The following is a 70722-nucleotide window of genomic DNA, read 5'->3' as shown; positions in this document are numbered from 1 at the left end:
ATTATATTCCTATGATACAGGGTGTTTTTGTAAAAACATCCTGGGTGCTTTTAAAAACACCGCTGCCAGCGGGTTTTTTTCACTGCTCTGGGTGGTTTTTAAGTTGGGATAAATTCAACTCGCCAAGAAAAAGCACCCGACGTCAGGCAGTTTTTTGACAGCTGACCAATGAACGAGAACCTACGTCACTAGGAAAAACGTTGGAAATTCAAGAATGGCGACCCAAACCAATAAGTCTTTCCCGACGGAGCAACTTGTTGTTCTTGTTAGTGAACATGTTGAGTTATATGACATGACCAACAAGTTATACCACAACATATATCACAAGGAGAGTATCTGGAGGACGATCGGTGGGATTTTGGGACATTATCAAACCGTAGCTCCTGAATACAACTATGAAACGCCCCGTACTGCTGCCGTCCCCGGTTTATGTCATGCACCCACAAACGGGAGGGTTCATCGTTATCCTCGTCGTTGTCATCTAACGCCAAAACAAGGGCTAATTTTCTCATCCTCGATATTGTAACTGACACACTAAATTCCCGTAAGACCACTCTCTCCCACCAGTCTTGGCTGCGGACTCGCATCCAACTTCCTCTTGTTTGCGGCGGCGCTTAGGGTAAATATAAAGATCTGACGAGAAATTGACGTTGCTGCGCTGTCCTCCTCCTTCTTAATTAAAGGAGCAGGCAGAGAAAAGCTCTCTCCTGCTGTGCTTTCATTAAAATCAAATTTAAAATCCCCGATAGTGATAAGACATCCATTATGTCGCCGCCGGTCCAGAGACGTGTCAGGTGTGCGCGAGAGACATAACGGACACTTTTGTTACTGCCATGTATACAGTACATTCGGAACACATTTTAGGAACAGATCTATGCCGCATAGAAATCTATGCGGCATAGATCTGCCATGAAAACGCGGCTACTGTAGCGTAGTCAAACCACTTTGATACGGTAACCGATTGGCAACGTTGGCTCTAGAACATTCTGCTCTAGAATGAACTTGACAAAACCACCCTGTCAGTTTTTTAGTTGGTAAAAAACCGCCCGGGTCAGGTGTTTTTTAATATAAAAAAACTGCCTGTGTGAACACTCCCTTAAAATAGCGTCTGAACAACGCGCCACTGACTTTAAACCAGGTATTTCCTGGTCAGTAGCGCAATGGTATTCAGAAACGGCAAAATACCGTTTGCGCCAGAACACGCCTCCTCCTTCCGCCGAACCGCCCCTTGGGGCGCATGATCAATCCCTAATTTACCGGCGAGTGGCGCTGGTGGGAAAAGAACGCTTTGCGCCAGTTGTAAACTAGCAACGACACATGCGCCAGTGACTAAGTTACTTGCGCCGGATGCAAGATAGGGCCCTAGTAGTTATAGTAGTATTTTCATGCATAGTATACTACACTTTCCATTGAACAATTACCCCTGTTACCATAAATTGACAAATTTTATAATGTAATCAAATGCTCAAACACTAGCTGCTTTCAGACACGTGTAAATCCTGATATTCTCCAGTTGGGCCATATCTGTGAACAACATATCCTGAGATTCGTACCCTGAAAATCTCCTGAATAATACTACCCCTGCGGTAGTATTATTTCCATAGGAAATGTAAATTACCTTATATGTGAATGAGGAGTAGAAAGTCGATATTTCTCACACCACTTCAGTGGGCGTGTGGATGTGTATTTCATTGAGTGGCCCCCTAAATGATAATCAGCCTGTTGCCTTTTGATAGCTTAATGGTTAAAAGATTATTTAAATGTCGGCAATGCTTTTAAGAGTAATTTGTGGTGAACGAATGTTATACGTTGTAACATTATAGGCAAAATGTAATTATATTATGCGCTCAGAAATCTGTTACATTATTGACTGGCGTTTCCACATTATTGCTAAGGGTTTAATTACAACTAGAGGTTGAGCGTGCGCAATGCGCACGCAAAAACTCTAGTTTATATAATATAAGGATAACTTCATAGTAACGGAGTGACACAAGAACGCAGGTCAGGACGTTGATATCCATGTTAACTCTGATTTACTAGGACCGGAACAATGTTACAAGTTCTTCTTGACAGGTGCCGTAGAGCGTAGCCATGGGAATAACAATGAAACAATCCATTGTATGCATAACATGAGGGATGACTGTCGTGTCCGACATAACTATCAGTGAAGCTTAATTACTTGCTAATACAATTTAAAGGCAAAGTCAATATATGCCTACATTAACATGAAACGTGATAGTAGGATCTGTTTTGCAAACAAAACCACGTTTAGACTCCATTGGCTCAGATGTAAATCAGTAAAATACCAGGAAAACACACCCACACACCCACAGACAGACACTCACACACTCCACACACACACACACACACACACACACACACACACACACACACACACACACACACACACACACACACACACACACACACACACACGGCAACCTACTGGCGCACAAGGAGAATTGTGCAACAATGGACCTCATTGTATTTGACAAGAGCTCATAAAATATGTGATTATTATTAGACTGATGTTTCCAGATCTCAGAGCCCTCAGCTATAGCAGCACTAACACTCTGGAGTATGTAGACCATGAATCATGATGACCTCATACACGAGATGTCTCACTCCATCTTAAACTCATAAACTTCTCAGCTTGGATCAAAGTGTTTGCCTTTGTTTCCATTAGATTTCATCTTACCGTCGACTGTAGAGGTAACGTATCATGAAGAAAAAAGTTAGATATGTCCATCAGTACGTAGCACAGTGAAAGTAAAGCGCCCTTATATAGACTCACTAAAGAACAAAACAGACAAAGACAAAGAACAAAGTATTTTTTAGTTACATAGACTGCCACCTCCAAATGAACAGTAATAAACACCCAATAATCCAGATTCCAAAGTATCTAATATAATTATTAATCAGTTTGTGTCAGGCAGCCAGACCAATGCAGAGCACTATGTCGGATAACAAACTACTCCTGAATATGCTTTCAAACGACACACAAGCACGCAAAATATCCCAAAATGCAAAGTTTCTAAATAATTTTCATGAATGGATCAGACATGTAACCTGCAACCTCAGGGTCTACTAAAAACAACCTCCCCCATACCACAAATTTACATACGGCTGCGGGTATTGCCGCTTATAAGGAGAAAAACCTTCAGCAGAGTTAATAAGGAGAAAAGTGTTGATAAGGAGAAAAGCACTTATAAGGAGACAAGCCTTCATAAAGAGACAAGCAATCACAAGGAGACACGCTAACAGGCTGAGGATGTGGATCCCTGCACTCTTTCTCCTCCTCGGAGCGGTGCTGAACTCCTACAACCTGCTGGCCACGCTGGGCCATCCGCGCCCGCTGCAGCCGTCCTCTCTGATTATCGGCCTCATCTCTTCCGCCAACGTCCTGCTAAACGCTACCACCTTGGCCATGCATGTGGTGGAGTCTGAGCACGTGTTGCAACGCGCCCGCCTCCCGTTGTACCTGCCGGTGCTGTTGGTGGTGTGGCTGGGCACGAGCGCGGTCAGCTTCTGGAGTGTGGCGCTGCTCAGCACGCTCTACTGCGTCACGGTGGTCCGCTCCTCCTCGCCGCTCCTCCTCACCGTCAGGAGGAACGTGGGAGTCGTGGTCCGTGCTGGGCTAACGCTGATGCTGGTCTCCTCCTACCTGGTGTTCCTCCCGTTCCTCAGCCTCCAGAGACGTCCCGTCCCGTGCTCGACCCACGCCTCAAACGACCCGATCGCGCTAAACACCACCAACGCCTCGCAGAGTCTCCCTCAGACGGCCCTTCAGAACCTCCAAGAAAACGTCACCTGCGTCTCCTCTGTTGTCGGGTTTCCTGTCCGGCTGAATATGTATGTCTATGTGGCCTCCTTCATCAGCTACATGCTCCTGCTCCCCATGTGTACCATGTTGCCTACATCTCTGCGCTTGGTCTTCTTCCTCTTCTCCCACGCCCTGTCCATGAAGGCTCATCACGGCGGCGTCGGCAGCCCCGACTCCTACCTGCTGGTGTGTGGGGTGACGGTAGCCCTGGTGTGGGTCTTCATCTGCACGCTGATCACCATCACCATCTTCTATATCCATAGCACCTACTACTCCAAGCTCAGCGCGGACTTCCTGTTCTACACCTTCTCCTTCTACTGCCTAGCGTCCGCCACCCTCCTCTCGGCCTCCAACCTCCCGCTGAGGCAGCGCCTGCAAGTGCTGTTCTGCAGACCGTGCGCTGTCCAGGGATGAGTGCACCGTGACTTGAGTTTCTCCTCGTGTCACACATGAACAAGTAGAAAGATACGATGGGGATTGGGAATGGCTGGAAAACGCCCCATCCCTTTTTTGGTGAATCAGAAAGGTAGTCATCAGTTTCATCAAAGAGTGTGCCATTACTGTAGGTAGAATTGTATTGTTTTATTCAACCTTAAAGGGGATGTGTGTAGAATTTTGTGCCATCTAGCGGAACCGACTAGATACAAAATGAAAAAGAGTTTTAATTGGTTTGTAATACTATGAAAATAAGAATGGTTGTGTTTTCCTTACCATAGAATTAGCCCTATATATCTACCAAGGGGGTGGGTCCTCTTCCACAGAGACAGCCATGTTGCACCGCCATGTTTATAAAGTAGCCCAGAACGGCTTAAACAATCAAAATTGAAATCTTACTTGTTTGCTATGACCTATCGTTTTACAGTAATAACTAAATAAATGTGTTTAATCCATCAAGGAACCTCATCACTTGACAGTTTGCTACCCAATGCATATTTTTGTCATTTTTGGCTGTCTCTGCACATATTAATGTAGCCCATCATCCCCTTTCCAGTAAAAGCAAGGACAATGTCAGTGTTTGAAGTAGTGGGCAACCCCAACTATCAAAACTATGTTATTGTGCTGATGTTGGGAGCCAGAAATAAAGAATTGTCATTAACCAGTCTTTACCAGCAAAAAGTAAATTGGGTATTTTTAAAAAATGCAATAATATCATCTCTGAATCGCACAATATGATTTTATTTTCCTAAGATGTGCTCACATTTTTATATTTTTTTAACAGAGCATTAAAACATTTTAAAAACATGCAGAACGCTTTGTAATCTGTCCACGGCCATACGCTCAAAGAGCCGAGTGCACTGATCTGACTGCGTAGTAGAAACAGCACGCTGTAGCAAGTCTTTGCAGTAGGTTTAAGCCCTCCTAGTTTTGAAAATGTCTAAGCAGTCCCAAATGTCTGTGGGACTGCTTAGGTCCAGTCTGGGTTAATGGTGGTCAACCGTGATCATTAACCACAAGGTCAATGATCCGCCTATTGGCTATTTTCTTTTTACTCCTATGTTCATTTCTTCAAGGAAAGAAAGTTATGTAACATGGAAAATGTCTGTAAATAGTCATGCTCTTTACTTCAAGTACAGGAATGATCATTAAATTACTACTACATTAAATGACTATGATAATTGAAAAAGTGTCCAAAATATTTACGCATAGTCAAATATATTACATCTTAGCATTTTCCTGCACACTAGCTTGCTACTTTGTTTAGGTCTATTAGTTAACAAGTTAGTTGTTAAAATGTAATCTTCTGGACTCCTACAAGGTCACATTTGAAGCAATGACTACTGGCGGCCTGAAATGCTGTATGGCCGCTCTGAATTTATCTAGAGTCTAGAGTCTTTAAAGTATTGCTCAGTCTTTGGAAAAATGTACACCCACTCCTTTGAAAGACGAATCCTGTCCCATATGAGGAGTTTCTGAGAATGATTAAAATGTTGTAGTAAGTGCCTATCGTTACAACCCAGTATCATATGATTTCGTGCACATGCACACAAACCTTAATCTATTGAATCGTGTCCCAGAGCACGATTGTCCGACTTTTTTCGTGCTACACACAACGAAATGTAAACCAATGCATTCTGAATTGGAGCGTTTCTCAGACTTTTCATGCTACACAGAATGGAATTTAAACCCATGCATTTTGAATGGGAGCGAGAGAGAGAGAGAGAGAGAGAGAGAGAGAGAGAGAGAGAGAGAGAGAGAGAGAGAGAGAGAGAGGGAGGGAGAGAGAGGCTTCAGAAGGGGTGTGCGCAGATTATACAGTGCACCCTCTAGTTATGTATGTGTCAAAACAACAAATGCATCAAAGGGTAAATGTAGTGTATTTAGGGATACTCTGAATTCCCCGTTTTTTACAGCAGACCTCCACAAAAACATTTTGTGCTCATGCTCACGAAAATGAATCTATTGAATCGTGTCCAAAAGCATGTTTGTCCGACTTTATTCGTACTGCACAGAACAAAATGTAAACCCATGCATTTTGGATGGGAGCGTTTCTCAGATTTTTTTTTTATAGATATATATTTCATGTATATATATTTATTATATACAGAGAGGCCCTCTTAAAGGAGAAATCCGGTGTAAAATGGATCTGGGATATGTTTAATCTGATAATGAGTTGGGATGTTCGTTTGGGAACAAAAAAGCACATGTAGACTCAGGGCCCTATCTTGTTTCCAGTGCAATTGACTTTCTACACTGACGCATGTGTTGTTGCTAGTTTGCAACTGGCACAGAGCGTTCTTTGTCGTCCACCGCCACGCGTCGGTAAATTAGGGAATGATCTTGCGCCCCAAGAGGAGGTTCGGCGAAAGGAGGAGGCGTGTTCTGGCGCAAACGTTCCCTGGTGCTATTTTGCAGTTTCAGAAAACAATTCCGCCACAAACCAGGAAATACCTGGTTTAAAGTCAGTGGCGCGTTGTTCAGATGCTATTTTAAGGGCTCATGCACAATGTTGCTTGTGCACCTCGCGCATACACTTTGCGCGCTCATACACTTTGCACATACTTTTTTCTATCATCTACCTAGCCACACATTCTTGGTCAATTATTTGGGAAAGAACAGCTGATACAGCGGTAATAAGTTCTACTTTTAAATCAATGCATCTGCAAACACTGTACAGCAAACACATATTTTCTTGACACAGACATCGTGTACAAGGCCATAACTTTTAGGATTGATGAGTATTTGATCGTGAGAAAACATTGTTTTACCGCGAGTGAGTGTTAAAAAGAATGAATGAATACGTGCACGCGTGTGTGTATGTGTAAAATAATTAATGAATGCGTGTGTGCGTCCATCTGTTTAAACACACATAAACTAAACATGTAACCCATAATACAGTCCATGGCAATGTATATTAACGGGGGGACACATGCATATTATGGTGTGTTCCTGAATCCTCGAACGCCAGACTTCCGAGTCGAAAGTCGAAGATCTCCCAGCTTTCTTGCGGCATTTCTCGAAGGCACGCCCCCTTTTTGTCTTCATCTTTCGAAAATGTGAGAGTAGGCCGAGAGCAGTGATGATGCTCTCAACAAAATGGCTGTGCCCGTGAAGAGATATTTTTTTTGCTATTAGTACCACATAGGTCATTTTAATGTCGATTTTAAATGCTCTTACACACTTGATTCCATTGCTACTTTATTCCGGTCAACATTTATACATTGCATGGTCTTGCTGTGCGTGTAATACAATTTAAAGTTGTGTCGTTTTTTTTCGGGCTGGTTTGCTAAAGAGGCTAATGTAGCTAACAATAAAAACGACTAGCCAATTTCATGCCCCAATCACAAAGACGAACAGGAACGCTATGAATGCTCCGAGACCGGAAGTGACGTCAAACGTGCAACTCGGAAGGCTGGCGTCCGAGGATTCAGGAACACGCCATTAGGAACACAAGTCGATAACGATAATGCATGCAATACTGGTAAGAAACAATGTTTGTTAATGTATTGCGTAGATCATTAAATAGAACCACAGTTACCGCATATCTTATGTGTGTTAAATTGTCTTTGCCGAAATTTATTTGAGTACAACTTATAATCAGTATTTCTGAAGTTGTGGAAGAAAACGCTATTCCATATGTGAATTAGGCCATATTATTTGGCCATAAACTGAGCCATTTGAAGTTTCAAATTCATGTGGTCATGCATCTGTCTCATCGGAGACTGCAAACGCGCTGTCAAAATATCAACTCGTCAGATTCAAATGCGCTCATGGCTCTTAAAGGGGATGGGAGATGGCTCTCTCATTGGTTTATTGCACGTAAAGCCCAAACCACACCTATAATGTGGTAATTAGGCTACTTCAGACCAACCCTTTTTAGATTTGCGCTGGGCGCAAGAGTCATTTATTCGCCGGTAAAATAGCAACATCGCCATAGAACCGCCCACAAAGCTACTTGCGTTTGACGCTTCTCACGTGTGTTTCAGACCATTAAAATAGGGCCTTCATTCTTAAGTTGGCTGTTTTTAACCGTTTCTACCAAAAGGCTATAAACTTGGAACGATAGGGGCACGTGTTATTGTAAAAACTAAAGTATTAAAAGTAGATTGGCAAAAGTAGAGTTTACTTGTTGTTCACGGATGTCACAAGCTCTGTTTTCGCCAATCTACCTATCGAGTCTTGAATACAAGATGGCGTTGACGGGTGAACTACTAATGTTATTTTGTGTATAAAATGTCCTTTTTAATAATCAATCTGTACACTTGCAAAGTTATCAATGCCTCGTTTTAAATGTTAAGACCCTTTTAATACTACCACTACTTCTAGCCTTTTAAGTGGTTTAAAATAGCGATTTAGTTTTTACCATAACAGATGCCCCCATCATTCCAAGTTGATAGCGTTTTGGTAAAATCAGCTAAACAGCCAACTTAAGAATGCGTCTACATGCGCTTTTTTACGACTAAACAAACATTCCAACTCATTCATCAGACTAAACATATCCCAGATCCTATTTCACACTGGCTTTCTCCTTTAAGCCCATCAGTTACTTGGCTCTGCAGTGCATCAGTGTCTCTCTCTATCGCTCCCTCTCTCTCCTTTCCACTGTGTTTCGAGAAATTATATTGCTATGACGAGAAAGGATGTAATGATAACGCCAAGAAAATAAAGGCTCCATGGTTATAATAATTTAATTATAGTTAACTTATAAAAAGCGTGTAATGAGACAACAAGACGATCTAGTGGTGGGCCAGCAGAGGCTGAATTTTAACCGAATTTGGCCTATCTCTCTCTAGATCGTCCTCAGACGGGTCCTCCAGCGTTGCTTCCAATCATCTCGGTCCTCCATGCATCTGGCTAGTTTGCCAGTGCTTTCTGCTCCCACGTCTTTCAGAAGTATGTCCACGTATGTTGGTGTGGGACGTCCTCTTGATCGATGCCCGTGTGTTGGTTCCCATAGCACCAGCCTGCTTGCTGGAAGCTTGCGGTGTCTCTGGCAATGACCGGCCAGTCTCATTCTCCTGGCTGCTACCTTCTCGCTCATCCCTGCTAGCCCACCATGCAGACACTTGTTGGTAACACCTTCAGAGCAATGCCCCCTGTTGTAATTAGGGTTGGATGGTCCAGGAGGATGTTGTAGGTGATTACCTCGGTTTTCTTGGCATTTAGCCTAAGACCAACCTTTGCACATTCCGTCTCCACTCTGGTCAAGAGCTCCTGTGCCTGCTCTTCAGGGTCCGATATCAGTCTGATCTGTCGTCTGCACAGCCCAGATCTGATAGGACTACGGCAGGGAATCTCCTAGACCTCCTCGGTGTAATGGTGAAGCCGAGTTCCAGTTCTCGTCCACTGATGGCTTGCCTGAGTGCGTAGTCCAGCATTTTCATTTAGAGAAAGGGGGGGAGGGAGTCTCCTTGTAACACCCCTGCTAGGATGTCAAACTCTTCACTGTCGCCATCTGGGGTTACCACCCTTGCTCTTGTGCCCTCATACATGGTACCTATTGCCCGAAGTAGGCTAGGAGGGACACCGTAAGCCTTAAGAATGGCCATCATCACTCCTCCTTTTGGTTCTCTCTCAGGTGAGGGTCGATGGCAACCCGTATCCGATTCAGTATCATACGGTTGTACATCTTAGCGATGATACATGTCAGACTGATGCCTCGGTAGTTGTCTGGCTTTGAGAGATCTCCAGATTTAGGCAACGGGATGATGTTGGAAAGAGACCATCATGTGTTGTTTTCCATCAGAGCTAGGTTGCAGATCTCCTGGATGATGTCGTCGAGGTTGCAGTTCTTAAGGACCTCTGGGGGAATGCCGTCTGGCCCAGCACTTTTCCCTTGCTTCATGGTGGATTTTACTGCTGCAAACTCTCTAATTGTAAAGGGGCCATTGTCAATTTTGAGATCTCTTAGGGACTGCCGATATTTCTTCCTCAGCTCCATCCATGTATGTATAACCTTAAACATACATCTAGTCTAACTCTATATACATGTCAAATGTATGATATGCTGTACATATAGCCTAGTTTTTATGTAATAAATAAATATTTGTATATTGTCTGGTTATACCTGAACTTGGTATATCCACTTCCACATTGGTGGAAGTGGATTTTCAATGGCCAGATACAGATCTTGTTATAACGATAATTGCATAAAAGCTATGGTCTACTTATAATATTATAACTAAATAATTGTATATTTATATATAATGTATATTTTTATATTTAATTAATTGAATATTAAACCAATTACATTTCAATCTGGAGATTTTTTGCGAAAAAGGTGGAGGGCGGGCTGCGTAGTGCACTCTCTAGGTATGGATTCATCCAAACCACAATCTGATCAGATCAGATTTTCAAACCCACGTCCCTTAAAGGGAAACTTCATCCATTTCCATTAAGCTCTGTATCGTTAGAAACCCACTCATATTTTTGAATGGTTGTGCATCATTCCCTTATTTTCTGGAGAGACTGGAGAAATCCGTATCGATCTCCAACACTAGAAGTAGAAGTAAATAGGAAGTGTAAGAGGGGAGGATTCTCGTAAGACTACAAGCACAGGGGGTGGGACCCACTGACGCTACAGACCTATTAGAGCAGTGCCAGTGGGTGGGACTTCACCAGCAGAAACTAACATCCACAGTGTCTGAAGCTAAGCTAACAGAGGCTGTTGATAAAACTGAAGTACAATGGCGGAAGGTACTGGATCTTCACTAGAAATGTTGTGTGAAATGATTTTCAAGCAGTCTTGCGGTATCAGCTTGGTAGATGGAACAGCGAGGTGTCCGATAGGCGGAGATCTAGATCAGCGGGAGTGGCCAGCGAAGCTGTGCATCGTGGTGCATGGTGGGAGTTGTTGTCTTCAACCCACAAGCGCCAAAAAGTCACTTTCTGCCTTTTCTCGGTCAAGACGGCACCAAATTAGAAATTTATTTTATTATTCGACTACATATAGGACCCAATTTCAATACATATTCATGCCTCTACCGGTGAAATTCTCCTTTAAACCCAGTCTTATGCCGCCTTCAAAACAGCTCGGAGGTTCAGAAGCTCCTACGTGTCTTTGCGTAAACCTTCCCTTCTACCGAAATAAGAGTGTTCAGGAAAGGCCCCTCAGAAGCTTGTAATAAAACCGTAAAAACATGTTTCGTGAGACTAGACTTCATAACAACAACAAGTATGGATGCCCGAAGGGACCTCTTTGCGCTTCTTTGCTGAATCAGATGAATCAGTTATTAGAACTGCTTGCGATGGTTGAACATGAGCGAGAATTTATCGGGTGATGTTTATAATTGTAAGCTATAATGTATCGTAATGTAAATGTTAGAATGGGTGTTAAGTTCGCCTCTTATTGCTTGCTGGTAGTTCACTTTAGTGTATAAATGAAATGGGCAGCCATTGTTGTGACGTGATCTCGGAGGACTCGGTAGCTTTACTTCCGCAAGAAAGTAAGAGTGTTCAAAGCACTTTCCTCCGTGCTTTAGGTCCGAACCTCTCGGAAACTATGAGCGTTTTGAAGGCGGCATGATGGTGTGATCCAGATGCCTCGGACACGAGGGTTCCGAGTTAGAAGTGGGGAAATCTCCCAGCATTCTTGCGGCATTTCACGGAGACATGCCCCCTTTTTGGTCGAGCCCCCTCAGAATTCTGAGAGTATACCGAGTTCAGCGATGATGCTCTGAACAAAAATGGCTACGAAAAGAGATTTTTTCTTTGTATTTGTATCACGTTGGTCATTTTATTGTCGATTTTAATAATGTACTAACACTGTAATAACACTTGATTATATTGCTACTTTATTCCGGTCACCAATGTATGCATTGCACGGTCTTGCTGTGCGTGCAATACAATGTAAAGTTGTGTTGTTTGTTTTCGAGCTGGTTTGCTAAAGAAGCTATGTAGCTAACAATAAACAACGACTAGCCAATTTCATGACAAAATCACAAAGACGGACGTGGCCGCTATAAGTGCTCCAAGATCGGAAATGACGTCACAAGTGTAACTTAGATGGATGGTGTCTGAGGCATCTGGATCACACTATTACACCAGAGTAGACGGCTCTAAACATGTCAAATGCCTACGTTTTTGGGATTTTCTTTTCATTGGGCCTGCGTCTACGTCACGTGATTGTCATGTTTGCTATGGTGGTTGCCATCGACCGCCCCCTCTGCTCCAAACCACGTTAAAAATATTAAGTGCGGCAACTGAGCTGCCGTCAATTAAATTGTTTTTGTCGTAAACTAGGCTGGCTAGGAAATAGAAAGATATTCTAAGGTGTCTTTCAAAAGGCACCTTGGAATATGTTTCTATATTCCGCAGTTTAGACTTGTAATTAATAAGTTACATTTGTAATGAACTTGACTCATTGTTTTTTTTCACTGTCTGGGGGCTTGTTACATCACTCTGAGTGATGCACATCTACAGATTTTATAGTGACACAGCCTATAACCTATTCTGGAAAGCAAAACACCAAGCTCATTGATTTATCAAGGCAGGGTTATTTGAAACAATTAATTAAGTATCATATGTGAGAGGTCATTCCTCCTCCTGAGTGTGCTTCCTATTTATGTCTAGTGTACCCCTATTGTCAACAAGCACCACCCAAAAAGATGGGAAAAGGGGCGTGACCTCCAACAGTAGAGTCAATGGCCCTCATTTATCAAACGAGCGTATTACAGAAAACGTGCGTAAAATGGACGTACGCTCATTTCAACGTTGAGCTTGGCATTTATCAATTTGAACGTGAGCGCAGGCTGCGATGAAATCTCACGTCAGGTCTGAGCTCGTGTACGCAAGTTTTTTTGGCGCAACATACGGGTATTTCAATGATGAATAGTGCAGCACAAGTAGGCCTAGCCCATGTTCAACATCTGTATTAATTACTAAATAAATTGGAATTAGCCCAGCCGTTCAAACAATTACAATCAAGTCAGGCCTAATTAAAAACAGTATTGCTATGAAAATAATTAGAATGTGAAAGGTGAAATGTTTATTCAGCTGTCTATATTAACAGGAGCTTTGCCAAATAGGTGGTCGTGTCTCAGCGATGGCAGATCTGGCTCTGTTAAGGACCTCAACGCACAGACGAGAGAGTTTTTCGAGACCGCGCCGATTTTTTTAAGGAGGGCGATGAATGGCTCTTGAGTCGTTTTCGTCTCCCAAGGCATATCCTGATGGAGCTATGCAATGCTTTGGAGCCACAGTTAAGGCGAGAAACTAGGCGATCAAACGCAATACCTGTGCAGGTTTGCTCTACCTTGGGATTTTTGGCCACCGGGATCTTGCAGCGGGAGATCGGGGACAGGTCTGCTATTTCCCAGCCAAGTATTAGCCGAACCATGCCAGCAGTTTTGGCAGCTATAATGTCCCTCTCCGAACGTTATATTAAATTCCCATATAATAACGATCAGCAAACTGGAATCAAACGGGATTTTTATGCTATTGCTAGGTTTCCAAATGTGATTGGTGCGGTTGATTTTACCCATGTGCGTATGAACCATCTATAAATGATTACGCGTACATCAACCGCAAAAGCTACCATTCAGTTAATGTTCAGATTATTTGCGATGCCAGAATGTCAATCCTGAACATGGTAGCCCGATGGCCTGGGGGCACGCACGATTCTTTTATTTTCCAAAATAGCAACGTTGGGCATCGTCTACATCAGGGCGCACAACATGGTCAGAGTCATCTCGGTGAGTTACGCTGCAGTCGCACTGTCTGCACCGGCCTCCTCCCATTTCTTGCTTGGCCGGCTTCACAGCCGCAACACGTTTTTTGGTGCTGAGCTTCATGTCGGACCATTTTTTCTTCACCTTATTCGGAATTAAATAACTTTAACGGAATGCAAACAATAGCATATATGTGAAATGTTTTAAGCTGGATAACAGAAGTTGTACATTTAATTTATTATTTAATTAATTTAATTAACAAACCTCTTCCGTAGCCCGACGAACATTGGAAACACTATTCACTGCAACAGTTATTTCCTTCCATATAGCATTCTTTTGCTGGCCTTTAATGCCAGCTATAGGCTACCAAATAAGACCAGACGGTTCGCATCCACCAGTGACCCGAGCGTCTCCATTTGGGTCTCGGAAAAATTCCTCTATTTTACCGTTGGACGTTTCTCCATGTCGTAAAAGTTAGGGGCGAGACTTCTGAAGACGTGCTTTTATATGGGCGTGTTACGTTAATTACGATCGATCTCAGCCGCCGTATTTATCAACACCAAGATCCTTCGTACGCTGGGATTGGTGTGATACGAAGGTTTCGTAAATCTCACGTGGGTCCTATCGTAAAATGAATCATGCGTTCAGATTTGCGCTCATTTCTACGTTCGTTTGATAAATGAGGGCCAGTGTGCATAAGACAGAGGTTGGTTTCTAGTCCCCATTTATGTGGGATGGAGGTGTAAATATGTGCCTTAAGGTCGGTAGACATAGCTGGACTGTGGACAAGTTTTTGAAGTCTGGGGTAAAAAGCTCAAAAGGAGCCGACACCACGCCGCTTACGGGATAACAAAAAGTGAATGTGCATTTCTCTCATAACTTTTTGTCATTATTAAAGGGAGGCCTAATTCTCAGATATGCATGTTGGATGGCTAGGTTGTAGGTCTGGGAAGAACTTCAGCCCAAAATCTTGCAAGCAAGTCGCTGGGTGAGGTGCAACGTCATGGAGGACTTGCTGGGTAATTTATTTTACATATACACCTGTGTATATTCTGAGAAACGCTCCCGTCCAAAATGCATGGGTTAAATCTTGCTCTGGGACAGGATAGAGTACTTTTCGTGAGCATGAACATGAAATGTTTTTGTGGAGGTCTGCTGTAAAAAACAGGGAAATCAGAGTATCCCTAATACACTACATTTACCCCTTGATTCATTTGTTGTTTTGACACATACACAAGTACAGGGTGCACTGTACTATCTGCCCACACCCCGTTTGTAGTTGAAGAAAATATATAAATTGATACAGTGTTTTTAATTTTGTTCTGTGTAGCACAAAATAAGTCAGAAATTCGTGCCCTGGGACACGATTCAATAGATTACATTTCGTGAGCTTGAGCACGAAATATTTTTGAGGTCTGCTGTAAGAAACTGGGAAATCTGAGTATCCCTACACTACATTTACCCGTTGATGCATTTGTTGTTTTGACATATACATAACTAGAGGGTGCACTGTACTGTCTGCACACACTCCTTCTGAAGCCTCCTCTCTCTCTCTCTCTCCCTCTCTCTCTCTCTCTCTCTCTCTCTCTCTCTCTCTCTCTCTCTCTCTCTCTCCCTCTTTCTCTTTCTCTCTTGTTTCTTTCTGTGGAGCACGATAATTGCCTTAAAAAATGCCTTTTGAACTTTACCTTTATTTTCTATTTTTACCAGAGAGATACATGATCTGAGAATGGATAAGCGTTTGAGACCCAAGTTCTGTCTGTTAGATTCCTAGAATCCGGGTTGGAGTCCCAGAATCTGGGTTGGAGTCCCAGAGAAAGGACCAAGTTCCTTTAGGTCGGGTTGGAGTACCAGACTCAGAGAGATCTCATCGTCATCCGCTTATCAGGGGTCGGGTCGCGGGGGGAGCAGCTCAAGCAGGGGGCCCCAGACTTCCCTTTCCCGGGCCACATTGACCAGCTCTGACGGGGGAGTCCTGGGTCTTCCCGAGGTTTCCTCCCCACTGGACGTGCCTGAAACACCTCCCAAGGGAGGCGCCCAGTGGGCATCCTTACCAGATGCCAGAACCACCTCAGCTGACTCTTTTCTAAGTAAAGGAGCAGCGGAAACGCCAGCCACCCTTTTGAGAAAACTCATCTCGGCCTTTCGGTCATCACCCAACCCTCATGACCATAGGTGAGGATAGGAACGAAGATCGACCGGTAGATCGAGAGCTTTGCCTTGCAGCTCAGCTCTCTTTTTGTAACAACGGTGCGGTAAAGCGAACGCAATACCGCCCCCGCTTCTCCGATTCTCCGGCCAATCTCACGCTCCATCGTACCCTCACTCGCGAACAATACCCCGAGGTACTTGAACTCCTTCACTTGGGCTAAGGACTCCTTTCCTACCCGGAGTATGCAATCCACCGGTTTCCTGCTAAGAGTCATGGCTTCAGATTTAGCGATGCTGATCCTCATCCCAGCCGCTTCACACTCGGCCGCCAGCCGATCCAGTGAGTGCTGAAGGTCACAGGCCGATGATTCAATGAGGACCACATCATCTGCAAAAAGCAGTGACGAGATCCTCAGACCACCGAACTGCAACCCCTCCCCACCACGACTACGCCTCGATATCCTGTCCAAGTATATCACAAACAACATTGGTGACAAGGCGCAGCCCTGGCGGAGACCAACACCCACTGAGAACGAAACTGACTGGCTGCCGAGGACGCAAACACAGCTCTCGCTTTGGGAGTACAGAGATTGGATGGCCCTGAGGAGAGAACCCCTTACCCCATACTCTCGCAGCACCTCCCACAGTTTCTCCCGGGAGACCCGGTCATACGCCTTCTCCAGATCCACAAAACACATGTAGACCGGATGGGCATACTCCCAGGTCCCCTCCAGGATCCTTGCGAGAGCGAAGAGCTGGTCCGTAGTTCCACGTCCGGGGCGAAAACCGCATTGTTCCTCTTCAATCTGAGGTTCGACGATCGGCCGAACCCTCCTTTCCAGCACCTTGGAGTAGACTTTACCAGGGAGGCTGAGAAGTGTGATACCCTGGTAATTGGCACACACTCTCCGGTCCCCCTTTTTGAACAGGGGAACCACCACCCCGGTTTGCCACTCCTTTGGCACTGTACCCGACTCCCACGCAATGTTGAATAGGCGTGTCAACCATGACAGCCCCTCAACACCCAGAGCCTTTAGCATTTCTGGCTGGATCTCATCAATCCCTGGGGTTTTGCCACTGCGGAGATGTTTGACTACCTCAGTGACCTCCACCAGGGAAATTGACGACGAAACACCATCAACCTCGAGCTCTGCCTACATCATAGAGGGCGTGTTATTCGGATTCAGGAGTTCCTCAAAGTGTTCCTTCCCACGTCCGACTTCCTCCTTAGTTGAGGTCAACAGAGTCCCATCCTTACTGTACACAGCTTGGATGGTTCCCTGTTTCCCCCTCCTGAGGTGCCGGATAGTCTTCCAGAAACACTTTGGTGCCGACCGAAAGTCCTTCTCCATGGCCTCTCCGAACTTCTCCCACACCCGCTGCTTAGCCTCCGACACGGCAGCAGCTGCAGACCTTCGAGCCTGTCGGTACCCTGCAACCGAGTCAGGAGTCCTCCAGGATATCATATCCCGGAAGGCCTCCTTCTTCAATCGGACGGCTTCCCTGACCACCGGTGTCCACCACGGTGTCCGAGGGTTACCGCCCCTTGAGGAGCCTAAGACCCTGAGGCCACAGCTAGCTGCCGCAGCTTCAGCAATGGAGGCTTTGTACACCGCCCATTCCGGCTCAATGCCCCCAACCTCCACAGAAATGCCAGAAAAACTCAGCCGGAGGTGTGAGTTGAAGATACCTAGGACGGGGGCCTCCTCCAGACGTTCCCAATTCACCCGCACTACTCGTTTGGGCTTACCAGGTCTATCCGGAAATTTCCCCCATTCCCTGATCCAACTCACCACCAGATCGTGGTCGGTTGACAGTTCCGCCCCTCTCTTTACCCGAGTGTCCAAAACATGCAGCCTCAGATCAGATGACACGATCACAAAATCGATCAACGATCTTCGGCCTAGGGTACTCTGGTACCAGGTACACTTATGAGCACCCTTATGTTCGAACATGGTGTTCGTTATGGATAATCCATGACTAGCACAGAAGTCCAATAACAAACGACCGCTTGGGTTTAGATCAGGGAGGCCATTCCTCCCCACCAAAACTCTCCAGGTGTCTCCATCGTTGCCCACATGGGCGTTGAAGTCTCCCAGCAACTACGGAGTCCCCTACTGGAGCCCCATACAGGACTCCATTCAGGGTCTCCAAGAAGGCCGAGTACTCTGAACTGCTGTTTGGTGTATACGCACAAACAACAGTCAGAGTTTTCCCCCCTACAACGCAAGAGGGTCGCAGGGAGGCGACCCTCTCGTCTACCGGGGTAAACTCCAACACCGCGGCGCTCAGCCGGGGATTTATGAGTATCCCCACACCCGCCCGGCGCCTCACGCCCTCGGCAACTCCGGAGAAGAATAGAGTCCAACCCCTATCCAGGAGTACGGTACCAGAGCTGAGACTGTGCGTGGAGGTAAGCCCCACCGGATATAACTGATAGCGCTCCACCTCCCTCACAAGCTCTGGTTCCTTTCCCCACAGCGAGGTGACGTTCCACGTCCCCAGAGCCAGCATCTGCCGCCTGGGTCTGGTCCGTCGAGACCCCTGACCTTCGCTGCCACCCATGTGGCTGCGCACCCGACCCCAACGGGTCATCCCACAGGTGGTGGGCCCATGGGATGAAGAGAGGGAGGGTGCCACGTCATTTGTTCGGGCTATGCCCAACCGGGCTCCATGGCAAACCCGGCCACCCGGCGCTCGCCATCAAGCCCTCCGTCTGGGCCTGGCTCCAGACGGGGGCCCCGGGCTTCCTCCGGGCCGGGTCACATCTCCTCTTCTTTCGTTGTTCATTGGAGTTTTTGAACCATTCTTAGTCTGGCCCCTCACCTGAGACCACTCTGCCATGAGAGACCCTACCAGGAGCACAAGGCTCCAGACAACACAGCCCTCAGGTTCACAGGGACACACAAACCTCTCCACCACGATAAGGTGACGGTTCGAGGAGAGGTTGTTGATCTGATCTTAAACACATTGCACTTTCTAAAATGCTTTTTTAACTTTGGCTTTATTTTCTATCTATTTTACTCATTTTTTGCATATGTTTTCTGTCAATTATTTTATTTTATATTATTTTAATTTATTGTATGACAATGTTATATGTGAAGCATTTGAGTCTGCCTTGTGTGCTTTATAGTGCTTTATAAAAAAAGTTTCCTTGCCTTGCCTACATTTCTCTCCCTCCCTCTCTCTCTTTCGCTTTCTCTCTCATTTCGTTCTGTGGAGCGCGTTAATTTTCTGAGAAACGCTCCCATTCAAAATGCATTGGTTAACATTTCGTTCTGTGTAGCACGAAAAAAGTCGGACAATCGTGCTCTGGGACACGATTCAATGATTAACGTTTGTGAGCATGAGCACAAAATCGCTTGATGCCGTGTTGATCGTTAAGGTCATGGTAATAGTGGTGCATGGAGAATGCTGGACAATATACAGTCAACACAATGTTGCATTGCTCAACACAAGGTTTAATCCACACCACAAATTAAGAAATATCTCAATCAAAGTTCAAGAACTACCTTTGGAATGAAACAAATGAAACGATAATGAAAATTATTCATCACCCTGCATATACGAAAACGTGAACTGAAGTGGAGCAGCTTGACCTGACGCTCAGGTGAACATCTTGTTGATGCGAGGCTTGAGGAACTCCAGCATGCCGTTGTCCTGGAAGGTTTTGGCCAGGCAGTCCACATTCATGATGCTTTGGTGAGCTTCATCAAACAGCTCCTCTCCGATCACCTTCTTCACACGCTCTCTCCAGGCACTCAGTGCTGGCTGGCCCTCAAACACATCCAGACCAGTTCCAACCGGCTGCAAACCAGAGCATTATTTTTGATCAATAAATATAAATATATATATCATGTAAAACGATATATAGGGGTATATATGTATATATATTATATATATATATATCAGTGGCGGCTGGTGGTTTTTAAAGTGAGGGAGGAAGGACTGCGCGCTTGGTTGCCATTGGCCTGCTTGCACTGTTGGTGTATGGTGGCATAAGAATGTGAGACTCAAGTTGTTTCAGGGTGTTTTGGTGAACTACAAAATAGCAGGGAGGGAGTTATGTGAATAAAATGTATGCAAAGCCACCAGTGGCATCACTGTAATTTGAGAAGGAAAGGATGCAAAGCATATTAGTAAAATCAGGCCTACTATTGATTTGTAAAAGTAAATAAAAAAATCTGGGCCTATCATTGGGCCTATTTTTGCCCTCACTGACTGTAGTTATTTAGCTATGTTTATTTTCAGTAACAATTGTTTTAAGAAAAGACTTAAGAAACAAAGTGATGCCATTTAAAATACATCATGCTTTGAATCATTCACTAACACCCTTTCCACAATATCAAACAGAGCGGTCAGAGTAACAAACTAGTAAAAGAACAACAAGAACATTATTTCAAAACTATTTACATGGGCTGTAAGCCTAACTATTCAGATTGAGGGACTTAATTTATAGATCAGGTCAATCCTCCTTGCTGTTTGAGTTGCGAAGACATCAGTGACCTGGTCATACCAAACTGGATCTTTTTTAAGTGATTTCAGAATTTTCTTTTCAATCGAAATAATGGCCAGATTTGTTAACCTCTCCTGCCCCATCGCATTCCGTGTGTACGTTTTAATTCGTTTCAGGCAGGAAAAACTTCGCTCAGCTCCTGCAGAGGTGGCACCAATTGTAGCAATCAGAGACATAAGTTTGTACAGCTGTGGCATCGCTCCATCAAGGCGGAGAAGCCCAAACGATCGAGGTGTTGGAAGCGCTGGGTGATTTGGGTGAGCATGCTGTCGTGGATGGCATCATAAAGCGCTCTGTATGCCTGACAGGGATTTAGCAGCCTTCTTTTTGCCCTGTGAGATACATCAGGGTCTTCTGTTTGAGTGGCAGCCCTGGTGTAAATCTTGTCGAAGACACTTTCAGTTCGTCAATTATTTGTAGGAGGTTTTCAATGCGCCGTTTGCAGAAAGCGATATTCATTGACTTGTGCTGTAAGATGTCAAAGACCACATCAGTGTGTGCAAACAACTGCTCAAATGTGAAGAGAAAAAACACAAATTCAAACTCTTCCATCTTACACCTCAAACCATCAGCCAAACGAATAGTCTCGTCGTCCATCGTTGGACGCACAATAATATTCTCGAAGATGTTGTGTAGTTCGTCATAATTAGAAGCAACCGTATTCACTACTCGGGAGGAGAAGTTCCAGCGAGTCGGAGCGTTCCGGGGCAGCCGAGCCGCACCTGAATTCCTCGAGTAAAGCTACCCTCTTGCTTGACTTGGAGAAAAAAGAAGTGAAGCCACCCAAGTGAGCAAAGAAGTACTTTGCTTGGGGAATGGCCTTAACACCCTGACTTAAAACCAGGTTTAAGCGATGTGCATAGCAGTGGACAAATGTTGCACAGGGAGCCACATCTCTCACCTTAGCCTGCAGGCCATTCAAGTGCGAGGCCATGACCGCGGCACCATCATAGGTTTGGGCGACAAGTTTATCCTTGAAATTGAAACCTGACAACTCAGCCTGCACGAATTCGAACAATGACTTAGCATCTCGACCATCGGACACATCAAAAAAGCCTAAGAAGCGTTCCTGAATGGTACCATAGTCATCAACATAGCGCAAGATGACAGACAGCTGTGAATGACAGCTTATGTCTGTGGTCTCGTCGATTTGCCAAGAAAAGAATGGTGTCCTGTTAAGTTCCTTTTTTATCTCTGTTTTAATCGAACTGTGAATGGCTGCGATTAAATCGTTTTGGATTGTTTTTGACGTGCCTGTGAAGACAGTCGAGCTTTCCATATGTTCTGCCAGAACGCGGTCATACTGAGCTATCACCTCCACAAGCTCCCTGTAATTTCCCTTGTTGTTAGAATTTTCCCCTTCGTCATGCCCCCTAAATGACAACTCTTGCATGCCCAGGTAAGCTGTTGCATCTAACAGACGTTTCACCACATCCCTATTGCCACGCACTTTAGCATTGTGCTGTTGGATTTGCAGCCGCACACCCTCATCTACAACCTGATCTATAGGCATGGTGCCTAGCAAGGAAAGTCGGATAGCAGCACCAACGTGATCTTGACACTTGTCGTGGCGTTTGGTTGCCCTATCAAGATTTTTCACATCAGTGAAACCATGAACAGCCCACGTTGGAGATTTGCTATTATTCATAAGCAAACAAGGCCAGCAAAAAAGTAGATTGCTTGTAATGCTACCAGTAAGCCATGCGTACCTAGCAAACCATGTGGCACTCACAACACTGACGTTGCCATTACTTCTTGTGACCTTTATTTTGGGAAGTGGTCTACCTCTTTCTTTGGTCGCTAACTTAGCACTGTAAGTGAATGAATGGAATGATTTTTGTAATAAGACGTTAACAATGTCCTCCGTTTCCAATGTTTCCATTGTGCATTTAGGATCTCGCTATCGCAGATTTCACTTGCTCTGCGTCTGCAGTGAGCACTGCGGCAATGCAGACCGGGTTTGTTATCGACAGCGTTGCCAGATTGGGCAGATTTCCCGCCCAATGATAATTTTTCCAGCCTAACATGGTTAAAAGTAGCCCAATTGGGTGGGAAATCTGACCAATCTGGCAACACTGCTCAACATCCAGGGATCCTGCTTATTGGTTCATAGCGCAGACGGATAGATTTTTGCGCGAATCAGACCCCTTACGCCTCGTGCCCACTGCACCGTCAGTCAACGGACGTGGGAAGGCGTGGCTGACGGATGGGGGAGTAGTCTTTGCAGATGCATCCGTCAGCCAATCAAATCGGTTCGCCGGGTTCTTCCCGCTTCTTCCTGCTTGTTGCGAGGCAAGATGACCCGCTTTCCCGCTTTCCAGTATCGTCAGAGCCCGAGTCGCGTCACAGTGCTTACATTTGCATACGCGATCTGATTGGATGACGGAACCGTCGCTGCCGAAAAAGTTGAACATTTTTCAACTTTCTGACGGTGGCGAACGCTCCAACTGAACGGACGGATCCACAATGCATTGCGCGTCCGTCCCCATTCAAAGTCAATGGGCAACGGACAACTGACGGAGGCAGTGGGCACGGGGCGTTAAGGTCCCACCCACTCAGAGGAGGATTTTCCTCCTCTCTCCCATTGAAACCCATGTTATCCACCGGCCGCCAGTACTTTCGGGGAAATGAATGGGAGTCAACGGAGGCAAAGGGAGGACGTTCCTCCCTGAAGTAATTGCCGATAGGCGATAGGGGGTGCTAATGTCCCTTTACCCAGGGAAACTAACATTATATATTCAAAGGCAATAAAGTAGTCATATTTAAGGGCATTAATTCATTACAATAGTCTGGGCAATCTACATTTTTTATTCTCAACAATGTTAGGGAGGATCTTCCTCCCTCTCCTCAATGGAGAAGCCTCCACTGATATATATACATACCAGAAGGACAGGTATATTACCTGCATGATCTCAACAATGGCCACCAGGTCTGCCAGGGAAACCTCTTCCCCAGCGATGAAGCTGCTGTCCTTTAGAAACTTGCTCTGAAACAAATCCATGGTCTGCTTCAGGTCCTCAAGCGCTGAGTCCATCTTCTCCTTCGGAACAGCCACGCCTGTTACCACGGGAACCACAGCCTTCAAAAGACAAGTGTATATTATTCAGTTGCCGTAGTTTGTTCCAAGATCACCGTAGCTCTCAAACATTCATTACATTTAGTCGTTGGAGGGTAACAAGTGAGGCTGAGAGACATACAATCAAACTTGTAGTCGTAAGAGTAACCGAAAATTACTCCAAGTGCTGTGCAACCTTGTAATGGCGCGTTTCCACTGCAGGGTGCGGAACGGATCGGATCGCAAAGGTGCGGGTCGGGTCACGTTTCCACCGCCAAAAGTGGGCGTGACCCGGACTTTGCCGTACCCGTTACGGCCCCATTCTCGGGACTCCTCCGTTGCGGTACCCAAAACTAGACCAGACGCCTGAAAGGGTCCCGTGAAATTCTAGCTACACCCCCCCTCCGTTGATTGGTCGACAGAATCATCACTTCCGGGTGACGCGGGGATAAAAACAAACAAACAGTAGCCTCGAGGTATTATTCTTTACAATTAACATGTCGCGTAAAAAGCTTGCTTGGGCGAACAAGGAGGTGGAGACGTTCGTCTGCATTCTTGGGGAGGAAGACGTTGTTTACGATGTTTACGTAGCTGCCGCGGCGATCGACATCCGGCCTACCACCAAGGGTACTGTCGGCAGTGGAAACGCAACCTCGGAACTGAGCTGGGCTTTACCGCCCCCTCCCTACCGCACCTTTGCGATCCGATCCGTTCCGCACCCTGCAGTGGAAACGCGGCATAACTGAACACCAACTGGATGGAGTGCAGGGTGGGGCGGGGTAGGGGGGGAAGTCTGATTTAATCAACAACAGGAGATCATGAGATCATTAGAACCGCTAGGAGCTATGTGACATTGTCTAGGGACTAGAAACATTCCTCATCAGAGCAAGGAACCATCCCCCCTAGGAGCAAGGTGACACTATCTCAGAGCTAGGAAACATCCTCGGCAACATCCTCTAGGAACTGAGAAGCATCCTTTAGGAGCTAGGAAACATTCTCTCAGAGCTAGCTGACATTGTCTAGGTAGCTAGAAACCTTACTAGGAGTAAGGAACCATTCTCTAGGAGCTAGGAAACAAGGTAGGGAGCCTCCTAGGAAGCAGCAGGATGCCCTACCCTAAACCAGAAGACCTTTGAGCCATGGGCCCGCAGCGCGGTGTGCTGCCAGGACAGGAACTCGTTGACAAGGGCTCGACGCTGGAGGTCAGAGGGGTACCAGTGACCAGGGACCAGCTGGGGGAACTTCTCCACCATGTACTGGAGGATAGCCACGCTGAGACACACACACACACACACACACACACACAAACACACACACACACACACACACACATTTATAAAGACACACACACACACACACATAAAGACACACACAACCACACATAAAAAACCGACACATTAAAAACAAAGACACACAAACACACACACACAAACACAAACAGAGAGGCACACACACGCACACATAAAGACACACACACATAAAGACACACACATAACAGAAAATATTTAAACAAGCATGTAGCTTAAAATAACCTGGGCATATCTGTAGTCAATGCAGACCGATATCGATTTCAAGGATGTGAATATAAAATAACACTATCAACAATATCTGTTGTAAAATCACTATCAACAATATCAGTTGTAAAATCACATTTTACAACTGATATTTTTCTACAAATTAAAAATGCTTTAACTCTCTTTGTTTGCAAAATGTTTACTACGAAAACACCTCCTACTCTAGCTCGGTAGTTTTCGTCACACAGTTGCAAGTTGCACAGTTGACTTTAGATGAAGCAACATAAGAGTCAACCAACTCATCGATTTCTGGTTATATTTTATCTAAAATGTCCTTTCGTTTGATTTCAATCTATGAATTTCTGTAAGAATATAGATAAATAAAAAATGAAAACAAGGCTGATGGTTAAAATGTTTCAGTGTGTTAAAATAATCTTTTTTTTACCTTTCTGTCAGGATAAAGTCGCCGTCTTTCATAGCTGGCACCTTCCGCACCACACTAACTTTACCAAAATCCTCCCCAAACTGCTGACCTTGGGATTTACATTATTAATCTAAGCACCCACAGACACACAAGCATTGTTGACTGAATGGGTTAAAATAAATGAAAGGCTATATGGAAGAAGAGAAGCCCTCCTAGACACACACAAATAATGAGGTTTGACATCGCTATTTGCTCTATTTGAATACATATATAGATACACATATTACACTCATTTCCATTGGAATGCAAAATGTGCATAGATCTACAGACCAACTGCCTATGGGGGCTGATATTGAACAAGGTAATGCAAGCTGTTGAGATCTGCTCTTGGGTCAGCCTGCAAGCTGCAGCTCCCTCGCAGCCATCCACCCATTACAAGTGCTCTGTTCCCCACACACACACAGAAGCATCCTTGAGTACACACAATCACACACGCACACTCACACACTTGTAAACACATACATACACATCTGTGTCTCAATGTGTTAAATAAAATAATGATCTACATGGTTAAAGCACAGTCCTCTTAGGCAAATAAAAATAAATAAGGATGAGATGTATCAAGGGTGAAACACGAAGGCCCACCTGCAGAGAGGTCCACTGATTTGAAGGTGAAGGGGATGCCGGTCCTCTTGGCCAGGAGATAGACGGAGCGGCAGGGCTGTGAGTGGAGGTCCAGGTACAGCTCCATGTTCTCCTCCACGTTGTGCCGTCACGGTCTGCTCAGGAACCGCACCAACCGCCTCTTTTGTCCCTCCTACGGCTCTGCCAGCAGCCTCGCTAAGTGATAGCGACAGTTCAAAGTATGCCGTCTGTCGTGGATGACTGGTCTGAACTTTGGCCTTAAGCTTTGACCAACATTTTGTAATTATTGGAAATGATTTGGCCGAAGGAATGATTACAAACTAGCCGACAACCCCAATTAGCCGAGACGTGTGTGACGGCACAACCAATTACAACCAATGAGCTTTAAAGGCTTCTGTTACAGCCACTGATCGGATGTAAAGGCATCCACTGCCAGGAACAACTGTTTAGGTATGTAGGCTTTAACTGCTAGTTATAAACTTTCAAATATAAAGTCTTCAACTACAAGTAACAACTGATCAAATATAGAGGCTTCAGAGTTTGTCCCACAATCAAATTCATATATTAGTTTCTGCGTCGGTGCTTGAATGTGGCTGAAAGGTAAGTCAACTAATGGTGTTTACATTGAATCCGGAAGATAAGAGCTGAACGCTTTCCAATACTGGTGAGGGTTAAGGTCCAGGAGCCTATGATGTCTCATGACGCCTTTATTCACACCACTAGTTTACAGCTTTCCGGACTGAAGGAAGAATCTCTTTGAAGTCATGTTATTATCAATAAATGCACGTGTTTAATACCATGTGTGGTAGGTCATGAATAGTGTTTAATATCAGAAGTGTGGATGGAGTAGTTCAAAATATTGTCTGTATTAATATTATACTGTTGGTGTTGATATTATATAGTTTATATTTTGGTTGGATACTTTCAAAATTCTCTGGCTGGTCTCTTCAGCGTGCCTACCCTAGCTTTAATATATGAATACAAGAACAGATGATGCACTAGTTAACAATAATTGTATGACCAAAAATATAATGTTTCATATATACATTCATACATTAATATTCACACCAGAAAAGGGTTAGACCCAGGTCTGAGCCGGTGCCCCAGAGTTCATGACCTGACTTCCTGTTCCTACCGCCAGGCTCTGTTATGACAGGGTCAGGCCTCAGGGGTCATGGCCAAGGGTCATGACCCCAGCCTAAAGCAGAGAAGCCCTGCTCTCAGCCAATAGGAGAGGACTCTGTTCCCAATTAAGAGGATAGGGCTCTGGTCCCGGCCAATAGCAGCGGTTGCTGCTCACAGCCCAAAGCATCGGGGGCTAGTGTGTCTGGTTCGTATTAAACGTGGGATGCGTTTGAGACTTGAGGCTAAGACGTATGACACATGAACTCTTCATGATTTGTTAGAAGCCATTACGAACACGTTAAATACAATATATAGAAACAGGGGTTTTATATTGTTATAACCATATAACAATAAAACATATTAAACACAAACAGCTCTCCCATCTGACCTGGTCTTGTAAGGTTCTCGTAGTTTAGGGTCTAGCCGGTCGTAGTCTAGTAGGGTCTAGTAGGGTCCTGGTCTAGTAGGGTCCTGGTCTAGTAGGGTCCTGGTCTAGTAGGGTCCTGGTCTAGTAGGGTCCTGGTCTAGTAGGGTCCTGGTCTATTAGGGTCCTGGTCTAGTAGGGTCTAGTAGGGTCCTGGTCTAGTAGGGTCCTGTTCTAGTAGGGTCCTGGTCTAGTAGGGTCCTGGTCTAGTAGGGTCTAGTAGGGTCCTGGTCTAGTAGGGTCTAGCAGGATCTAGAAGGGTCCAGTTCTAGTAAGAACTGGACTAATATTTTAAGTCCTCGATAACTAATATTTTTGAGTCCTAGACTAATTGTGAATTTATCTAGTTGGGTCCTGGCCTACAAATTCATTTGTAATTAATCACATAGATATTACCGATTTTTGCAAGGCCCACAGAGTACTTACATAGGGAGTTTGTCTTGGTGGAATATGACACCACATCCACTACCCGTTGGTAGCACCCACCTGGGTGACATCACCCACCTGGTTGCCATCACCCGACTGGGTGACGCACAGCAGCCAGTGGGCACCAGAATGCTGCTGACAAACATCACAGTGCAGAGGAATGATGCCGTCTAATTAGTGACCAGAGGAATATGGGTTGGCCATGATGGGACAAGAGCCAGGGTGGGGATTTGGCAAGGACTCCAGGCGGGTTGGTCCCCACTACTGCTGTGATGAGTGGGATCTGTAGTGACCACAGAGAGACCTTGGTTTATCCTCTCATCCAAAAGAAGGTGCCCTACGTCCCGGATCTTTTGTGGCAGTATGTAATAATAATAATACATTTTATTTATAATGCACTTTATATTCAAGAATCTCAAAGTGCTTCAGAGAAAAAAAAAAAAAAAAAACTATTAAAAGGGGAACCTCAAAGAAAGTTTAGCTAAATGCTCTTTTAAAGAGATGGGTTTTGAGGTTCCGTTTAAAAAGAGCTGTAGTCTGTGGAGCCCTCAGGTGGTCAGGGAGGGCATTCCATAGTCTAGGGGAAGCAGCAGAAAAGGCCCGATCACCCATGGTGCACAGCTTCGTATGTCGGGTTTGGAGGGTGTGAGTGGATCCTGAACGGAGTGTACGTGAATTTGTCGGGGGGGTGAGGAGTTCCTGAAGGTAGAGGGGGGCAAGTCCGTGAAGGCACTGGTGGGTGAGGAGGGAGACCTTGTACTCAATTCTGAGTGGGACAGGGAGCCAGTGCAGTGATTTCAGGATGGGGGTGATGTGGTCATGCTTGCGCACCCTCATCAGGACCCTGGCAGCACTGTTTTGAATGTATTGGAGCCTCTGGATGCTCTTGCCAGGGATCCCAATGAGGAGTGCATTGCAGTAGTCCAACCTGGAGGAGACAAAGGCATGGACGAGCTTCTCTGCATCAGCCAGGGTGAGTGATTGGCGGAGTTTGGCGATGTTCCTGATGTGGTATAAAGCTGTCTTACAGAGGTGTTTGATGTGGGTGTCAAAATAAAGTTGTGGGTCCATTTTAACACCGAGGTTGGTGACAGATGTGGAAAGGGGGATGTTTTTGCCAGAGAAGGTGATATTGGTGATGGTGGGGGAGCGGAGCTGATGTGGCGTGCCAACAAGGATGGCTTCCGTTTTATGGCTGTTAAGTTGTAGGAAGTTGAGCTTCATCCATGCCTCTATCTCCTCCAGGCAGGTGGTCAGTGTGGATGTTGGCAGAGGGGCAGAAGAAGTGGGGGTTGTCCCATGTAGAGGGATGAGCACTCCCTTCTGGCCCTCCAAAACCTCTACCAGTAGCAGCTGCTCTCAGAGGACTCACCAGACCTGCTGAACTTCCAGAGGAACCAGCAGTGCAAGGCAGGTAGACCTGGTACATTTGCGACCTGCTTTCTGAAGTTTACTGGTCTAGTTGGGTCTAGGGTCCCGGTCCAGTAAGGTCCTGGTCTGGTAGAGTCCTGGTCCAGTAGGGTCCTGGTCCAGTAGGTTCCTTGTCTAGTAGAGTCCTGGTCCAGTAGGGTCCTGGTCTAGTAGGGTCCTGGTCTAGTAGGGTCCTGGTCTAGCAGGATCCTGGTCTAGTAGGGTCTAGTAGGGTCCTGGTCTAGTAAGGTCCTGGTCTAGTAGAGTCTAGTAGGGTCCTGGTCTAGTAGGGTCCTGGTCTAGCAGGGTCCTGGTCTAGTAGGGTCCTGGTCTAGTAGGGTCCTGGTCTAGTAGAGTCTAGCAGGGTCCTGAGAGGAGAGTTATCGCCATAGTCCAACACCTCACTTTTAGCATAGTGCTTTTTATTTAGTGTCTGGAAGTGTTTTACCTCCAGACAGTATTTGGGATGCAAGTGCAGGATGTGGTCAAAACCCATCGATTACTCAAAATGCATAACGAAAAACACACACATACGCACACACACACACACACACACACACACACACACACACACACACACACACACACACACACACACACACACACACACACACACACACACACACACACACACACACACACACACACACACACACACACACACACACACACACACATACACAAACATACACACACACACAAACACACGTTTAACGCCACCTTCTGTCTCTGTTTAAGAGTCATTCGGTGTGGTCTAAACTCTAAAGTGTTGGTCTCTTGGGGGCTGATCAGGTCTGGTATGGTCTTTAGTTATGAGTAATTAGTAAGGAGATTTAAACACACTCCAATGTCCTGTTCGTCACCAAACAAACACATCTGTCACGTTATTGACTTTGACTTGTAATTATATAGAAATTATTGTGTTTTGTCGAGAGCTCTAAAGTGACACATGATTTATAATAAATGTGGTGGTAAATGGTCCTGGTCTAGTAGGGTCCTGACTCCTGATCTATACACTCAAAAAAATGATTTTTTGCCATAATAAACTTTAAGCTTAACATTTAAATTAAACCTGTTCAAAGTAAATACATCATATATTATATTCATCCATATTCATTAAATACAACATAAACCAGTTCAATAGGAAATTAAATCTGATTTATTCACATTAAGTCTATTTAATCGTTTCACTGGAATTCATTGGATCCACCTGAAGCACGCGGGCACACCACTCTTTCATTCCCGAATAGACCTCGTGCTGATGAATGGACCGAGTTTGGTAAGCTTTTTATCCGTTTAAGTTAACTAGAAACCGATTATTTATTAGATGTCCACATGTTTAATGGGGAACATTAGAATAGATGTTCTGTTACTGAATATAAGCGTTTCTTTATTCATTTAGGCGAGTTATCTAGCACTGTAACTAGCACTAGCTAACTATTTAGCTAACTAGCTGGGTAACCTGGCTAGGAAAATAGTCATGAAACACCATAAATATGCTATTGCTTTCACAATGGTATCGCAAATCCCTTGGCTTATATTGTGCAACGGCTTGTGCCCTTAGCATTTAGGCATGGTTTACGTCAGGTGGCTAGCACTACGACATTGGGTCTGCCAAAGCATTTAGCTAGCTATCGTATTTCGCATGTCCCCGCGATTGACTGGCTCCTGGCCGTTAAGGTGGAATCGAGGGAGTGGTTGCCGACCGTACACGTCCAGCCGTTGAGTAGGGAGTGAGAGCCTGTTGTCGGGAGTGTACTGGTAATCTATGAAAACGTGGTTGTTTTGATAAAACACAGTTCGAATATATGCTATACTTTGCCATCTCCAAATGTATTAAAACGTCCAAAGATGCCATATTACCACAGTTTTGGACGAGAGTTGGTAATGACGGCTGTTGGGGGGGGGGGGGGGGGCATGCCCATGGACTTACATTTATCGTCTCGTGTGAATTGTCACTAATGCCGCTTTTCCACCGCACATGTAGCTCGACTCGACACAACACGACTCGACACGACTCGACACGGTAGCAGCGCGGGTGCTTTTCCACCGCAAATAGTACCTCCGGGACGTGGGCGGGGTCGTCTGCGCGAAAGGGCCGTGACGTATTTTTGTACGCGACGCAAACAACACCTACGTAACCCACACATGGACAGAACCCACATAACAACAATGGAGAACATCGATGCGATGGTATTCGTGTTCGTATTATTAGCTGGCATCTTGAAGAAGTGGAATATGTTGGCTGCGGCGCTACTATGGCTGTTCTATCGTTACCAGCATGGTTGCCATGTCGCTCTCGTGACTTCGTCACACTCTCTGGCCAATCAGTGGCCGGCCGTCTGCCGACGTCACATTTTAGCATCGGCTCAGCCGCTTGGAACCTAGAGCGAGGCGGTACTAGAAAAAGCAGCCACTTGAGGTACTAGATCGCGGTGGAAACGCAAAAAAGGCGAGCTGAGTCGAGTCGAGTCGAGTCGTGTCGAGCTGGTACCATGCAGTGGAAAAGCGGCATTATAGCCTACTTTTCCTCAATTTTCATATTCAGGTATTCTCTCTTTGGATTTACTTTGTGAAAACCAGGGCAACCTCTTAATAGTAAGTATTAGTGGCATTTTTTGTTGGGTTTTCTCTACTAAAATATTGATCAGCTAATCTATCCCTTCCACCCTTTCTTTTTTTTCTGCAGGTTTGTGTGAATGTGGGAGTGTAAACTTTGTGACATATCACCAGTATCAAGCAGGTATTGAGCTCAGCGTTATTCTTGTAATTTAGTGCTCTTCAGATCACACTAACAGTTGCCTCTGGATCAATCTCAATCTCCACACACACACACACACACACACAGGAGATTGTACTAATTTGTACAACTGTCAATAAATGTATTTGTTTTTTATTTATTTTCCAAATTCCTTTCCAGGCTCCTTGTTGTCGTAATAAATATGGATAATTGCTCTAATGTATGTCCTACCTTCTTATTTCTTCGCAAAATGATATTTAACTTGTGTTTTTGTAAACAGTGATAGCTGAATTTCAGCAGAATACGAAAACTGAGGTACAGTGAAGACTATTTAAGCCCAAAAGTTAAAATGTATGCATTTCAATTACATGACAATTTTCCATCTATTTTGATCACATAACTCCAATGTAAAAAATGACATTTCAATCCATGTTTATTAATCATGTTCATTCAACATGAATAAAATAGATAAACTCAACATTAATCAATTAAATTGGACTTACTCAGGTATTATGCATAAACCCAATGTATTTGGTTAGATTACATGAACATGATTAATAAAGATGGATTGAAATGTCATTTTTTACATTGGAGTTATGTGATCAAAATAGATGGAAAATTGTCATGTAATTGAAATGCATAAATTTTAACTTTTGGGCTTAAATATTTTTTTGAGTGTAGCTCTGTAGTGACATATGATAATAAATGTCAACAGCTCTACCATTGTCAATAACCCATTCGTTACTGTGTGACTTTTCCGTATTAGATTCCTTTCAAATTGCCTTTTGACTCTCCTCCATCCTTGCCTTGAAACTGATGGCCAGGATTCACATTCAAACTAAACTTCTGTTTCAAACCATGAAGGCATAGCATTGCTTTTGTTTGGCCCTTAATTTTTTCTTAATTGTTTCTTGCATTGTTCTTAATTATTGCAGTCAATAATAAACAAGGGAAACATTGGGTCTTCAAGTTTACCCACAGGTGGTTCTCACCTCATCTGCTTTGAATCCACCGCCTGAGTAGGGTTGGAAGGGGTTAAGAGTCACGTGGCTAAGCGAGTGGCGTTATAAAAAGTGTATGTGCAGAAAAAGAGAACAAAGAAATCACAATCTATTTACCAGGAGGGAGACTGAGTCACCCAGCGCCAGGCTCGCAGGAGAAGGTTGCAGGGTCCGGGTCCCCGGTTCTCCCGGTTCTCCCGGTTCCGGCTGCTGCTTCTGAGGATGAGGATGATGATGATGATGATGATGAGGACGGGTCCAGTGTTCTGCTGCTTCTTCACGCTGCTCTGCCTCCGAGGCATGCTGCATTGTTCTCCGGTTCTCCGCGGTGGGGCCAGCGAGCAGATCGCTGCTGCACCGGTGAGTGAAACACTTTTCCCTACAACTTAATTTGTCCCGTCAACCCAAACCCTCTCCATGGATGAAGGAAATTCACCTTTACACAGTAAACAGATTACCTACTGCAGGGGGAACTTCTGCCTTAACACCTCCAGTAAACCCATTACAAACAACTTCTTCCTTATCAATATCTACAAGGATGAAATGCGTTGGGACTTGGGACAGGCATGTCACGTGTTCGCCGCTTTAATGAATAACAAATAAATGTGAGTTAAAGCACACACACGCACGCAAGTAAAAAAAAAACACGCCCGCAAGTTAAAACACACACACGCACACGAGTTAAAACACACACACGCACGCGAGTTAAAACACAATCCCGCGCTTTAACTCCCGTGCGTGTGTGTGTTTTAACGCACATTTCATTATAAAGCAAAAATCGCCAAGCTCGGTCCTGTCCGCTCAGCAGAACCCCTCCCCCCGCCTCATGCTTGGGTCAATGATACCACAGTCACTTGTGTAATAATTAAAAATATATATATTTTGAAGTGTTGAAAACAGCCTGCACTCACAGTAATTACATGAGTAACAGCCTAGTACCACCAGCATAAGCAGTAAGGCTGCTTTGACTTGCAATAGATTACTGTTATCTGGTTCTGTTTGCTCTGCAGTCTGCAGCCAGCGCTCTGGAGATGTGTTGACACCCGAGAGAAAATATGTTTTTGACAAGGGGATTGGGTTCCCGTGTCTGCAGGGCAGGAAGCGTTAATAACAGTTGTTCAACAACAACACCATAAAGAAAGAGAGGGGAGCTAACTTTGTGACGGTGGAATCTGGCGAGGCAAGGGCTCAGGCATAGCAGACCAGAAGTGAAATGGTTTGATAGCAGTGTGACCACTTCTTGAAGAAATATAGGTACATGAAACATCAAATGTGTAGCAGACATACTACAGTCACATACTGCTGCGTGAACATTGACAAACAAAGACAGAAAACACTTCATAGAAAGTTACAATCCATGGGACCAACTTGCGCTGAGCCCAACGTAGAGATGAATACAACCACATGTTGGGAGTCTGTGAGGGAACATTATTTATCAGTGGGTTGCACCTGCAATGTCTGCGTGTTATTTGTCTGCTGTTTTTAACCTGGAAAGTCTAATCTGTAGTTTGGTCAATTTGTTTGCCATTGTTGACAAGGGAGAGGAGAGAGATTAGACACGCCTGGACAGGCCTGTGGGCTCCCGGGAGAAAAAGCCTGGTGGATAATTCTCTTGTAAATAAACGCAGGGCCAGGGCCTCTTGCCTCCTGCCTCATCCTGTCTGCTGCAGACCCCAGCCTCAGAACACAGCAGCAGACTGGCCCCCGGAGCAGACCCAGATCTGGGTCAGACCGGCCCTGGCACCCCGCCCAGCCTCCCAACCACCACACACCTTTAGCTGCTATTCACATACTTAGCTCGTTAGGAGGGCGCAACTCATTAGTAGTAGAACGGGTGCGGCTCTTTAGTATTAGAGACTCAACTCTGCATTAGTTGAGATTCACCTTGTTAGCATAAGGGGTTAAACTCCTTAGTATTAGAGGCTCAACTCTGCATTAGTTGAAACTCAACCTGTTAGTAGAAGGGGTTCAACTCTTTAGTATTAAAAAGATAAAGATAAAGATAAAGATAGACTTTATTGTCATTGTACAGTCACCTATACAACGAAATTGGGAGAGCCAACTGAAGGTGCATTACACATACAAAATAAATAAATAAATAAACAAATAAATAAATAAACACGCAATTTAAGTAAAAAATTTAAGAGGCTCAACTCGGCATTAGTTGAGACTCAACTCGCTAGGAGAAGGGTCAAATAGTTAGCCAAAGGGGTTCAACCCATTAGGAGAAAATGTTCAACTGGTTAGTAAAGGAAGAAGCTAAACTCATTAGTAGCAGAGGCCCAACTTGTTCGCAGAAGAGGATTAACTCATAAAGAGAAAATGCTCAACTTGTGGGGAGAACAGGCTCAACTCATTAGGAGAAGAGGCTCAACACATTAGGACCAGAGGCTCAACTCGTTAGAAGAATCTCAACTTATTAGAAAAAGAGGCTCAATTTGCGGGGTAAAGAGGCTCAACTCGTTAGAAGAAGCTCCCCTCGTTAGGTAAAGCTCAACTAATCAGGAGAAGAGTTCTACTCATTAGAAGAAGAATTCTATTTGTTAGGTGAAGAGGCTCAACTCGTTTGAAGGAGAGGCTTAACTCATTAGGAGAGGAGGCTCTACTCGTTAGGAGAAGAGACGCAAACTCGTTAGAAGGGGTTCAATCATAAACAAAAATATGGACAAGCATCTGTCAGCCATCGGAGCGTTGTCACAATGTTGAAACTTTAGCAACCGAGTAACAATCCATGTCTGGTCCCATTCATAAGAGGGCGGGGGTGGAATGAGTGCATCTTACCAGTCTATGCATGAAAGAATTACAACCATATGGTGATCGTTCCTGCTAGGGTTCGACTCGTTAGTAGGAGAGGCTACTAACAAGTAGCCTCTCCTACTAACAGGAGAGGCAGAGGTTCAACTCGTTAGTAGGAGAGACTCAACTCTTTAGTAAGAGAGGCTAAACTCGTTAGTAGGAGAGGCTCAACTCGTAAGTAGGTTGCAGGGTTTAGGCCTGGCCTCCATCCCGCTATTAATTATAACAATCATAATAACTTTTATTCATATATCGAGGACTCAAAATATATTAAAGCGTCAGGACCTGTGAGTACATGATGTGATTATGCTGATTGTATGCTGATTTATAGTGCAGCAGCTTCCAACACACTAGCATCTTGCTCACAGGCGTCTGTGTCGGTTTGGCTTGCTGATTGTGCTGTAGTTAAAGGAACAATATGTAGCAGAGCGTATAATATGTTAATGCCTCTCCAGACTAGAACTCACGTGAGTTGCAAAGTTGAGGACAGGGAAAAAGCACGAGCGCAAGACGAGACAAGCACAACATTATACATCTTAGACTAGTGCAATAACTCTATATTGACAATGACAATTGTAATTTATTCATTGTTTGCAAATTATAAACCAGCTCATGTGGCATCTCGAAATCCTTCTGGGTTCCAACCTTTTTCCCAACCTAGCTTTTTCCAAAGCTAGCACAAGGCTTTTTAAGGGGAGTAGAATGTAGGCAATCTCCGCGGCTGCAGCACACTGTCTTTGTGGGCCAATTTGTTTCTCATCTGGCAACCCGGGGTCCCGGGTACACACAGGCCAAAGCAATAAACAAACGCTCAGAATTTCAAAGGAGAACAGAGTTAGTATGGCTAGTATACTTGGCATGTTTCCTTAAACTCCAATAAAATATCATGGTCATTTTCTGATATGGGTTAGGTACAGTACATGTTTTACATATATCTCCTTTAAAGTTGTACATAGGTATGTCATTTTTTCTATACGTCCTCTGAGCTCCATAATGTATTAACGTGGGAATATAATCATGTATAAAAAGAGAAGTTTATTCTATAATATATTTTCCAGAAATGTTGTAGAACAAGCTGTCGTATGTTAGGAGCGTGTTAAAACACGCTGGATTTGCTCCTCAAATACCAGAAGGACACACACACACACACACACACACCCATATGCACACCCCCATGTGTTGGCGTGGCGATGAGACACGTTGTGGTCGTGATGTTTCCTGACGAGTCAGCAGCCCCCCCCCCCATCTCGGGAGATTCTCACAAATTATACCACAACAGCAGGAGATAGAGAGACACTTGCTGACACAATGTCTCTCTCTCTCTCCCTCCCCCTCTCTCTACCGCTCTGCCTCTTTGTATGTTTCTCTCTCCCTCTCTTTGTATCCCTCCCTCTCTCTACCTCTCTTTGAAAAGCGTTGACATTAATGGTCTTTACATTTTTACACTACAATATTGTAGTGTAGTAATGTCACAGTGGAAGCAGCGGTGGTTGATACTGATATCTGACATTATATCGAATCCAATCTGAATCTGACCCAATCAATAATCAATTGTATTTTCATATTATATTTAATGTAATCTGATCTAATCATATACCTAATGTAATCTGATCTAACAGAAATCAAATTTTATATTATCTTTATTTTTTCTGAGAGACGGTGTCAGAGGTGGGGCGGGGTAGGCTATGGGTGTTGCCATACAATAGCAGAGGGGGTGGAGGAGTGAGAGGTGGTGTAGGAGGAGAGGGATGGTGTCCTACTGTAGGAGAAGAGGGGGTGGTGTAGGAGGAGAGGGATGGTGTCCTACTGTAGGAGAAGAGGGGGTGGTGTAGGAGGAGAGGGATGGTGTCCTACTGTAGGAGAAGAGGGGGTGGTGTAGGAGGAGAGGGATGGTGTCCTACTGTAGGAGAAGAGGGGGTGGTGTAGGAGGAGAGGGATGGTGTCCTACTGTAGGAGAAGAGGGGGTGGTGTAGGAGGAGAGGGATGGTGTCCTACTGTAGGAGAAGAGGGGGTGGTGTAGGAGGAGAGGGATGGTGTCCTACTGTAGGAGAAGAGGGGGTGGTGTAGGAGGAGAGGGATGGTGTCCTACTGTAGGAGAAGAGGGGGTGGTGTAGGAGGAGAGGGATGGTGTCCTACTGTAGGAGAAGAGGGGGTGGTGTAGGAGGAGAGGGATGGTGTCCTACTGTAGGAGAAGAGGGGGTGGTGTAGGAGGAGAGGGATGGTGTCCTACTGTAGGAGAAGAGGGTGGCTACAAAGTTTGAAAGGGTTCCTCTCCATCCTTCCTCTCCAATGCTTCTGTTAATTAGCATTTAGCATCAACACGCTGATCCTCCTCCTGCTGTTGTCTTGTGCAGGGCTCGGACAGGTTCCCAGTCCTGAGGAAGAGAGGCAGAGAAACCCAGACGAAGGACCCGGGGCCCCAATCCAACTCCAGTCAGGCCTGGAGCCGCCCGCGCTGTGGGGTCCCGGACTTCCCCGGGCCGGTACACCTCAGCGGGCGACGGAAGCGCTTCGTTGTGTACGGAGGGCGCTGGGAGAAGACCGACCTCACCTACAAGTACTGACACCTGGGATGCGTTGCCAATGTCTGTCTCTTGAGATTCGTATTAACATCACGTCTTAGAGACACATGGCCACATATAGCAAACGTGATTGGCTACAAAGTCTGAAGGTCAGCCAGTGAACATCACACTTAATGTACGTACTTATTGTATGTCGTACTTAGTTATACTACTTAGTTGTGTAGCATCTTATCCCAGCTACCTTTGTTGTATACAGGGAATGGGTTATCCTAGCGATTGTTAGTGCTTGGCACTTGTTTCTATGAACATCCTTACTGTACTGACAGTGATATATTGTTGTTTCACCTTCTTATGACAAATATACTTATTGTAACTTGCTTCGGATAAAAGCGTCTGCTAAATGCTCTAAATGTAAATGTAACATGGCCCAGCTCAGCTGTCCCAGCCGTCCCCCGTTCTACATGGCTCCTACTGGTAATGCTTCTGATGGGGCTCCAGGCTTGCGTTAACAAGCCTCATCTCCAGCATTAGGAAAACGTTTTGAACCAGACCCCTTGTTTCATCAGCCCTGCTCCAAGTTCAACATGTTTCGTTTCACACGTAATGTAATACCACTAACCTTATAATACTGGCAAACCTTATAATACAAGCTTCTTATAACATGTGGGGGTTTAGCTCTGTATAAAAAGGGTTAGGTCGACTGCAGGCTGTGATGTAGTTCACCTCATAAAACTCTGGAACACTTGAAGGAGCTTAACCTCAAAATGATTCCACGCAGTCAAACAGATCATAGTGGTGGTGAGGTCGTTGGTGTTTGTTTGAAGGTGTTTGAATGAAGGGGTGTGTTCTGTCTGACTGCTTCTTGCTCTCAATTCAATTATGAGTTTTCTGTTTGAGAGAGAGATAAAGAGAGAGAGAGAGAGAGAGAGAGAGAGAGAGAGAGAGAGAGAGAGAGAGAGAGAGAGAGAGAGAGAGAGAGAGAGAGAGAGAGAGAGAGAGAGAGAGAGAGAGAGAGAGAGAGAGAGAGAGAAAGCATATACAGTAAACATGTCTGTCGGGGTGTTAATGTTGTTCGCATTCCCAAATGTATGTTTGTGTGTAATTAAGTGCATACCTTTGTGTGTGTGTGGCTGTGTGTGTGTGTGTTTGTGTCTGTGTGTGCAGGATTGTGCGGTTTCCATGGCAGATGGGTGAGGATAAGGTTCGTCGGGTGCTACAGGAAGCTCTGAGGGTTTGGAGCGAAGTGACGCCACTCACCTTCACTGAGCTCCGCAGCGGGAAGGCGGACATAGTCATCGACTTCACCAGGTAAAACACTCCATCTCCACCCCTTCATCACCCCCTCACCCTTTCATCATCCCTCACCAACACTACATCTCCCCCTCACAACCACCACATCACCCACTCACCACTACCATATCACCCCCTCACCACCCCTTCATCACCCCCTCACAAACTCTACATCAACCCCTCACCACCACCACATCACCCTTCTCACCACCTCTATATCACCTGTATATCCGACCAATATATTTATATATATATATATATATATGTATATATATATACATATATATATATATATATATATATATATATGTATATATATATACATATATATATATATAATATCATAACTACCATTTGTCTCAAGCTGTGTATGTCTGTGTCTCTCTCTCGCTATCTCTCTTATCTATCAATCTATCACAACATACGATATGCATCACAAACTCCTTCTTGATGTGTATTCTAGCACTGTAGTTTGGCAGAAGGAGATTAATTCGGAAAAACAGATTGGAATTTATATATTGCTTAAGCCCACAGGTAAATTACAACGTGCACAATAGACTAACATTTACACAAATAATCGCTGACAAACTGAGAGATTAAGAAACAAGATGAAACCTGCAAGGCCTGACCCGTCAGATGTGGTGCCAGGTCTCATGTTGCCGTACGCTCACGTGTGTGCATGTGTCTTGACGTGCATGGGTCTCAAACTGCTGACTGGTATGGTCATGGTTGTAAGCAGCAGCATAACAATCTGTATTGTCTTAAAACTGCTGTTAAACAGTTTTTAAGCCCCTTATTAGACTTTGTACTTGTGCTAATACAAAAGTGTACTTGTATTGAAGTGAATTGCGCACACAGGTAAATGGCAAACAATAAAAACTTTTCATCATTGCTTAAAAGTAAAAATACCTATAATTTGTTGACACTGTTGACAGGAAGTTGCTGCTTGTTTTAGTGTTTCTGGGACGGTTGTAAAGTAAATGTCGATGTGGTCCAGGTACTGGCACGGGGACAGCCTCCCCTTCGACGGGCCGGGGGGAATCCTGGCCCATGCTTTCTTCCCCAAGACCCACCGCCAGGGAGACATCCACTTCGACTACGACGAGTCCTGGACGCTGGGCAACGACATGGGTAAGAACTGACCAGGCACACGGCTTCGGACCCCTAGAGGAATGTATTTATAATTAACCCCCCTCAATTGCTTCTAAAATAATAGTAATAATAGGCTTATTCAAATAATACAACTAAATACAACAATGTCAAATCTTGTTTATCTTATATAACAATAAATAAATAATAAATTGGGTCCACTCACACTCACACACTATCGGCTCACTGCTCGGAGCAGTGGGGTCTGAAACAACATGTGATCAGCACAACCCGGTCTCACGAAAAGACGTGACACTGTCACGTTATTTAATCTATTGAAACGTGATCAGGATCACGTATTTTCAAATTTCAAACCCATGTATTTCAATTGGAAGTATTTGTCGTGTCACCAGCACGACTTCCAAACTAAGGTTCTGTGCGGGAGCGTTCTCCCTAATGTCCCTTAAGGAGCTCCGTACAGAACATTTATTGTTAAAAATTGTCTGTGATGATAACTAACAATATGACAGCTTTTGGCCACCCATTTCTACTTAAACTTGTCTGTGAACAATATGACAGCTTTAGGCCACCCGTTTCTACTTTCACCTTTGATTCTGAGAAATTGTGACAATTCACGGATATATTAAATGCAGGTGCGCTGTATGTCTTGATGTTTATTTTATCTAGCCATCTACTGTCTTGTTTTTGGTTATGTGAATGAAAGTCCGCGTCGACGCCTCGCAAGTCCAGTGTCGCGAGCGGACGTTGCCATGACATCTAGAAATCATATCGTATTTAATGGGTTGTCATCACTAATATTGATGTGTTGGGCTTGATTATAACACTTGAATAATATTGTTTGCACCACGGCCTGGGGGAATACTCGTATTCTGATACCTGCTGAGTAGTTCCAGTCAGCGTTTAGATTCTCTGCCCGAACCCGAGCCCGACCAGACCCGACCCGCGGGCCGGGTCTGGCCGATATTTCCCACCACTATCCTCGGGCCGGGCCTTTGATCTAGCTTTTTTATTTTTATTTTATCATTGGTTTATTGGCCTAATCTGAGGAGTAATCTATGCCATAAACAGGAACGTTATAGGGCTTTATTACACGGGTCTTCTTCTCAATGCCGTGGCCCGTGGAACACTCCGTTCACTTGCATGGGTAGTAGTCCGGTGACTCGTCAACCCCAGCGTCTTCCGTTGCTAAGCGACGTCACCGTCTTTGCGGACAAATTATTTCTCTGTTGATCAACACTACGAATGCTGGAAACGAATAAATTGTAAAAAAAAAAAAAAAAAAAGACAGCATGTGAAGTTATTTTTTCGTTTTGGCAAGTTCCAGTCAAATTGTCTTTTCAGCCTTCCAAACGAGAGCTGGTAAATTGTGAAAAATGCATTAAACTGTAATCAGAAAACGTGGATATATGCTATTGCAACACAGTCTCACTCCGAGAACGTCAAATACCGACTGTTGGCAAAGGCCCTTTAGCGTCGGTGACTGACGGGAAAGGTACCCTTTGCCGTCGATCTTTATTAATCTTTATTATCTGAATGGGAAATGCAGCTCAGGTGTTTCCTGCTTTTGTGTTATTAAACCGTTACTTTATGTAACTTTTAAAGATATCATCTTGTTAGAAACACAAACACGTATATCTGAGAGCCAACCCAGTCGCCAAAGGATACGTTGACAGTGTACGTTTTCGTGAACACTGGATTACGTCGCATTTCAACATAAAATAGCGTGTTATACACACACACACACACACACACACACACACACACACACACACACACACACCCACACACTGCATTTCGCTGCCAAATAAATAAATAAATAAATACTAAGGCAGAATAAAGAATAAATTAATTCATTATCATTCAACTTCAACATGCGTTATTACAGTACAGTGGTGGAGGGATGACGTATGTTGGCTAACCTGGAAGTGAGCGTCGCCCTGGGTTCCCTTGACAAAAAGCCAACGGGTTTTTCCATTTGATTTTGGATTATTGCAGAAAAATTAGCATCTTTGAAGCACCTCCTCAAAAACTGAAAATAAATAAAAATAACTGTGCTCCAAAGAAAGAAATGTAAACCAATGCATTCCAAATGGGAGTGTTTCTCCAATTTTTCCGTGCTACACAGAACGAAATGTAAACCCATGCAAATAAAGACTTCATGGTCATAATCATTTAAATATCATTAATCTCCTGAGGGTGGTATTCTATTTTTTTCAACGGGGCTGAATCCAGTCACTTGACCGTCATGGTTGCTATGGTGGTTGCTATCCACCGCTGGGTGCAGGTGCAACGAGATGGAGCACTTGCTGAGTCATTTCCTGTAGGGCTGGAGCCACAGGTTGAAGCGTATGCGTCCTTTGAGACCCCCTTTGATATATATAAGAGACCTCAAAGTAAAGCATACTTAAATGTTGTCGACCCAGTCACCTACTGCATCAATTCCTTTAGGGCTTCGGCCTAAAGGACAAAGCCCCTCAGAAGTGTTACCTGCAAGACCTAATGGTTCAGAATGTGGTGGAAAAACAATTTTTGAGATAGGAAGGTCCTACCGCCCTGAAATTTGAATACCTTATTCTAAGGCCTAACTGGGACCCCGGCACCGAAACTTGGCCCGGTCGGACCCCGAGGGCCGGAATGGGGGGCCCTTCCTGCCCGAAACTTGGCCCAGTCGGACCCCGAGTGCCGGAAGGGGGGGCCTGGACTTTCATAATCCTCGCTTGGTGACTGTAAAGGATGTTTGGTCGGATGTTATGACGAAGAATCATAATGTGAATGGGAATATTCTATAAATGTCTTGATATCATCTTTCGTCTCAACACTTCTGCTGCAGCCGCTTAAAGTCTCACTCCGAGAACCTTAAAATATGAATCAATTCATTAGAAGTATGAAAATATCTTCCCGGTTACGTAACGGGGCAAACAAGGTGTCCTTTGACATCTACGTTTCGAGGCGATTGCAACAGTGCCACACATGATCATATTTGAATATGTTTCGGGGTAGTAATTAGCTGTCGATTTTGGAGGCCTTTATCAATAATGACCAGCTATAGATTTGCTTCCTGATGGAGATTTTTGACAAATTACATGTTATTTAGCATCTACACGTTAAGCTGAGTCCAATGAGATCAAGCTCGCCCTCTTGCTACACCGAGATCATGTCCTAGACCCAGGTGTACCATGTAAAATACATGTTACCATTTTCTAGAGTGTCATGCTTGGTGTCATTGGACTCAACTCAACGTGTAGGGGCTAAATAACATGTCATTTGTCACAAATTTCTACCGGGAAGCAAATCAATAGCTGCTCATTATTGATTAAGGCCTCCAATTTCGACAGCTAATTACTACCATTAAACATGTTCGAATATGCTCATGTGTGGCACCGTTGCAATCGCCTGGAAGCGTAGATGTTGAAGGACACCTTGTTCTCCCTCTTACGCCACCGGTAAGATATTTACATGCTTTTGATTGACTAATGAATTGATTCAGCTATTCCCCCGGAAGTCTGGGGTCAAAAGGTCAAAAGGAGCCGGCACCACGCCGCTTATGAGTCAAAAGTTAATGTGTATTTCTCTCATACATTTTGTCATTATTAAAGAGAGGCCTGATTCTCAGATATGCATGTTGGATGGCTACGGTGTAGGTCTGGGAATAACTTCAGGCCAAAATCTGGCAAGCGAGCCGCTGGGTGCAGGTGCAACGAGATGGAGCACTTGCTGAGTCATTTCCTGTAGGGCTGGAGCCACAGGTTGAAGCGTATGCGTCCTTTGAGACCCCCTTTGATATATAAGAGACCTCAAAGTAAAGCTTACTTAAATGTTGTCGACCCAGTCACCTATTGCATCACTTCCTTTAAGGCTTCGGCCTCCTAATTGATCATTGTAGTATAATTGAATGCCCTCTTTCATATATATGATACCTCCACCACTGGGACGTGGCAACAATTCTCCAAATCCATATGGGGAGGGGGGGGTGATGCTTGTGGACAGTAGGGTTGTACACTAGACATAAATAGGAAGAAAACTCAGGAGAAGGAATGACCTCTCATAAATATTTATTTAATAAATTGTTTCAAATAACCCTGCCTCGTTAAATCAGTGAGCTTGGTGTTTTGCTTTCAAAAATAGGTTATAGAAGAAGTCTAAACTGCAGAAAATAAAAACATCCAAGCTGCCTTTTAAGGATACCTTGGAATATCCGTCTATTTTCTAACCATCGGACCCTAGTTTACGACAAAAACAACACAATTTAAGGCAGCTCATTTGCCGCGTGGTTTTTAGAGCCATGTAAGGATTAGAGGGGCTGGTGGATAGCAACCACCATAGCAACCATGACGGTCAAGTGACTGGATTCAGCCCCGTTGAAAAAAATAGAATACCACCCTCAGGAGATTAATGGTATTTAAATGATTATGACCATGAAGTCTTTATTTGCATGGGTTTACATTTCGTTCTGTGTAGCACGGAAAAATTGGAGAAACACTCCCATTTGGAATGCATTGGTTTACATTTCTTTCTTTGGAGCACAGTTATTTTTATTTATTTTCAGTTTTTGAGGAGGTGCTTCAAAGATGCTAATTTTTCTGCAATAATCCAAAATCAAATGGAAAAACCCGTTGGCTTTTTATCAAGGGAACCCAGGGCGACGCTCACTTCCGGGTTAGCCAACATACGTCATCCCTCCACCACTATACTGTAATAACGCATGTTGAAGTTGAATAATAATGAATTAATTTATTCTTTATTCTGCCTTAGTATTTATTTATTTATTTATTTATTTATTTGGCAGCGAAATGCAGTGTGTGTGTGTGTGTGTGTGTGTGTGTGTGTGTGTGTGTGTGTGTGTGTGTGTGTGTGTGTGTGTGTGTGTGTGTGTGTGTGTGTGTGTGTGTGTGTGTGTGTGTGTGTGTGTGTGTGTGTATAACACGCTATTTTATGTTGAAATGCGACGTAATCCAGTGTTCACGAAAACGTACACTGTCAACGTATCCTTTGGCGACTGGGTTGGCTCTCAGATATACGTGTTTGTGTTTCTAACAAGATGATATCATTAAAAGTTACATAAAGTAACGGTTTAATAACACAAAAGCAGGAAACACGTGAGCTGCATTTCCCATTCAGATAATAAAGATTAATAAAGATCGACGGCAAAGGGTACCTTTCCCGTCAGTCACCGATGCTAAAGGGCCTTTGCCAACAGTCGGTATTTGACGTTCTCGGAGTGAGACTGTGTTGCAATAGCATATATCCACGTTTTCTGATTACAGTTTAATGCATTTTTCACAATTTACCAGCTCTCGTTTGGAAGGCTGAAAAGACAATTTGACTGGAACTTGCCAAAACGAAAAAATAACTTCACATGCTGTGTCTTTTTTTTTTTTTTTTTTTACAATTTATTCGTTTCCAGCATTCGTAGTGTTGATCAACAGAGAAATAATTTGTCCGCAAAGACGGTGACGTCGCTTAGCAACGGAAGACGCTGGGGTTGACGAGTCACCGGACTACTACCCATGCAAGTGAACGGAGTGTTCCACGGGCCACGGCATTGAGAAGAAGACCCGTGTAATAAAGCCCTATAACGTTCCTGTTTATGGCATAGATTACTCCTCAGATTAGGCCAATAAACCAATGATAAAATAAAAATAAAAAAGCTCGATCAAAGGCCCGGCCCGAGGATAGTGGTGGGAAATATCGGCCAGACCCGGCCCGCGGGTCGGGTCTGGTCGGGCTCGGGTTCGGGCAGAGAATCTAAACGCTGACTGGAACTACTCAGCAGGTATCAGAATACGAGTATTCCCCCAGGCCGTGGTGCAAACAATATTATTCAAGAGTTATAATCAAGCCCAACACATCAATATTAGTGACAACCCATTAAATACGATATGATTTCTAGATGTCATGGCAACGTCCGCTCGCGACACTGGACTTGCGAGGCGTCGACGCGGACTTTCATTCACATAACCAAAAACAAGACAGTAGATGGCTAGATAAAATAAACATCAAGACATACAGCGCACCTGCATTTAATATATCCGTGAATTGTCACAATTTCTCAGAATCAAAGGTGAAAGTAGAAACGGGTGGCCTAAAGCTGTCATATTGTTCACAGACAAGTTTAAGTAGAAATGGGTGGCCAAAAGCTGTAATATTGTTAGTTATCATCACAGACAATTTTTAACAATAAATGTTCTGTACGGAGCTCCTTAAGGGGCATTAGGGAGAACGCTCCCGCACAGAACCTTAGTTTGGAAGTCGTGCTGGTGACACGACAAATACTTCCAATTGAAATACATGGGTTTGAAATTTGTGCTTTTTAACACGAAAAATTTGAAAATACGTGATCCTGATCACGTTTCAATAGATTAAATAACGTGACAGTGTCACGTCTTTTCGTGAGACCGGGTTGATCAGCAACATGGCCACTTTGGTCTACTTGATTAATAAGTAGACTTTATTGAAGTAAATGCAAATACTTCAATCCTACTTACCCGATGTGCTCATACATGTCTGACTGTCATTCCGAAAAGATAAAATATGAAGCAAGACCGTACGTCTTACCAAAGGAGGAGCCACGGTTAAGAGCTCCCTTAAACACAAACAATCAGCCCAACTGCACACAGTCACCTGGTCACCTCGCACCAATAATTACATTTAGAATATAAGGGATTCTGTGTACAGAAACGGCTAAGAAAGATCATGCACAGTGATCAGAGGGTGATTGACACCATGTGACAATGTGGTTGGCCTAGCTCAGGAGATCGAGCGTGCTGCCTTTTAACCAGAAGGTTGCCAGATCGATCCCCGGCTCCTCTTAGCAGAGTGTCGAGGTCTCCCTGAGCAAGACACCAAACTAGACACTGACTGATCCCGACGAGCAGTCTGACTGCTGACTGCTCCCGACGAGCAGTCAGTGCTCACCCTGCGTGGTTGACTCCGCCATCGGTGTGTTAATGTGTGCTTTGGATAAATGCCGTAAATGGAAATGTGCCCTCCAGGCACGGACCTCCTCCAGGTGGCTGCCCATGAGTTCGGCCACGTCCTGGGGCTGCAGCACTCCAGGGAGCCCGGGGCCGTCATGTCGGCCTACTACACCTTCTCCTACCCCCTGGAGCTCAGCCGGGACGACCGGCAGGGCATCCAGTACCTGTACGGTGCCCGGCCACAGGCCCCCACCTTGGCCCCGCCCCGGCCCCCTCCCCCAGTCAACCCAGAGACCAATGAGATCACTGTGAGTGACACCCTCAAGCTCAAATAGGATCACTAAAAGCATAGTTCTAAACACATAAAGCTTTCAACTCATCTCTCAGTGTTGGCGTTGCCAAAGTATTCCTCTGAGCTTGAGAGTTGAATCCTTGCCTGGCGTTGAAGCTACACCTTGACGCTGCGCTCAAAGTTTAAATAATTTCAACTTTGACCCCAGTTGAAGTGCATCCAATCAGATTACAGCTTTGTTTGACCTTCTAATTCAACCACAACACAAAATCCAACAGTGCTCTTGATTTCCGTACCTAAACCAATTTGATGGATTCAAAGTGCTGAACTGTCCAATTAGCGGGATGCTTATCATGTGTTGACCGCATCATAGTACTAGACAACCAAGGTTAGTCTGAAACAAATAATAGAGCTTAAAGATCCAGTGAACCCAACCCAGGTTTTTTTTGTCTTGAACGTGGTCATTTGTCTTATATGATCTTCAACATAGAAATCTATGCCATTTTATCACTGTACTGAAATAAGTCCCCATTTAGAGAAAAAAGGGGTAAAATCCTATGTTTTTCCCATTCTCTCCAAAACACTATGGTTTGCTCTGCCGCAAACGCAGGTGACGTTTGTTTGGTGACGTCAGACTCCCTTTTCCGAGTTAGTCTGGCATCATGATCAAGGGGCACCTATTGCATACACCACCATGGTGTGTGTGAATGGTGAAGCTCTGCCTGAACCACTGGGTTGGCTGGTAACCTAATCTATCTATCATACATCTGTTTAGTTTTAAAGTTTATTTTTAAAAAGGTCTTTACACCAATTCCAACATGAACATTTGCTCTCTGCTGTCAAACTGATCCACGTAGTGGAGTCATTTACTGTCGTAATCAAACATTTAAAGACCTGTTGCTTAGCGACAACACACCATTGTAGCTCTGAATTACAAAGCTATGAACGATGGTTTCCTCAGCCACCCTCCCATCACATGTGTCTGTGTTCCAGCCTGACGCATGTCACACAGACTTTGACGCCGTGTCCATGATCCGTGGCGAGCTGTTCTTCTTCAAGAGCGGCTATGTGTGGCGGATCCGCGATGGCTACCTTGAGCGCGGCTACCCGGCCCTCGCCTCCCGCCACTGGAAAGGAATCCCAGAGACCGTGGATGCCGCTTTTGAAGACCAGACGGGGAATATCTGGTTCTTCCAAGGTTAGGCCTCTTGCCATGTGGTTCATCACCTAGAATAGTCAGATATTTACAGAGATCACACCAGACAAACCATCTCACACTTCCACTGCAGCAGAAATAAGATTACAAAGAACAATACAAGCCGAGATTGTTCAATCGTCCAATTAAAGGCATTCTTATAAATGTTTCCCTGAGAGATTTGGTTTAAACACGTTGGAATCCCGTACGGGTGGGGCTACAACATAACAGGAATTAACAACCACTGTATGGTATTCCAAGTCATGCTATTATGATCAAAAACATACCAGGCACGACCAAAATTGCCCTGATAGCAGTCTGGTTTGGAGGTACAGACAAACTTTAATCAAGGAAAACGACATGTTCAGCTAAACTCCCTGTTGAGGAAAACTCCCTGTTAATTTGGTGCGTTGATTAGGAGTCAGTACAGAAGTACAGACTTTCACACATTTAAAGGCAAATATGTTTTTTTCTTCACTCTAGCTCACTCAATAATTAAGTTAGCTAGAAAGCTTACAAGTAAGATAGCTATTATGATAAAAGATAAAATGTAAAAGCGTCCTCTCTAGAGCTGTTAGTCCGTTCTGGGCAACAGCATAAATATGGCGGCACAACATGGCGGCCTCCTTGAAGAGGACCCTCTGTCCCAGAGCCCGCAATGTTACAGCGCCGGGTTTCTACAGTAGCCCTAACTGGACAAATTGCTAAAGATAAGACAGGTTTTTCTAAAACGCTACCACCATGCAGAACATTGAACAATCACAATTGCAATATTTATTTTAAGCTATGGCCTATAGTTTTTACAGACAGAAAAAAATTATATCTGTGTCAAAGAACCACATCACTAGAAATGTTGCTACTCGATGCCGTCTTAGAAGATGACGTTATTTTGGAACAGTACAGAACACCGTAGCTTCTCCTAAATGTGTGTGTGTGTGTGTGCGTGTGCTTTCAAACTTTGATGATGCCGCTTGACCTCATAGGGCACACTAACAGTAATTGCCTTTGAGTAACCAAAATAATAAAAAAAACTATTGCCTATTGGTTTAAAGGGAAACTTTAACGATACAAAAGCTTTGTATCGTTAGAAACCCACTCATATTTTTGAATGGTCGTGCATCATTCCCTTATTTTCTGGAGAGACATATCGCAATATGACGATTTTTGCGTAGAAGTAAATAGGAAGTGTAAGAGGGGAGGATTCTCGTAAGACTACAAGCACTAGTCCCACCCCTCTGGGTGGGACCCACTGACGCTACAGACCTATTAGATCAGTGCCAGTGGGTGGGACTTCACCAGCAGAAACTAACATCCACAGCGTCTGAAGCTAAGCTAACAGAGGCTGTTGATAAAACTGAAGTACAATGGCGGAAGGTACTGGATCTGACATAGAAGATGGCACCATGCAAAAGTTCACCATTTCGAAAGAAATACAAACGAGGACTAATTCACTGAGTTCACCAACTAATACTCTTCACTAGAAATGTTGTGTGAAATGATTTTCAAGCAGTCTTGCGGTATCAGCTTGGTAGATGGAACAGCGAGGTGTCCGATAGGCGGAGATCTAGATCAGCGGGAGTGGCCAGCGAAGCTGTGCATCGTGGTGCATGGTGGGAGTTGTTGTCTTCAATCCACAATGGCAAAAAGTCACTTTCTGCCTTTTCTCAGTCAAGACGGCACCAAATTAGAATTTTATTTTATTATTCGACTACATATAGGACCCAATTTCAATACATATTCATGCCTCCACCGGTGAAATGCTCCTTTAAGGCAACCAAAAAAAGACAGGAAAGGGATCCATTGAGTTACTGCTTGATATGACATTTTCCTTAAAAAAATTACCCAATTTAATGACTGATTGTCATGGGTTGTCATGGTGAAAAAGGTTGTCATGGTCATAGTGGTCATGATGGTCATCATGGTGATTAATGTCTCGGTGTGCAGGGAACAACTACTGGGTGTTTGACGCAGAGCGGCCAATCAGGGGGCCAGAGTCCATCCGGGGTCTGGGTCTGTCCGTGTCCCACCTCCAGGCCGCCCTCCGCTGGGGGCAGGACTCTAACTACAACACCTACCTCTTCCAGTCGGGCAGCTACTGGAAGCTCAGCCCCAGTGAGGGCCGTGTAGAATCAGTCTACCCCCACAGCATGCAGGACTGGAGCGGAATCCCACACGACGTAGACGCAGCCTTCAAAGACATCTATGGTAACTCTACATTAAATACCCTTGAAGTACTTACTAACCCCAATCTATTACCTTAACCTTTAATTGCTAAAGTACGACCATCGCAACCCTAACCTAGTACGACCTCTAACTAACCCTGACTTTTAAGTAAATTATAAAAGCCTAACCCGTTCAATGTACCTATATCTGTGTATAAATATATATATATGTATATATATATATTAGGGCTGAGCAAGTTAACACGTCAATTACACGTTAACGCAATCTTATTTGAACGCCATTAATTCAAATTGACACAATAACGCATGTTTTTTTTGTTTTTTTTTCTTTGATTTTGAAAGGTTTTGCCCACAGAATGTCAACATTCATATAAGAATTAATTTTTGATCTTGGTTCAACTTACTTTACATTAAATTACACTTGCAGTAATTGACTGCCTGTTTACATTTCCCAAATCTGTGGCACTACTTATTTTAATTTAACTACACTTGTAGCAACTGTTCATTCACAATTGTACTAATTGACTACCTGTTTACAATTCCCAAATCTGTCGTGTTCCGCAAGTTTCATATTCAACCCACACTGATTGAGTCAATAAAACTCCCTCAAGATCACTTGGTCTAGTTTTTGCTTATTAGTACATTTGGTATGAATGATAATTTGTCATTCCATTTGATAATCTCATTTAACTTCAATTGGAGTCGATTTAAAATAGAATTTTAAAAGGGCTGAGTAATTGCGAGTTAACTAACCAATACTATGCGATTAATCGCGAATTAAACTTTTAATTGTTGCCAAGCCCATATATATATATATATATATATATATATATATATATATATATATATATATATATACACACAGTGTATTGACCCATATCCCCTTGTGTGTTTGGGTTCAGGTTATGCCCACTTCATCCGGGGAAGGCAGTATTGGAAGTTTGACCCAGTGGCTAGGAACTCTCTGGAGGGTTACCCACGGTACATCGGCCAGGACTTCTTCGGCTGCAGACAGAAGAAGTGACACGGAGAGAGTGGAGGGGGCATTCTATTAGTTTGGACCAGAAGAGAACCCATCCTATTCTTCTTCTTTTATGATCACTCGACCGTCCTCTCAGGAACATATTTCCTCAGACTCTGACCTCTGGTGTTGTAATTATAATAAGAATGACGATAATAATGACCATGTTTTACAGTAGACCAAGACACTTATTAACTTTAGGACAAAAAGAGGTAGATGCTGCAAGTTTTTGTGGAGAAACTGTGTCTTTATGTTATCAGGATCTTTTTTTACCACTACTGTATATAACATTTTTCTCCCTCTTCATATGACATTTTGTGTGTCAGTGGATGTTTACTAATTGTTTCCTATTTTCTCAAAAATACTCTCTGTTTTGTGAAATCACTCCCATAAGCACTACCATAAGATGTCTATCCTCACCATGAGCCACATGTATCCACCCATCTGCAAACAGCTTTTGATTCTAGTGTGATCTACAGGGAAAACTAGAACTGCAAGTTCTCCAAATGTTATTCGTTTTTTTGTATTTAATGAAGTTATTAATTATAACACGGTGCTGTATTCAAGATAATCTTTTCAGGGACAGAAGACCAGAGAGTATCTGTAAGGTTCTTCACATTGAAACCCCTCACACCTCGCGGTTCTCCTCGCCTCGGCAGAACCTGGCACCCTACCCGGTACCAGCATCCTGATACCCTTCTCAAACCCTAGTTGCCTCATTTCCTTCAAAACCTAAAATTGTGTTTATATCAATTTTTTTTATAGCAATTCTAATACATATATCTTGTTTCACCTTATCAGCAAAAAAATTGGCACATACAACAATAAATACGAGTATGTCATTGGAATGTGTGTGATAATTTTGACCTTTTATCATAATAATCCCCATGTGCTGTGTGCGGATCCGCATGCATGCATGCTTGTTTGTGTGAATTGCTGAGTCGTGCAACATGTAACTCTCCTGCGGTGCTCGGAGGAGACCAGCGCGGGTCGCTGGCGCTACACTGACCTCTCGGTACTAAGTGATCTTGTTGTTGTGCTTGTTGTTGTTTTGTTGTCTTCCTCTTAAGAGCTGTTGATCATGACTGGTATGATGAAAACGACAACAACGTATTTATAAGCAAACAATTGAGCACACATTTGGCTGTAGATGTATGCTTTTTTTTTCCCTTTTGTACTCACTGATATGTAAAAACATACATATATGTTGATTTCTAATAAAATACCAAACAAGAAAGTATTACTATCAGGCCCACTGTGTGTAACGTAGGTTAATACTGGTATACCGGATTATAGAAAATGTAGTCCTGGGTTTTGTAGGCAGGATTGGTTTTAAAAATGCACTATTATTATAATTCTATATATTATCAATATTATTATATAATTTCATTTTTTAGCTGATTCTCACAGCTGATTATTTATTTATTTTCAACACAATACAGTCATACCTGGCCAGGTGTTTTTCAATAATCAATAATGCTCTCAAACCAACAAACTACTTTTTACACACTACTACCTCTATGCATGCTCACAAACTTGGAGACTGACAGGCATGCAGCTAGAATCCTAAGCAAAGGAATTCTTTAAAATAATGGATGTCATGGTCTTGCTAAATGCCCAATTTCGGAACATACAATTAAAAATTAACCTGCTTCCTGGCCAAATGGCGAAATCCTTTAAAGTGCATATGATTGGTGAAATGCATGCCCCCAAAACACCTTAGAGGGTTTGGAACCCCCCCACTATAGTTTCACAAATTAGGCCCTCCCTAGACAATGTATATATGTATATATCAGGGCTCATTCTGAGCTTAAACTAAAGGTTAAACTATACAAACACATAGGAAAGCGTAAAGTATTCAGCTCAAAAAATAAAGTCTGCTCTTCTTTTCTTTAATTAACAACATTCTGAGCTTAAACTAAAGGTTAAACTATACAAACACATAGGAAAGCGTAAAGTATTCAGCTCAAAAAATAAAGTCTGCTCTTCTTTTCTTTAATTAACAACAAATTTATCTGAGAAAAGTTTCCGAGTAAAAATAATTCTGCCCTGTTCTTCTGAATTATCAGAAAAGCTCAATAGCTGCAATACATATTCCTGGCCTATATATGGCGCTGTTTCTGCTACAGAACTCCACCAAAAAGGAAGAAGAAGAGGCAGAGAATGCGCATTAAAGGGGTAGTTCGGAATTTTGGACATATGGCCTGATTCCGAAGTGAGCATTGGTATTCTATATCACTGGAGACAGTTTTCCAAAATTCCGAACTACCCCTTCAAGGGGGATTTATGGCTCTTTGAAGGGAGCCGGATCTTGAGTATGAAGGTATTATTGTAGCAAGAGTCTTTAGCACCTGTAACTGCAGAATTCGAATGCGTACACTAAAGTCACAGTACATTTGAAGTCGTATATATTTATTCTACCATTGTAAACACAAAATAGGGTCGACAAGTATGCAAATCTGTGTTACAGGTGCACAAAAAACATAATCTGAGAACATGCCCAAAATGTGTGCATTCGTAAACCCAAATTTGAACTAATGCATCAGAAGTTGCACATCTGTGAAAAATTTCTTCACAAATAAAATGATAAAGAACCCTATGTTGATTCAGCATTTTAATGAGCGAGCACAAGTCTGCTCCTGCAAGTCTCAGCTGTGGGTTTTTTTGCAACACGTCTAGGTGGTAAATGTATAGAAATATATATATACAAAGATTTTGTATCCGTAGATGCCAGAGCGTCCGTGGGCGGGACAAAATAGTTCTGCCCATAATCTCCTAAACCAATGAAAGTCGCCGGCAGGAATGTATTTCTCAAATTAGACTGGGACCCACCGCGTGCCAGCCATGGACCTATATAGATCGCAGCATACTCTTTGCGTGGGATACGTTCCTTTCTGGAGAGGTGAAGAGGGCGACCTACTGAACGGATGTGGGTATCCTACATTATGTTAAATGAAATGGCTTAGTTCAAGTGAATTCCCCAAAGTATTGCATTAACATGCCGCAAATGTGCTCAATGGATAAGCATGAGTACCACTATCTATTGTCATTTTACCTGTTCAAACCAGCGCTTAAAACATATTTTCGAATCATTTGGGCGATGGGGAGGGGGGGGATTCAAACTATTTTTTTAAGTCACAATTATATAGTACTTAACTTTGCCCTTATCAGATAAAGATTATTGGTGGCCAAGTGCCTCACTTTAGCGTCCTTCACCCATCCAGCCACAGCATATTGGTAGGCATCAGTGCTCTTGAACGCTTTCAAGATATCTCCACTGTATGGGGAGGGGTTGTGGTCTAAATAAATATATATGTCATGAAGATTGATTTGAGGCAAGCATACTAATGGACAAAAAAAAACTAGGGATAACAATACGATAGATATAACGATAATATCTCTGTCTCTCCCTAAAGGCCTGATTCCACCGGAGGCGTACGCGCCGCGGGGCGCTATCTTTCCGTCCAATTCTATTTTTGCCGCGAGCCGCTGCTAAACCGCGTCAATTTCGACAGAGCAGGTCGAGCCGGGCAGGAAGTGAAAAGTAAAAGCCATAGAGCATCCGGTAAATTTTCAAAATAAAACACAATACTCAGCTCATGTAACTTCACATCAACATTATTACGTCATGACCGGTGGCACCAGGTCAGCAGTCAATCAATCAAAGGGTCTCAGAGGGTCGGCAACATGGACGACGAGAGACTCAGGCCCCGTCCACACGAAGCCGAAACGGGTGAAACCGTTTCGGTTTCGATCTATCCGGTTTCGGAGTATCTCCGTAAAGACGGGAGTCAAGCGAAACCGGGTAGATCTGTAGAAACGCTGTAGAACACATGCCAGGCCAATAAGGGGCGCTGCTTCTACTACAGAAATCCAGAAGAAAATTAAATAAGAAGAAGAGGCGAGCATGCGCATAAAGGCTACCCCCCGAACCACTAACAACACAAACAAACAGTCAGTCAACAGTCTCAATAAATAATGGCTTAGCAACCCAACAAGGGACATGATCTGCTGCAGAACAATTACAATCCTGTAGTCCGCCATCATCTTTTTTGTTGTGAGTTCTGTGACTCCGCGGGCTTAACAGTCATTGGCTAGAGGGTCGAGGGGTGGGGCGATGACGTCATGGTTTACGGTTTCAGTCGGTTTCAGGCGTCCACACGAATCCAAAACGAAACCGGGTAGATTTGAAACCACCTCCGAGGGTGGTTTCAGAAGTTTGCGGTTTCGGTCAGCAGATTCGCCGGCTTCGTGTGTACGGAAGGCCGAACCGTACAAGACCTTTGCGGTTTCGCCATGAAATCGGCTTCGTGTGGACGGGGCCTCATTGTCGAAGTTCAGCAACATGAAGTCATTTATGTACCAAATCATCATTTTTATAAGGAAAATGTCAGAAAGGACAAAGCGTGGCATTTAATTGCAATAGTTTTGGGAGTGGAAGGTGAGTACATTAGGTTTAGGATTATCGCGTGATCTCGCGTGAATACGGCTGGCTCGCAAGGCAGCGCTACGCTGCCGTTACGCGCCCGGTAGGAATGGACGCAGGGCAGAGGACGCAGCCATTCCGCGGCGCATACGCGTCCAGTGGAATCCCGGTGTAACATTCAGGCCCCGTTCACACGAAGCCGAAACGGGCGAAACCGTTACGGTTTCGATCTATCCGGTTTAGAAGTATCTCCGTAAAGACGAAGCCAAGCGAAACCGGGTAGATCTGTAGAAACGCTGTAGTACACCTTCCAGGCCCATAAGGGGCGCTGCTTCTGGTACAGAAATCCAGAAGAAATGAAATAAGAAGAAGAGGCGAGCATGCGCATAAAGGCTGCCCTTATGCGCATGCTCGCAAGTGATTTCTGAGACTCCGCGGGCTTAAGAGCCATTGGCTAGGAGGTCGAGGGGTGGGGCGATGACGTCTTGGTTTGCGGTTTCAGTCGGTTTCAGGCGTACACACGAATCCAAAACGAAACCGGGTAGATTTGAAACCACCTCCGAGGGTGGTTTCAGAAGTTTGCGGTTTCGGTCAGCAGATTCGCCGGCTTCGTGTGTACGGAAGGCCGAACCGTACAAGACCTTTGCGGTTTCGCCATGAAATCGGCTTCGTGTGAACGGGGCCTCAGATGAGCGGTGTGGGCGGCCATAATTGGCGAGATCGGTCGTGCAAATGGCGGCGTTCCAGAAAACGTGACGTAGATGAACCGTATGAATAGAGCAGGGAGCGTGACGTCACATACGAGAGTCGAGACGTATAGTCTTTCTCAAAGTTTTTTTTTTCTACAGCCTAACTGAAGAATTGCACAATAAACGGTCAAACTCTGTACCTGAAAAATTATCATTTGTACCCACACAAAACCTATGTGTAATCCAAAGCATTTAATGACTGGGTTCAGAAAATAATACATTTCTTTCCATTGACTCCCATTCAAATTTTCCTCGCCCAGAGGTCCCATGAGGGGTCTACTGGAAGGGGCGTATTTAAGAGCTCTATTGGTCAATTGTGAGGGGATTATTTGTTTATCGTCATGTTGACCTTTTGCCATCACGCAGAATGATGGCAAAAGGAAAATTATTCTTCAAAACAAGAGCTGGTAAATTGTGAAAAATGAATTAAACTGTAATCAGACAATGCAGCTATATGCTATAGACCCTAGAGTATCAGGTATAAAGGCTGGGATGAATTTCGAATTATAAATATGTACAATCCATAATGTTTGCTCTCTGGCTCATAGCTCAGCGGACTAGGATACTTTCCGTTGCCAAGTCGTAGCTACAGTCCGTCCTATTTATGAGAAAAACGTTATATTTGGATTGTAATAGGCCTACGCATGAAAATATAAATTAATGATCTTAATTTATTTTCTTTGTCAAGTGACCATTGTATAAGCAGGATAATGCCCTTTGAGGCATCAAAAACATGTTTGATCGATCGTAATTAAAGGGGACTACTTTTTAAGGGAGATTAACTCAAATAGAGTATACATTTAATAAGCATGCAATACGAATAAGAAAAAAAAATTCTCGTCTCTTTCTGCAAACGATATGCGCGTAGAGCGGGGAGTGACGTAGAGTGACGTAGACTGATAATCCCTCTATTGATTTTCCCAATCGAGTGATGGAGGTGGTTTTGGAGGGGTTTAATTGGTCAATGCGAGGAGAGGCGTATCGATCCGTAAAACGGTAATGCCGTTTTGAACAGTAGGCTACCAGCCATCATGGACGTTTTATGAGAGGTAATTACATTTATACAACACCTTTCTAACAAGTGGCCACTCAAAGCGCTTTGCAATTATTGCCTAACATTCACCATTTCACGCACACATGAACACACCAACGGCGGAGTCAACCACGTAGTGCGACAGCCAGCTCGTCGGGAGCAGTCAGGGTGAGGTGTCTTGCTCAGGGACACCTCGATACTAAGGAGCCGGGGATCTAACCAGCAACTTTCCGGTTTGCCAGCCAACCCGCTCTACCTCCTGAGCCACATGTCGCCCCTAGAAGTAACCATCATGGATGTTTAATAAGAGCCATGCCATGGCCCTGATCCCCGTCCGCCTCTACCTCCAGACCCCCGCGGTAACCCGGGTCTACGTGACCGCCTGCGTCCTGACCACAGCGGCCGTGGTAAGCACCCCATACCATGGACAGGTGATGTAGGCCGGGGATCATGCGTAGGTGCTGTGCTTAATAGTAGGCCTGATGTCGATTAACTGTGTGTTCTGATGAAGGCTTCTTATTAATGGTGAACCACAGGTGTCCATGGAGATTAAGTTGAGTTTTAAAGTTGTATGTTATTGTCGCGTATTAAACGTTCATATCATGAGAGATTCGTTTTTTGCAGTAGCCGAGTCAGAATCAGAATCAGATTCAGGAGTAGTTTTATCGCATCTTATTGTACGAGTAGGCCTACACAAGAGTACAATTCTTAAGCTGGGTTCCTCAACAGCCAGATAGAACTAACAATACAAGAGAAAGTAAATACAAATAAGTACAAATACAAATATGTAAGTGGCAGCATAGATCATTAAAATAAACAAGGATAATAAAATAAACTAATAATAAGTAATAATTAAAGAAACTAGGACAGTGGTAATAAGTAATGAGGTGTGGTAAAGTGTAGTGTAAGTGTTCAAGTGGTTGTGATACCATCCACGGTTATGGTCTATGTAAGCTATTATTGACGGTGGTATTGTGGGTGTTTGTTTTGTTTTGCAGCAACTTGGTCTGATCACTCCTCTCCAGCTCGCCTTCAACCCTCAGCTGGTCTTCAGGGAGTGGCAGGTATACAGGAACACAGAACAACCTGGTGGATCAGCCTCCATTTGGACTGATCCTCCTCTCAGACCCCCTCTCTCTCTGTCTCTTATCTTTCAGATCTGGCGTCTGATAACAAATTTCTTGTTCTTCGGCTCTCTCAGCTTTGGCTTCTTGATCAACATCATCTTTCTGTATCTTATTCCCCCCCCCCCCCCCCTGTTTCTAGTAACTTAATCAATGACTACCAAATTATTAAGGTACCGGGAGAACTCAGTTTAGATGATATATTGTAGAGTGTGGGCTTGTGGTACGGGGGCTTGTGGTACCATATACCGGGGCCTTGGGGTACAAATACAGGGGGCTTATGGTGCCAAATGAAAGGATTGTGGTTCTGATCGGTTGGGCGTGTGGTTCCATACGTATGGATTGTGTTTCGATACAGGTCACTTGTGGTTCCACAACTAAAGCTTGTGGTTTCCATAGCTAAGGATTGTGGTTCCATAGCTAAGGATTGTGGTTCCATCAGTAAGGATTGTGGTTCCACAACTAAGGATTATGGATCCATACGTAAGGACTGTGTTCCATACAGGAACGGTATGAAAGTGTTTGCGTTCCTTGACGATTCCCAAGGTTCCGGTACTGCCGCCTGCTGGAAGAAGGCTGCTTCAGGCGCCGGACGGCTGACTTCGTCTTCCTCTTTCTGTTCGGCGGAGTCCTAATGACTGTATCCTTTCGTGTGAAGTATTGTAAAAGCCTTAAAGCCAGCAGCTGGGAATTTAGGGGAGCTGGGGGGATTAGCTGTGATATACTGTGATGGGGTTGTTCTGACGTCAAGCACAAGGGTGCCGTCTGGCCGTGCGAGCCAGACGGCAAGGAGGTAGATCTGTCCTTTATGTGACGCAGGCCTGCAAAGGTCAATGCTGAGTTTAATGAGTGTGTTTGAAGCGGTCTTAGGTTTCATGTGTCGTTGATCTGTTAGTCTGTTGTAATTATCTGGTAATCAGTCTCATTTAATGCAAGTCACATGTTCTACGTGTTAAGGACAGTTTCCCTGGACCCTTTTCCACATGATATAACCAGTATTCCATTTTTATTATTTTATGTATTACATGCTAATTACATTAATGATTGATCTCCGATTAAATACGTTAAAGTTTGTTTTGGCACTACCCTGGGGAAGATAATCACTACTGGTCAGATATGTATTTACTTGATTTTTTGTATTTACTTGGAAGGTTCCAATGGAGTGTTTATTGTATCCTACCAGAGGCCAGGTGGGTATGGTGTATTGAGCCTTCAGAGGTCAGGTGTGTGTGGTGTATTGTATGATCCTTCAGAGGCCAGGTGTGTTCAGTGTATTGTATGATCCTTCAGAGGCCAGGTGTGTTCAGTGTATTGTATGATCCTTCAGAGGCCAGGTGTGTTCAGTGTATTGTATGATCCTTCAGAGGCCAGGTGTGTATGGTGTATTGTATGATCCTTCAGAGGCCAGGTGTGTTCAGTGTATTGTATGATCCTTCAGAGGCCAGGTGTGTTCAGTGTATTGAGCCTTCAGAGGCCAGGTGTGTTCAGTGTATTGAGCCTTCAGAGGCCAGGTGTGTTCAGTGTATTGTATGATCCTTCAGAGGCCAGGTGTGTGTGGTGTATTGTATGATCCTTCAGAGGCCAGGTGTGTTCAGTGTATTGTATGATCCTTCAGAGGCCAGGTGGGTTGCTGCAATATATGATCCTTCAGAGGCCAGGTGTGTGTATTGTATTAACCGTGCATGGGTCAGGAGTGACGGTGTACAGAGGTCAGGTGTGTTCAGTGTATTCTATTAACCCTCCAGAGCTCAGGTACTGGGTCGTTTTGGTGCATTGTATTAAGCCTAAGAGGTCAGCTATGTTTGATGTACGGATGTCAGGTGTGTTTGGTGTATTGCATTAACCTTCCAGATGTGTGTTCGTAGTATCATATTAACCTTTCAGAGCTCAGTTATGTGTATTGTATTAACCTTCCAGAGCTCAGGTAATGGGTGTGTTCACGGACCAGGTCTTTCTGGGCCAGTCCTTCCCCTCCATGCTGGTCTACGTGTGGAGCCGGCGGAACCCGCTCCTGAAGATCCACTTCCTGGGCTTCCTGTCCTTCCACGCCCGCTTCCTGCCCTGGGGGCTGGTTGCATTTTCACTTATGCTCGGCAACTCAATCGTCGTTGATGTTCTCGGTACACAAGCTTTACCTCAATATTCCCAGCCGTTTTACTGGAATAGTACAATGTTTAATCTGAATTTTTTAAGGAATCCTTATGTGGTAAATCTTCAGAAACAAAGTTATGTGGTAGCAATGGTTTTGTTGTAACAGTTTTGTGGTAACGGTTTTGTGGTAAAGGGTTTAGGGTAACTGTTTTAGGTTAACGGTTTTAGGGTAAAGGTTTTAGGGCAACGGTTCGGTGTTGGTCCCCGGGGTTTCTGTGAAGGTCTTGTGTTAATGGTTTTCATGTGTTGTCGTCCCCAGGGATTATGGTGGGTCAAACATACTTCTATCTGGAGGATGTCCTACCAAACCAGCCAGGTGGATGGAAGCTCCTCCGGACGCCACATATCCTGTAAGTCCCCCTATCTGCTGGGTTGATTCATCCTGTTAGGATGTGGTCAGTTGTAACTTCTAGTACATAAAAGTAAAAGTCCTCCGTCAGAAGTAAAGAGACGGTACAGCTGCCCGGGTTGAGATGAAACCTTACATTTACATACAGTATTTCAATAACATGCCACAATCTACTAACTACCGCATTAGACACTTCAGTATTAAAGTGGCTCGCTCAAAGATATCCCTTTTTGTTCAATTTGCGACAGCTTTGGCAATAAGCGGGCATTGTTCCCATAGGTCCCAAAGGTGTCGCCACAGACACCCACTTTGTAATATTCCTACTCCAAATACAAGGTTTTTCATCAGAATTTTGTGCGGCGATAGTGACTTAACATAAAAAATGTTGAGTACTATTTTTGTTTATGACTGTGGGGTTAAGAAATGTACCTGGAATAAAGGATGAGAGACTGTCATTTCTTTCAGACGGTGTGTGTTGGATCACCAGGAGGGGGAGCCATTAATGCTGCGCTAGAGCTACGCTAGAAGTACGCAGCACTAAAGCTACAGTCCCTGGGCTCATGGACAGAGTGGGTCCACCCTCAAGTCCGACCAGCCTCTTTCCTTCAGTCCCACACATTAACAGAATAGCCTTACTGAATCAAGCTTCCTTGTGCTCCGATGGGACGGAAATAGACCGGCCAAATAACTGGTATCTTATGGAAGTACTCCAAGAAGCATTGGAGGAGAGCGTCCACCAAATAGCTTAGGATGATATGAATATTATCCATATTTATTTATGTCTCAAATATGCAAAAACGGTGAAGCATGAAGGTGAAACCTCTGCAAGTGACATTTAATATCTAAAAACCTTTTAAACCATTGTAAAACATTATATATCTTTATAGCAGAAATAAAGCATTATACATTTAACAGTCATCAGTGGCCAACTAGGACCATGACTAAATGTTTTAAAGGACGAGGTCTGAAAGGTTTCAGCCTAGCGCTGGAATCTGTGCCAGGTCTGCACTTTCCCTGTTGCCTTTGTGGAGATCACAGAATAGAAAGTGCTGAGAGAGATAACCCACCTGCGACCTCATGGCTGCAAACCATCTGACCGTGGACTCAAAGACCATCACAATCATTATCATTCAATCAACACATTCATGCACCAGATATTGCATGAACCGTGACATTTGTCAGTTTTCTGAAGTGACTACTGTAAGATTAAAGAACCATATTTCAAACAACAAACCTGGGCTGGATTCTTTGGTATTTGACGAGATACAAGATGAATCATGTATACATATGATATAGGATGTATAGATATAAACAGACAAACTGAGATTGTTTACTTTTATTTTGTAAGAATTATTAAATTGTACAAAAAGACAACTAAAACAACAGCATATATTATCTGTGATTGGGCGGTGCGGAGACAACAGTCATTGGCTGAGGGGCAGGGAGGGATGGTGCTGTCAACTAGCAGGGAATTTGAAAATTAAATAAAACACGCAGATCAACATGACAACCTGATTTGGGCCAGCGAGCAGAAGGAATGTCTCGATTGCCGCCAACATTTGAGGCCTCGTACCGTCAGCTAGCTGCGAGCTAGCCAGCACTGGCTTTTGGGGGAGGAGGGGCTACCAGGCAGGGGCGGTGTTGGCCAGCCGTCTCATTCGCCTGCAAAACAAAACAAGCATCAGGTCACAACACTGAATCAGTCTTCAGAGGCTGCCATCTTTTCCTGAACTGAAGCATCTTCCAGAATTTCCATATTCTCCCAGAATTTCCATAGTCTCCCAGTCCCCCAGAAATCCTATATTCTCCAAGAACCAGTTTGAATTTCAATATTCTCTCAGAATGTCACAGAATTATTAAAATTACAATTAGGGCATTTAACAGACGCTTTTATCCAAAGCGATCGGTTAATACACACATTGACAGACCGACGGCAGAGATAACCATGCAAGGCGACAGCCAGCTCGTCAGGAGCAGTTAGGGTTAAGTGTCTTGCTCAGGGACGCATCAACACTCAGCTAGGAGGAGCTGGGGATTGAACTAGCAACCTTTCGGTTACAAGACAACTGCTCTACCTCCTGAGCTAAGCCGACCCACGGACAGCATTCCAGCAAACAAATTTTCTCCCAGAGCCCCCAGAATTACCATAACCTCCCATTATGCCCACTCCCTGGTATTCAGGAAGGAGCAGAACCAGGCTGGTCCTGTTAGCCAAGAAACTGTTGCCAGGAGGGGAGCCCTGCTCCCTAACAGGTCCTCACCTGGTGTTCCTGTCCTGGTCTCTGATCTTCTTCTCCATCTCGGCGTCGGTCAGGGTCTCCAGCAGGGGGCACCACTGGTCAGCCTCCCCTGTGTTCCTGATGGCGATCTCCACCGTGGGCAGCGGGTTCTCACTGCACAACACATAATCACACCTTCACTGAATCTGTCCTATAGCAGTCTTTCCTTTGTCAGTCATTCCTCTGTCCATCTGTCCTCTATCAAAGTCTGCCCTCTATCAGTCTAGTACAGTCTTTATCAAAGGCTGTTCTTTATCCCCATGTTTCCTTCATCTCAATCTGTCTTCCGGTCACGACAGCACAGGCCAAGCAGTGAGACCAAATTAATGTGTTTTTGTTTTTCTGCAGGTCATGAACTCCTCAGAGCCAAAAGTGATCGGTTCTCAGGCGTTTAGAGTAGCAAACACCAGATGTTGAGGTTTTAGCATTCCAGCTCTGACCTCCAACACACAAAACTCTGGAGGGAGGGGTGTGTGTGTGTGTGTGTGTGTGTGTGTGTGTGTGTGTGTGTGTGTGTGTGTGTGTGTGTGTGTGTGTGTGTGTGTGTGTGTGTGTGTGTGTGTGTGTGTGTGTGTTCTAAATTCTAAATTACGCACCAATTTTCAAATATTGCTCCATCCATTGATGGCCTTACTGTTTCTAGTAATTATACAGCATGGGCCTATTGTCCTCAGGTTGTCATTGAGAGGAATAAGGAGAAATGTCAAGCTTGTTTCCTTCCTTCCTATTTACTTCTGAACATGGAATGTATGGTTATGCAAAGAATAATTATTTTATTTAGAAAGTCAAGCTAAGATGCCTAGTGTTTCCACAAAAAGAAACAAGAATAAATTAACACACCATCTAAACGCTGCATTTTCAATTTGTTGCAATACTTTCACTGCAATACTCAATAGTGGAAAAACGAACCATGGAAACCAAAACCGTTTTTCCGTTTTAGAGAAAACAGGGCATAAAAACTGTTGTTTTTTACTCCCCAAAACCCTTGTGTACACGTTAACACGAAATGGAAGTATGAACGCGTGCAGAACTGCAAAGAACGATTTTGTCTCTCTGCATCACAATGTGGATTACTAAAATAAATCATACATTTATGATTTCATAAATATTATCATAAATATATGGTATGTTAAGCCCTTTGAGACTGATGATTGGTGATTGTGGTAATAAAATGTAATGAAAATTGAATTGGATCTTCGCAAACATATCGTACGTAGAACTGTTGATCTTTTTTGCACTGCATAGTGTATAGAGTGTGTACCTGAAGGCGTAGGTCCTCTGGTGCCAGCTGAGCTGTCCCCTGATGCTGTAGGCGATGGTGGTGACAAACTCCCCCCCAAGGCCCAGCTCCGAGCACAGCTTCAGGGCAAACTTCTCCGGGGAATTGTCCCTCTCAGACATGTCCCACTCAAACTGATCCACCAGAGAAATGTTCCCCACGTGGATGTTGAGCTGACGGGGGCACAGGGACAGTCCTTGATCACGGTCGGTCCTTCATCACAGCTAGAGAGGTCGGTTATCACAGCTACAGGGATTTGTCAATGCTAGTTCATCATAACAGTTGTTCTGTCTTATAATTAAAGCCACTGTAGGTCATCACAGTTACAGCCTGTCCTCGATCATAGATCCAGGCCGTTCCTTAACACAGTTAGTCATTTATCAAAGCTACAGTAGTTAATCACAGTTCATTTCTCACCTCTATCACAGCTGAAGTCTTTGCTTCATCACAGCTACAGGCTGTACTTCATCATTACAGCGACGGTTTGTGCTTTATTACATCTCTATCAAAGCTTCAGTCCTTTGTCCCAGCGGATGAGTCCTGATCTAGCGGTGGTCTCACCTTGATGATGACCCTCTGGTCGCTCTGCTCCTCCAGCAGGCTGTCCGTGGGGTAGGACTCCATCTGCTGGCGGATGAGTCCTGATCTAGCGGTGGTCTCACCTTGATGATGACCCTCTGGTCGCTCTGCTCCTCCAGCAGGCTGTCCGTGGGGTAGGACTCCATCTGCTGGCGGATGAGTCCTGATCTAGCGGTGGTCTCACCTTGATGATGACCCTCTGGTCGCTCTGCTCCTCCAGCAGGCTGTCCGTGGGGTAGGACTCCATCTGCTGGCGGATGAGTCCTGATCTAGCGGTGGTCTCACCTTGATGATGACCCTCTGGTCGCTCTGCTCCTCCAGCAGGCTGTCCGTGGGGTAGGACTCCATCTGCTGGCGGATGAGTCCTGATCTAGCGGTGGTCTCACCTTGATGATGACCCTCTGGTCGCTCTGCTCCTCCAGCAGGCTGTCCGTGGGGTAGGACTCCATCTGCTGGCGGATGGCTGAGGCAATGGCCGGCACGAAGGCCAGGGGGTTGAGGTCCAGGTCGTCACACAGGATCTCCGCAAACATCTCCGGAGTCATCAGCTTCTCTGAAGTACAACCAACAGAGTGAGTGACTTTGATGATTTTGGTGATATAGTGGTGACGGTGTTATGATGATGGCAGTGATGCGGTGATGTTGGTGTTATAGTGGTGGCAGTGTTGTGGTGATGTGGGCGTTGTGATGGTGGCCTGGTGGTGACGGTGTTATCGTTGTGCCATTATTGTGGTGATGTGGGCGTTGTGATGGTGGCCTGGTGGTGACGGTGTTATCGTTGTGCCATTGTTGTGGTGATGTGGGCGTTGTGATGGTGGCCTGGTGGTGACGGTGTTATCGTTGTGCCATTGTTGTGGTGATGTGGGCGTTGTGATGGTGGCCTGGTGGTGACGGTGTTATCGTGGTGCCAGTGTTGTGGTGATGTGGGTGTTTGTGATGGTGGCCTGGTGGTGACGGTGTTATCGTGGTGCCAGTGTTGTGGTGATGTGGGTGTTGTGATGGTGGCCTGGTGGTGACGGTGTTATAGTGCTGTCAGTGTTGTGGTGGTGACGGTGTTATCGTGGTAGCCGTGTTGTGGTGATGTGAGCATTATGCTGGTGGCATGGTGGTGATGGTGTAATACTGGTGGCCGTGTGGTGGTGATGGTCTTATAATGGTGAGGGTGTTCTGGCTGTGATTTACCGTTCATGTTCCAGGTGAAGGCGTCTCTGAGTTTCTGGCCCTCGATCTCCATGTCGAGACGGATGGGAACCAGGACCTCGGCCTGGGTGGCATTCTCATGGATCACAGCGGGGTCGTGGTCGTCGAAGCTGGACACCCGCCAGGAGAGATAGACGTTATTCATGGCAGGGGATGGAACTCACAATATAGGCTCCCCAAGACAACGAAAAGCATTTTTCTTTTGGTTTAATCAACACGGCTCTACTATAAGGCCAAGTAAGAAGTCACGTGGGGACATTGAAACTTTCATTCACATTTAGGGGATTTTGCCCCCTGCGTGGTTTCTGTCAACCACGCAGGGCGACAACCAGCTCGTCAGAAGCAGTCAGGGTGAGGTGCCTTGCTCAGGGAAACCAACACTCGGCTAGGAGGAGCCGGGGATCAAACTTGCAGCCTTCCGGTTACCAGTCAAGCCACTCTACCTCTTGAGCTACTGCTGCCTTCCCTTTCAACTCACTTCACCGATTAGGCCGGCACAAAAAAACACGAACACCTCCAGTGTTCTTGGTTCGGCACAAGCACATACAACATGAGGGGTTGGACCCACCATGAGCACGTGTTGTTCTCAACTTTAACATAAACCCTGTTCTCATGGTAGAATTGTTTCTCGACCAATAATCAATTATTGAACAAATATCAACACATTCTATTCTGATTGAGTTCAGCACGCTGTGTGAGTCCCTGTAGTACCAGAGGGGGAAGGTCCTCTTCTTGTCACGGCCCAGCCGGCTGCGGTTGATGGTGGTGGAACAGGGGACGGCGTCCAGATGGTGGGAGCTGTTGGGGAGGGTGGGGACCCACTGGCTGTTCCTCTTGCCCTTCTGCTCCCTAGAACACAGGTAGAACACAGGTAGTCGGTAGGGAAAGGACCATATAAGGTAGGTGCTTTGCCAAAAAAGGTAGAGGAAGGCCCATGTAAGGTAGTGTCCTACCTAAGGTATGCTGGAGGTTCTGTGCTGATAGATATAGCTTTGTACTTCTCGTCGTTTCCTTCAAAGATCTCTTCTACTTCAGACGCCTTCAACAGAGTGACGCTGGTGGCCAATGACGTGTAGCCGTGATCTGAGCAAAAAGAACACCAGAAAACACAAACATTGACATGGACGGCCATTAGATGACAGACAATGATGACAGCCATCACTGATGACAGCAATCACTGATGACAGGCGTTTCACTGACCATGTGATGATTCAACTATCTTCTTCCGTTCCTCAACCGATGCTAGTTTCCTCCATAAGGATGGGTACCTCTTGTAGAGGGAACCCCGGAACATGCGGAGGTAGTTCCCCACCTACAAGGACACATAAAACACAGCTAGGACATTTTATCACATCAACCAATTGTTATACGAGAAGCTTAACTCATATCAGAGACCGCTATATTAGACGAACGAATTGAGTTAATTTAATAGCAAGAATAATGGATACGTCCACATCATACTTTATATTCCAAACGGAGAGCACTCAAACGCAGAAAAAATGAATGAGTCGCAGCCACCGTAGATGAGTTATTAGCTGGTGGGCTAGCGGACGCCACGGCTTCCGGTGCTAAAGCCATATTCTCACAACAACATGAACCTTTTAATCATAGATATGTGTAAAACACGAACCTCTGACCCGATCATATAGAAATCTCCATCATCCTCGAGCTGAAATTTGACAGGTTTCTGTCCAAAGGTCTTGCTAAGCGCCATGGCGAAATGCAACAACAAAGCCTGGAGTTTGTGCGCATGCGCAAATTCATTTTCGTCTCCCCTTGAGATGACGTTTGTCACAATCATTTTATTTATTTATATTATTATTATTTATTTATTTTTATTAAGTGTACACTCTTTATAGGTCCATGGTCCTACATAATCGATTCCTAACCCCCGGTGCCCGGACCGGAGCAAGTCCGTGGACCCGTTAGAACTTTTAGTATTGACAGAAAGGGCAAAAGAAAATTGATTAGGCCTACTGGTATTTTTAAATATATTAAAAAGAAAAAGAAAATATACGTATGTATACATATAATTTATATAACTTGATATAACTTAGGCTATACGAGTCATATTATTTCCTCCAACAAATATACTCCATATTTGCAGTGGAGAATAGAATTCATACAATTAGCCTTTGTATAGCCACCTTGCATCTAAACCAAATGTAAAATGCAGTGGCTTTGCACTGCTTTTGTGTTTATTGAAGTCTCAGGTGACTTTTCTTGTGTTTCTCTTATAAAATAATAATAATTTTATATTATTGCAATATCAAAGGGAGCCTGAGACTCAAGCACTTCATTGCTGTTGCTTTAATTGTTGTGAATATGACACATAAACCCTCTTAATAAACAGCCACATCCTTTATTTAAAAATGACCACCTTAAAGTGAAGGCATTAAATTGACTATCGGTCCTCAATTTTTTGTTATGAATATGCCTGTCCTTGGAACAAAAGGTAGGGAACCCCTGTTCTACATGGTACTCAGAGCTACCAACTCTCAGACATTAAGCGTGAGACTAAAGCGAATTACTTTCTTCAAAAAACATGTTTTTTACGCAGCTTTTCATTTAGCTTATTATTTAAATGTACATACCGGTGCTACACCGAATTCTGCGACCCACCGAAAAGTGTGACCCCAGGGGGCGCTGTTGCATATTTTCTGCAATATACACGAATTTGAAGCGTACAGGCATGACAAAAACATGCATAAAATATAAGATCTCCCCCCCAACCAATTACCTTTTTATTAAATGTGCTTAAAATGTGATTGATTTGATTAGCATTTTACAGACCCGTTGCTTCTTTACCCATAAAAAGCTCCAGTCAGTGTTAAATTACGCTGATTTACCTTTGAGCATTTCCTATC

The 70722-nt window shown here is 44.4% G+C and overlaps 5 protein-coding genes across 10 annotated transcripts; 3 read left to right on the top strand and 2 right to left on the bottom strand.

Annotated features, from left to right (window-relative positions):
- Positions 1–3271: 3271 nt before the first annotated feature.
- On the top strand, positions 3272–4237 carry LOC130384914 (uncharacterized). The gene has a single exon (XM_056593314.1). The coding sequence runs from the start codon at positions 3272–3274 to the stop codon at positions 4235–4237; it is 966 nt and encodes a 321-aa protein (XP_056449289.1).
- A 15265-nt stretch (positions 4238–19502) lies between these two features.
- On the bottom strand, positions 19503–26763 carry gstt1a (glutathione S-transferase theta 1a). Its single transcript, XM_056591749.1, has 5 exons — positions 26235–26763; positions 25611–25698; positions 24767–24923; positions 23499–23675; positions 19503–19887 (listed from the first exon to the last, which is right to left on the bottom strand). The coding sequence occupies exons 1-5, from the start codon at positions 26338–26340 to the stop codon at positions 19687–19689; spliced, it is 729 nt and encodes a 242-aa protein (XP_056447724.1). The 5' UTR covers positions 26341–26763; the 3' UTR covers positions 19503–19686.
- mmp11a (matrix metallopeptidase 11a) lies at positions 26440–53914 on the top strand. Of its 2 annotated transcripts, XM_056591740.1 has the most exons (11): positions 30643–31503; positions 32168–32217; positions 32309–32362; positions 33481–33720; positions 38511–38713; positions 39843–39986; positions 40966–41099; positions 48071–48303; positions 49281–49485; positions 51427–51687; positions 52568–53914. In XM_056591740.1, exons 4-11 carry the CDS (start codon positions 33583–33585, stop codon positions 52687–52689), a joined length of 1440 nt encoding a protein of 479 aa, XP_056447715.1. In that variant the 5' UTR covers positions 30643–31503; positions 32168–32217; positions 32309–32362; positions 33481–33582; the 3' UTR covers positions 52690–53914. The 2 variants fall into 2 exon arrangements, with proteins under 2 accessions (XP_056447716.1, XP_056447715.1); XM_056591741.1 differs by lacking the exons at positions 30643–31503; positions 32168–32217; positions 32309–32362 and adding an exon at positions 26440–26684.
- A 4883-nt stretch (positions 53915–58797) lies between these two features.
- LOC130383871 (derlin-2-like) lies at positions 58798–63837 on the top strand. Of its 5 annotated transcripts, none has more exons than XM_056591744.1 (7): positions 58798–58910; positions 59137–59301; positions 59893–60125; positions 60565–60658; positions 61943–62138; positions 62429–62519; positions 62984–63837. In XM_056591744.1, exons 2-7 carry the CDS (start codon positions 59191–59193, stop codon positions 63030–63032), a joined length of 774 nt encoding a protein of 257 aa, XP_056447719.1. In that variant the 5' UTR covers positions 58798–58910; positions 59137–59190; the 3' UTR covers positions 63033–63837. The 5 variants fall into 5 exon arrangements, with proteins under 5 accessions (XP_056447719.1, XP_056447721.1, XP_056447718.1 ...); XM_056591746.1 differs by having other exon boundaries at positions 58798–59301; positions 59893–59958; positions 60052–60125; positions 62984–63836; XM_056591743.1 differs by having other exon boundaries at positions 58798–59301.
- On the bottom strand, positions 63092–69618 carry smarcb1a (SWI/SNF related, matrix associated, actin dependent regulator of chromatin, subfamily b, member 1a). Its single transcript, XM_056591742.1, has 9 exons — positions 69486–69618; positions 69056–69167; positions 68809–68938; positions 68567–68704; positions 67838–67965; positions 67042–67208; positions 66059–66249; positions 64780–64911; positions 63092–64180 (listed from the first exon to the last, which is right to left on the bottom strand). The coding sequence occupies exons 1-9, from the start codon at positions 69567–69569 to the stop codon at positions 64141–64143; spliced, it is 1122 nt and encodes a 373-aa protein (XP_056447717.1). The 5' UTR covers positions 69570–69618; the 3' UTR covers positions 63092–64140.
- Positions 69619–70722: the final 1104 nt, after the last annotated feature.

Source organism: Gadus chalcogrammus, chromosome 6 (assembly GCF_026213295.1).
Source record: "Gadus chalcogrammus isolate NIFS_2021 chromosome 6, NIFS_Gcha_1.0, whole genome shotgun sequence".
Taxonomy (NCBI): Eukaryota; Metazoa; Chordata; class Actinopteri; order Gadiformes; family Gadidae; genus Gadus; species Gadus chalcogrammus.
Note: the sequence above shows the minus strand (reverse complement) of the source record. Positions and strands in the feature narration are given on the sequence as shown.

What these genes read in the sequence shown, in the direction of transcription:
- LOC130384914 (XM_056593314.1), top strand. Translation starts at nt 3,272, where the DNA reads ATGTGGATCCCTGCACTCTTTCTCCTCCTCGGAGCGGTGCTGAACTCC.
- gstt1a (XM_056591749.1), bottom strand. Translation starts at nt 26,340, where the DNA reads ATGGAGCTGTACCTGGACCTCCACTCACAGCCCTGCCGCTCCGTCTAT. An exon ending in GACTTTATCCTGACAGAAAG is followed by an intron (nt 24,924 to 25,610) that starts GTAAAAAAAAGA and finishes TGTGTGTCTCAG; the next exon opens with CGTGGCTATCCTCCAGTACA. An exon ending in CCATTGTTGAGATCATGCAG is followed by an intron (nt 19,888 to 23,498) that starts GTAATATACCTG and finishes TCTGGTTTGCAG; the next exon opens with CCGGTTGGAACTGGTCTGGA.
- smarcb1a (XM_056591742.1), bottom strand. Translation starts at nt 69,569, where the DNA reads ATGGCGCTTAGCAAGACCTTTGGACAGAAACCTGTCAAATTTCAGCTC. An exon ending in GATAGTTGAATCATCACATG is followed by an intron (nt 68,939 to 69,055) that starts GTCAGTGAAACG and finishes CTTTTTGCTCAG; the next exon opens with ATCACGGCTACACGTCATTG. An exon ending in ACCAGAGGGTCATCATCAAG is followed by an intron (nt 66,250 to 67,041) that starts GTGAGACCACCG and finishes TGCCCCCGTCAG; the next exon opens with CTCAACATCCACGTGGGGAA.
- LOC130383871 (XM_056591744.1), top strand. Translation starts at nt 59,191, where the DNA reads ATGTTTAATAAGAGCCATGCCATGGCCCTGATCCCCGTCCGCCTCTAC. An exon ending in TCGGCGGAGTCCTAATGACT is followed by an intron (nt 60,659 to 61,942) that starts GTATCCTTTCGT and finishes TCCAGAGCTCAG; the next exon opens with GTAATGGGTGTGTTCACGGA. An exon ending in AATCGTCGTTGATGTTCTCG is followed by an intron (nt 62,139 to 62,428) that starts GTACACAAGCTT and finishes TGTCGTCCCCAG; the next exon opens with GGATTATGGTGGGTCAAACA.
- mmp11a (XM_056591741.1), top strand. Translation starts at nt 33,583, where the DNA reads ATGAGGATGATGATGATGATGATGATGAGGACGGGTCCAGTGTTCTGC. An exon ending in ATAGTCATCGACTTCACCAG is followed by an intron (nt 39,987 to 40,965) that starts GTAAAACACTCC and finishes GATGTGGTCCAG; the next exon opens with GTACTGGCACGGGGACAGCC. An exon ending in AGCCTTCAAAGACATCTATG is followed by an intron (nt 51,688 to 52,567) that starts GTAACTCTACAT and finishes GTTTGGGTTCAG; the next exon opens with GTTATGCCCACTTCATCCGG.